The sequence below is a fragment of the Bos indicus genome, chromosome 22 (assembly GCF_029378745.1).
Source record: "Bos indicus isolate NIAB-ARS_2022 breed Sahiwal x Tharparkar chromosome 22, NIAB-ARS_B.indTharparkar_mat_pri_1.0, whole genome shotgun sequence".
Lineage (NCBI taxonomy): Eukaryota > Metazoa > Chordata > Mammalia > Artiodactyla > Bovidae > Bos > Bos indicus.
The window spans coordinates 30,699,464-30,771,552 of record NC_091781.1 but is presented as its reverse complement, the minus strand read 5'-3'; positions in this window follow the sequence as shown (position 1 = coordinate 30,771,552).

Sequence of the window (72,089 nt, the reverse complement as noted above, 5' to 3'; positions counted from 1 at the left end):
AACGAAAACTAATCTTGGAGGAGGGGAGAATTCCTCTGAGAATATAACCAAATAATGTCAACAGAACTTTTCAAGTGATTAGCAGTAAAGAAACAATGTTACCAAAAGTGGGATTTGGCTGCTCATCAGTCTGAAGCCAATAAAGAGGCAAGTTTGGTAGAAAAGGAAGTTAGCTTTATTTCAGCTTCTGGCAACCAGGGGCAGGGGCAGGGAGGAGTCGGGGGGTGATAGGTTGGACCCCTGTCCAAAGGCCAACTCCCTCTCACTGACAGTCAATGGGCAGGAGCTTTTAAAGGGGAGTTTTAGGGGCGTATAAGCAGAGAGAGGGGACTACATGCAGAAACAGCACAGTCAGCTCTGACATTCATACTGAAATTGGTCATGCAGTGGTCTGACCAGTACCATCTGATTGAGTACACTTAGTCTTCAGCTTTGGGGTCAGTTTGTTTCCATTTCCTTGAGGCCAGTTCTCAGAATTGCGGCTGCTTATGGCTACGGTTTGGTCATCATGTAGTTAAATTCTTCCACCAGGAAGGTATTTCTATCTACCAGACAGCTCACAGCATGTCTCAGAATATTGTCTGTAGCCTTTGAGGAGGAACTAAATGTCCTTGACTTTGTTTAATAAGTAAATTATTGTTATTTTGTCTTCTTTGTTTTCCTTTGCTTCTGCGTTTTCTCGCTTCTCTGATTAAACTTACTCTTTGGCTGCAGTTTTTCCATAGACAAAAGGCAGACTGAGGACATGGAGGGCAGGGACCATAGAGTCCTGCTCCATTTCAATAAGACTTGATTTTTTTTTTTCAATCTCACTTCTGCAAAAATAAGCTGAGCTCTTTTGTAGAATGGCCACATGATAAATGGGTGTGGTTCCAGATAAGCCAATAAAATATATATGATCTTGTGTGCATGTTTGCATATATTTCTCTTCTACTCTCATCTTCCCTCTATGGCTTGATACATTCAGGAACTGGTTATAGATTTGGAAATGTTCCCTCTAAAAGCCATTTTGAATAAAGAAAGGCAAAAGCTATAATTATCAGCAGGCCAAAGAACAGTAAGTGAAAAAAGCTACTGGAAACCATTACAGATAGTGAGCCAATGCAGAAACAATTCGACCTGCTTAATAAGATGAGCTCTCCCATTCAAGAGAACTATTCTTAAGAATGGAGGGATATACACCGCTGCTGCTGCTGCTAAATCGCTTCAGTCATGTCCGACTCTGCGCGACCCCATAGACGGCAGCCTACCAGGCTCCCCCGCCCCTGATATTCTCCAGGCAAGAACACTGGAGTGGGTTGCCATTTCCTTCTCCAATGCATGAAAGTGAAAAGTGAAAGTGAAGTCGCTCAGTCGTGTCCGACTCTTAGCGACCTCAGGGACTACAGCCTACCAGGCTCCTGAGTCCATGGGATTTTCCAGGCAAGAGTACTGGAGTGGGGTGCCATCGCCTTCACACTATAATATATAAAATAGGTAACTAATAAGGTCCTAGCAAGGGAACTCTACTCAATACTCTGTAATGACCTATATGGGAAAATAATCTAAAAAAGAGTGGAGATATATATAACTGATTCACTTTGCTGTACAACTGAAACTAACACAACATTGCAAATCAACTATACTCCAGTAAAAATTTTTTAAAAATGGAGCAAAGTGAAATAATACCTCAATTGGCTTAAAAGTCTATTTATTTGACAGAAGTTCAGATAATATGAAACCCAGAAATACCTAGTCTAAAGAGATCAGGACAAGGCACTCTAGACATGAAATCGCACCTCTTCTTCACAAGATTTTACCAGTTTTGTAGAATAATGGAAGAACAGTCACGTGTAATCCAGCAGCCCTGAATTTGAATCCTGACCCTGCCTTTATGACTACCGTGGCTTGATAGTCAGGGAAGTCATGGACAGATGGGTCTCAGTTTTCACATCTGCAAAGTGGATATGAAAATATCTGTAAATTAAAAATGAAAGCCCCCCAGCACCCTGCCTGGCACAGAAATGCTGTCGGAAAGGAAGTTGGCATTTCCAAATTTTGTATCAGAGCTGCTTTTATCAAGTGATAAAAGTCCTGGCTTCATTCTTGTAGAGGATGCAGAATTGGACTTTATATTTCCAGTAACTTGGAGGAGTCAGATCATTTTTTATCACCCTCTAATCAATTTGCCTGCCATGGACACCACCTTTTACTAATTAAATTGTATGTGCAAAACTCTGGGTCATACTATTAAATTCAGTTTGGGAATATATGCAGATTGTTAGCCTAGCCTACTCTCCAAATATAAGAACAGCTTCTTTAGTGTAACTCTGCCAGATGCAACTGTGAAATGGGATAGACAAAAAAAAAAAAAAAACCTGCAATTTTTAATAATGAATTCCCTCATTCAATGATTTTTAAAATTTCTAAAATAGTAATAATTCATTTGTAAAATATTTCGAAAGTTAAAAAAGGTATACTTATATGCAGAGTACTATCTTTTATCAAGCGTAGTAAATCATTTGCTATGTGTATATTAATTTTTTGAGGAAATAAAGCTTATCAAATTTATTGGAGTCTAATCCCAACGCCTTCCAGAGTCACCACTATTCTAAATTCTACATTTATCATTCTCAAGCAGTTATCTATCCACTACCACATGGTTTTTAAGTTTTGAAGTTCTGTAGAAATAGTATGTTACTTGATATGATTTTTTTAAACATTTTTGAGATGTAACCATGTTGATACATATAATATCATTCATTTTCACCACTGTGGAAATTTCCATTGCATGAATCTGGTGAAATTTAATTGGCCTAATCTTCTGTCAAGGGGTATTTAATTTATTCCAGCTTTTTACTGTACCAATGATGATATGAGCATTCTTATAGCTACCTCCTCCTGTGCACATACACAAGAATCTCTCTAATATATATTTATAGAAGTGGAATTTATGGGGTGGAGGGAAAGCATAATACTCAGTTTTAACTATATTATACTAGAAAGTTGTTCTCCGAAATGGCTATTGCAGTTTGCCCTCCCACCAGAGATGAATGGAAATTCCTAATCTTCATCTGTCATTAACACTTGATATCATCAGGTTTCTGAACTGTTTGGAAATCTGGAAAGCATAAAATTAATTTTTTACTTTGTATTACACGACTAGCAGTCAGATCACCCCTCTTTAATATACTTATTGGGTAATTCACCTTTTCTTTCCTGAGAACCGCATGCTGCTTTCTATGCCTTTCTTCCTATATACGTTTTATTGTTCATTTGAGGAGTTCTTCATATATTGTGAATGATACTCATTTGCTTTATGTGTTGAAGATGTCTTTTTCTGGCCAGTATGTATTTTAATACTGTTCATGAAGGTTTTTTTTAATTATTATTTGAAAACTGAGTTTTTTTTATTCTCATGTTTTATTTTTTAAATTCTTCTCTATTTGGAGGTCATAAAAAATCATTCATCCATGGTTTAGTAATTGATCAAACTGGAATGTGTCTGTGATGTTAGGTAAGGATTTGATTTTAATTATTTTTCTCATGAGTAACCATTTCCCCTAAGATAGTTTGAGTAGCCCATCTTTCCCCTCATATTAATAAAGATGGCCTCTACTTATTTCTATTATTTAATGCCATAGCCCTGCATGAAAAACCTATTTGCAAGACCATATTATTGTATCTTTACAGTCATTCTAGATATTCAATATAGTATGCTCCTCCACCATTAATATTGTCTTCAAAATTGTTGATTTGTTCATCCAAATGAATGATAAATTCATATTGTTCAATTCCATACACAGTTATGGGACTTTTGCTTGAAATCCAATGATTTCATCATTTGGGGAGAATTGACAACAAGTTATCACTGGGGCACTATATCTGTGCTCTTGAATTGCTCTCCTCTTTTTCAGTTCTTGTTTTACATCCTTTGTAATCATATTAGTTGAGATTAGTTAAACTATATAAAACAGACAAGTTATAAAACCAGAAGCTTAAACAAGAGAGTTTATTTTTCTCTTACATAAGTGAAGTCTGGAGGTAGATAGGTGGCAATTCCACTGTTACCAGGAACCCAGGCTTCTCCTAACACTCTGCTGGATGATTCCAGCACATGACTTAATCTTCACAATCACTTGGTCATCTGTGTGGTTCCTGGAGCACCTGTCTCATCCACACTTGGACAGATAGAAGTGTGACAAGGGCTTGGTCTATCTATCACCCCTGTAAGGAACCTTTCCAGAAGGCCCACCCAATAACACCGTATATCTTACTAAGCCAGAACATAGTCTCATGTCCCTACTTAAGTGCAAGGGAGACTGGAAGATGTGGTCTTTTCACTAGATCCATTGTGGCCCCCAATAATAATGGGGGCTTTGTTAATAAGTAAAATAAACAGATATCAATAGTCTATCCCAAAATACTCTGGATTCAAATGGCCAGGGTTTGCTCATTTCTAGCTGTGTCCTTTTGCGGATTACTTCACCTGTCTGAGATCCAGTTCCCCCCACCCCCCAGCAAAATGGAGGTAACTATGATACCTCAAAGAGGATGGCATGAGATAACATCCTGTGACTTGAGCTTGCTGAGCAGTCATAGACTGTAACTGCCACTACTGTGTTCCACTATTTCAACTAGAACGAAAGACAGGCAGGAAAATGACCCTTGTGCCACACAGCCCTGGAATCTAGCTCCCCACTGATCTTCCCACTCTCATGCTTCAGGTATTGTAAAACTTACTGCGTATGTAATTTAAGCAAAATTAAAGATGAAAAGACTGTCAAATAAATAGAGATTATTGTTTGTTTGCATTTATAAATGCTGATAATAAATTTTTTTTTCATTGTTGCTAGATTGCCACTTTGATCTCAGTTCATTTTGAGTGATGGTCAGAAATATTTATTATGTTTGCTTATAGCTGATAGAAATAGTTGTTCCCTGATAGCTCAGTTGGTAAAAGATCCACCTGCTATGCAGGAGACCCTAGTTTGATTCCTGGGTCAGGAAGATTGACTGGAGAAGGGATAGGCTACCCACTCCAGTGTTCTTGGGCTTCCCTTGTAGCTCAGCTGGTAAAGAATCCTCCTGCAATGTGGGAGACCTGGGTTCAATCCCTGGGCTGGGAAAAAGCCCCTGGAGAAGGGAAAGGCTACCTACCTACTCCAGTATTCTGGCCTGGAGAATTCCATGAACTGTATAGATCATGGGGTCACAAAGAGTCAGACACGACTGAGTGACTTTCACTTTCACTTTATAGTTTTCTTTGATCCAAATTTTCAGTAGTATGATATCATCATTCATTAAACTGGTCTGTGTTTAGATGGTCCATTATATATTAACAAACTGTGAACAAATGAGTTTGTTTTCTTCTAAATGCACGTCTGATTCTGTCTGCAAGTTGGCTTTAAGTTATGTTTTATTTTATGTAAGCCCTTACCAAAAATGTTTTTGTGAGCCACTTTTTTAAAATTGTTTGGCTTTATTGCATAGGAAGTGATCTCTTTTGCCTCATCTTGGATGTGATTTATCTATTAAATAAACTTTGATGAGTTCTAACTGTTGTCCTATTGCATGACAAAGTCGAACTCTATAGACTGAGAGCTTACTTTGTATTTTTAAAAATTTACATTATTGAAATATTAGCTGGTTTACAATGTTGTATTATTTTCTACTCTACAGTAAATTACTGACTCAGTTTATGCATATATATAACTGAACTTTCTCATGTTCATTTCCATTCCATTGTGGTTTATCACAAGATACTGAATATAGTTCCCTGTGCTGTACAGTGGTACCTTGATATTTATCCATTCTCTATATAATAGTTTGCATCTGCTAATCCCAAACTCCCAATCCATCCCCTCGCACACCACCAGCCCTCCTCCTTGGAAACCACATGTCTGTTCCCTATGTCTGGAGTCTGTTTCTGTTTCATAGATAAGTTTATTTGAGTCATAGTTTAGATTCCACACACGTGATATCATATGGTATTTGTCTTTCTCTTTCTGACTTAGTATGATTATCTCTAGGTCCGTCCATGTTGCTGCAAATGGCATTATTTTATTCTTTCTTATGAATGAATAGCATTCCATTGTATATATGTACCATGTCTCCTTTAGCCATTCATCTGCTGATGTACATTTATGCTGCTATCACGTCTCAGCTATTGTAAATCCTGCTGCCGTGAAGAGTGGGGTGCATATATCTCTTAGAATTATGGTTTTCTCTGGAAATATGCCCAGGAGTGGGATTGCCAGATAGGATGGCAGCTAATACTTGGAGTTTTCTAAGGAACCTCCATACTGTTCTCCATAGTGGTTGAACCAATGTACATTCCCACTGATAGTGTAGGAGGGTTCCCTTGTCTCTACACCCTCTCTCCAGCATTGCTATTTGTGGACTTTTTAATGATAGCCATTCTGACTGCTGTGAGATGTCACTTTGTATCTATGGTTTGACATTTAGTGATGTGCGCAGCAGTGAAGCACAAGATGGAAAGTGGCAGTATTAAACTAAATGAGCTAATGTGTTAAAACCACACTTTCATACTTGAAGATGGCAACAAAGCTGAAGTCTACAGGTACAGTAACTTATTTCCCAGGAATTTATCCTTATTGCAAAGAGTATGTGCCAGTCACTGATAGGACTGTTTGACACAACCCTAGAGCAAACCTGATCTGTGAACAAACACTCCTCTACAGTTTCATTGTTTAACAGAATCTGTTTGGGTTAAAGGACTATAGTTTAGAAGGTAACTCATAATGAGTAGAAATTTATAACTTCTTCTTGTCTCAGTTTGGTAAAGGAGCAGTATTGCCTTAAAGAGATAATCTTTTAAAAGGACTTGATTTAATATATGCTAAGACTAAAGCAGATGACACCACCCTTATGGCAGAAAGTGAAGAGGAACTCAAAAGCCTCTTGATGAATGTGAAAGAGGAGAGTTAAAATGTTGGCTTAAAGCTCAACATTCAGAAAACGAAGATCATGGCATCTGGTCCCATCACTTCATGGGAAATAGATGGGGAAACAGTGGAAACAATGTCAGACTTTATTTTGGGGGGCTTCAAAATCACTGCAGATGGTGACTGCAGCCATGAAATTAAAAGACGCTTACTCCTTGGAAGGAAAGTTATGACCAACCTAGATAGCATATTCAAAAGCAGAGACATTACTTTGCCAACAAAGGTTCGTCTAGTCAAGGCTATGGTTTTTCCTGTGGCCATGTATGGATGTGAGAGTTGGACTGTGAAGAAAGCTGAGTGCCGAAGAATTGATGCTTTTGAACTGTGGTGTTAGAGAAGACTCTTGCGAGTCCCTTGGACTGCAAGGAGATCCAACCAGTCCATTCTGAAGGAGATCAGCCCTGGGATTTCTTTGGAAGGAATGATGCTAAAGCTGAAACTCCAGTACTTTGGCCACCTCATGCAAAGAGTTGACTCATTGGAAAAGACCCTGATGCTGGGAGGGATTGGGGGCAGGAGGAGAAGGGGACGACAGAGGATGAGATGGCTGGATGGCATCACTGACTCAATGGACGTGAGTCTGAGTGAACTCAGGGAGTTGGTAATGGACAGGGAGGCCTGGCGTGCTGCGATTCATGGGGTCGCAAAGAGTTGAGCAACTGAACTGAACTGAAGACTAAAAGACAAATATAAACCTTTTCTTCTTCCTCATTTGAATTTTACCTTTATCATTAAAGTTCCTATATTCATTCATGCAGTCATACATTTAGGAAAACCATTTTAACTTCTTTGTGCCAGACAAAATATTATTGGTGTTATTGGTGCAACAGTGCACAAAACAGACGTGGCATGGATCTGTATTCATAGAATTTATAATCCAGTTTTTAAAAGGGTTTCAAAGTCTGCATGAAAAGACACCAGGTAGTGCTATGCTGTCCAGTGCAGACACATGCAATTATTTAAATTAAAAATGATTAAATGCAATAAATTCAAACTTTCGGTTCTGCAGTACACGAGCATTTGGAGTGCTCAAGAGCCTCCTGTAGGTGGGGACCACCATACTGGACAATTTAGGAGTGGAATATTTCCACCATCATGAAGGTTTTGTTGGAAAGTACTGCTCTGGAGTTTGAGATGCAGAATTAGCCGAGCAGATGGGTGAGAAAGGTCAGTCCTGGAGGCCTCTCCAGAAAGCTGCTCAAACAGGCAAAAACCAAGAGTAGCAGAAAAAACTTAAAGAGCATCTCCTGAGGTGAAAGATAAAGGCTTGGCTGAAAACTGAAAGAAGCCACTAGTGTCTTGCTCAGTTGTTGGATGAGAAACGCTCAGTGCTATTCTGTGGCAGACGAGGGAGCTCCAGGAAATTTCCAAAAAGGAATGATTTGGCCGGGAACATCTCCAACAGAGAAAAGTTCAATAATTGTGTGAAATCACTTGATGCTGACTTGGCCAAATTTCTGTGGTAATTTTGATCCTCACAAAATGTCAGTTATTTCACACACACACACAAATATTTATCATGCATAATTTCAGCTACTCCGAACAATTTGCCAGCATTTCCCGTATTTTACCTTTGAATTTTGTAAAATTTGAAAATATTTTGTGGTTACATCCAAGAGAAATTTTAGGTTATTTTCTTCTTTTTATTTTAAACCATAAGGCTCTCATGAATTTGCAGTCTTCCATTCACTTCTTGAAACTGAGATACCAAATCCATCAGCTCTCCTATCAAACAAATAATTGGCCCACATGTAATTATATTATTAATAAAAATAAGAACAACCCATTTCTGTTCACATTTAGTAACAGTTGAAATGGTACATAGAAATAATAAACTTTAAAATGAATCAGCAGAGAGAATCAAAATAAAATTCCTAAAACACAGTACATCTCCTAGATCTCACTAATACAAGTTATCCTTCTGATAGATTTGGTCATGATGATCAACAAGTAGTAAATATTACATTTACTCCAAAAAAAAAAAAAAATCTCTAATATTATCATCATTTAAGAACACTTCAAGTTAGGAATTTGGGACTAACAGATACACATTGCTACATTTAAAATAGATTAAAAAAAAAAACAAAGACCTATTGTATAGCATACAACTATATTCAATATCTTATAATAACTGATAATGGAAAGGAATCTGGAAAAGAATATATATATATATATATATATATACACACATACATATATATGTATAACTGAATCACTTTGCTGAATACCTGAAGCACTGTAAATCAACTAGGCTTCAATTTTTTTAAAAATTTAAAAGAATACTTTATACACAGAAAAACAAAATCCTCAATATCTATAACTGTGGTCTCTCAATAGAAATGTTAGCAAACCTGTTTTTGCACCAAGAGATCTAAAGTTTGGGCATCTATTGAATTACAAAATCAGTCCTATCTTCCCTCCATCAAAGTGTCCAGCCTAAAAAAGAAAAGAAAATGAGCAAACTTCTCAGTCATCCATCTGGGCCATGAGAGATCAATACCAGGAGCTACAAAATTTAAAAGTAAATTTAAAGATTTACTTAATGTTATAAGGAGAAATAGAAATTTACCTTAAGTTTCCTCATCTGTTACTTGCCTCATTCACTAGACTTGATGAACTTTTCATAGCAAGAATTCAGTCAAGGTTCTATTTGGAAATGAGGACCTCAGAAGAGTAATTGCAGGCAGCAATGATACAGATACGAGCAAAAAAAATTAGTCATCTTTTACTATGTTTATTCAAAATAGAGTAACGGGTTTGGTTTCCACTAACAAGGCAAGTCCAACTCATATAGTTAGGAATGAAAAAAATTTGAAACTCGTAACAAGCATTTGTTGAAATTCCAAAGCAGAGTTCAAAGAGAACAATTCGGTGCAGATCAGGTGGGGGATTTTCCCTGGGTCACAGCATTGCATCCATTTCCATCATATAGTTGAAGCTTCCTCTATAAGAAAGTTAAGTTGGGTTGGCTTTATGGAGCCACATTATCCTTGGAATATGTTAGATAATCCATTAAATATTGCCTATGTGAAATAATGAACTCTGTATTGCAGAATATCTTGAGAAGAAATAGTTTACTCTGGACACACTCTAAAGGCTTACATTGTAAATAGAGTAGAATCTAACTTGAATATCTATCAGATGTTCTTCATAAATCCACTTTGTTTATTGAGATGGTTGAAGTTCACCAGCATTTATTCTCACTGTGTCTGACAATAAGTTACTCATCTTAGTAAGTGCTGGAGCTCTGACTTATGACTTCTAGCATGGCTCTCGTGTCAGGAGATTTTGAAGCCAGGAGCTGAAGTATCAAATGAGTAACAGACTTGGTTTTGGCAGTGAGGACCACCGGGCTGGAAGTTTGATAATGAATGACTTGAGCATGTTTGTGTGCACTCAGTTGTGCCCCACTCTTTGCAACCCGGTGAACTATAGCCCACATGCCAGGCTTCTCTGTCCATGGGATTTCCCAGGCTAGAATACTGATTAGGTTGCCCTTTGAAGTGGGTTGTCATGCCCTCCTCCAGGGGATCTTCCAGACCCAGGGGTCAAGCCAGTGTCTCTTGGGTCTCCTGCATTGGCAGGCAGGTTCTTTACCAGTAGTGCCACTTGGGAAGCCCAACCTGAGCATAGAAGCATGAGTTTACACAAGAAGAGATCTTACTTTTGTCTCTTCTAATAAAATACAGGTAAATTCCCTGGTGGTTCAGAAAGTAAAGAATCTGCCTGCAGTGCGCAAGACCTGGGTTTGATCCCTGGATCGGGAAGATCTCCTGGAGAAGGGAATGGCTACCCACTCTGGTATTCTGGCCTGGAGTATTCCATGGACAGAGGAGCCTGGCAGGCTACAGTTGATGGGATTGCAAAGAATTGGGACATGACTGAGTGACAAATACATACAAATAATCCTCTTTACTTAAGTAGGATCTATTTAGTTTGAAAACATGTTCATTCCTACTCTGGACTATTTATGAGGTGAATTTTTATTTTTCTTTCTTTATATCAGCTGTTTCCAGGGACCCACCCTTGTAATATGAATACAAAGACTAGAATCATTTGTAATTTTGTTACTGACTTATCAACACTAAACTGTGTGCCATTTGAATTTGTTTGAATAGGTATCGACAAACTTTTTCTGTAAATGACCAGAAAGTTGATATTTCAGGCTTGGCAAGACATAAAATCTCTGTCACAATTCAACTCTGCTGCTGTAATGCAAAAGCAACCATAGACAACATAGAAATGAATAAGCATGGTAGTTTTCCAATAAAATTGTATGTATGGACACTGAAATCTGAATTTCATGCAATTCTCACGTCATGAAATATTCTTCTTTTGATTTTTTTCAAACTTTCTTTACAGTCATTAATTACTGTGGCAAATATTTTTAGGTAGGAAAGGAAAAAAAAAATTCTACTTATAATCTGAGTTGTCTCAAGTTAAGTAGAAAGATCAAGTTGAAGCACCTTTCTATAGGATGCTTCCTAAAGTAGATAAAGGGCATTATGGTCCCTGTTTGTGTGGACAGCATTCTCACCGACCCTCTTCTTAGGCATGCGCTTCCAAACCTCCTTTATAGTTGGTTTAGAGCTGCTTAACTAATTTTGGCCAATAGATTGTGATTGTGAATTACGTATACTACTCCTGTCTTATGTGAGATCCAATCCTTTCTCTCTTTCTTTGACAACTGGCTGAATGTAAGAGGACTCAAAGCCCTTGGAGGATGACCAAGACCATAGATGGAAAAATTCTGGATTCCTAAATCATCTCAGGAAGAACTGCCTACTCAGTACCTAACTGGGCTGTGAAATGAGCAGGAGATAAATCTTAACATTGTTCAACAATGGAAATGTGTCAACTCATTGCTGCAGTTGAGCCTAGCCTAGCCTGACTCATGCAATCTCTTTCCTCAACCTTCATAGTAGGTGATGAATGGACATTTGTTGATGGTTGATAGATATCAAGAAATAATTTTACATCATGTTGTAATGACAGTATGTTATTAAAATAAAATCTATGTATTATAAATAACCAGGTTTCACATATTGTACACATGAGTTCAGAAAAAAAGATAAGAATAATCCTGTTCTAGTGTGATGCATGCAACCACACGTTCTATAGTACTGTGTTCAGTTCAGTTCAGTTCAGTCGCTCAATCGTGTCCGACTCTTTGCGACCCCATGAATCGCAGCACGCCAGGCCTCCCTGTCCATCACCAACTCCCGGAGTTCACTCAGACTCGCGTCCATCGAGTCAGTGATGCCATCCAGCCATCTCATCCTCTGTCGTCCCCTTCTCCTCCTGCCCCCAATCCCTCCCAGCATCAGGGTCCTTTCCAAGGAGTCAACTCTTTGCATGAGGTGGCCAAAGTATTGGAGTTTCAGCTTCAGCATCAGTCCTTCCAAGGAATACCCAGGACTGATCTCCTTTAGGATGGACTGGTTGGATCTCCTTGCAGTCCAAGGGACTCTCAAGAGTCTTCTCCAACACCACAGTTCAAAAGCATCAATTCTTCGGCACTCAGCTTTCTTCACAGTCCAACTCTCACATCCATACATGACAACAGGAAAAACCATAGCTTTGACTAGACAGACCTTTGTTGAAAAGTAATGTCTCTGCTTTTCAATATGCTATCTAGGTTGGCCATAACTTTTCTTCCAAGGAGTAAGCATCTTTTAATTTCATGGCTGCAGTCACCATCTGCAGTGATTTTGGAGCCCCCCAGAATAAAGTCTGACACTGTTTCCACTGTTTCCCCATCTATTTCCCATGAAATGATGGGACTAGATGCCATGATCTTCGTTTTCTGAATGTTGAATTTTAAACCAACTGTTTCATTCTCCTCTTTCACTTTCATCAAGAGACTTTTTAGTTCCTCTTCACTTTCTGCCATAAGGGTGGTGTCGTCTGCATATCTGAGGTTATTGATATTTCCCCCAGCAATCTTGATTCCAGCCTGTGCTTCTTCCAGCCCAGCATTTCTCATGATGTACTCTGCATAAAAGTTAAATAAGCAGGGTGACAATATACAGCCTTGACGTACTCCTTTTCCTATTTGTAACCAGTCTGTTGTTCCAGTTCTAACTGTTGCTTCCTGACCTGTATATAGGTGTCTCAAGAGGCAGGTCAGGTGGTCTGGTATTCCAATCTCTTTCAGAATTTTCCACAGTTGATTGTAATCCACACAGTCAAAGGCTTTGGCATAGTCAATAAAGCAGAAATAGATGTTTTTCTGGAACTCTCTTGCTTTTTCCATGATCCAGCCAATGTTGGCAATTTGATCTCTGGTTCCTCTGCCTTTTCTAAAACCAGCTTGAACATCTGGAATTTCGTGGTTCACGTATTGCTGAAGCAATTTTGAGCATTACTTTACTAGTGTGTGAGATGAGTGCAATTGTGCGGTAGTTTGAGCATTCTTTGGCATTGCCTTTCTTTGGGATTGGAATGAAAACTGACCTTTTCCAGTCCTGTGGCCACTGCTGAGTTTTCCAAATTTGCTGGCATATTGAGTGCAGCACTTTCACAGCATCATCTTTCAGGATTTGAAATAGCTCCACTGGAATTCCATCACCTCCACCAGCTTTGTTCATAGTGATGCTTTCTAAGGCCCACTTGACTTCACATTCCAGGATGTCTGGCTCTAGGTGAGTGATCACACCATCATGATTATCTGGGTCGTGAAGATCTTTTTTGTACAGTTCTTCTGTGTATTCTTGCCACCTCTTCTTAATATCTTCTGCTTTTGTTAGGTCCATACCATTTCTGTCCTTTATCAAGCCCATCTTTGCATGAAATGTTCCCTTGGTATCTCTAATTTCCTTGAAGAGATCTCTAGGCTTCCCCATTCTGTTGTTTTCCTCTATTTCTTTGCATTGATCACTGAGGAAGGCTTTCTTATCTCTTCTTGTTATTCTTTGGAACTCTGCATTCAGATGCTTATATCTTTCCTTTTCTCCTTTGCTTTTCACTTCTCTTCTTTTCACAGCTATTTGCAAGGCCTCCTCAGACAGCCATTTTGCTTTTTTTACATTTTTTTCCATGGGGATGGTCTTGATCCCTGTCTCCTGTATAATGTCATGAACCTCCATCCATAGTTCATCAGGCACTCTATCAGATCTAGTCCCTTAAATCTATTTCTCACTTCCACTGTATAATCATAAGGGATTTGATTTAGTCATATCTGAATGATCTAGTGGTTTTCCCTACTTTCTTAAATTTAAGTCTGAATTTGGCAATAAGGAGTTCATGATCTCAGCCAGAGTCAGCTCCCGGTCTTGTTTTTGCTGACTGTATAGAGCTTCTCCATCTTTGGCTGCAAAGAGTATAATCAATCTGATTTTGGTGTTTACCTTCTGGTGATGTCCATGTGTAGAGTCTTCTCTTGTGTTGTTGGAAGAGGGTGTTTGCTATGACCAGTGCGTTCTCTTGGCAAAACTCTATCAGCCTTGGCTCTGCTTCATTCTGTACTCCAAGGCCAAATTTGCCTGTTAGTCCAGGTGTTTCTTGACTTCCTAGTTCTGCATTCCAGTCCCCTATAATGAAAAGGACATCTTTTTTGGGTGTTAGTTCTAAAAGGTCTTGTAGGTCTTCATACAAGCATTCAACTTCAGCTTCATCAGTGTTACTGGTTGGGGCATAGGCTTGGACTACTGTGATATTGAATGGTTTGCCTTGGAAATGAACAGAGATCATTGTGTCGTTTTTGAGATTGCATCCAAATACTGTATTTCGGACTCTTTTGTTGAACATGATGGCTACTCCATTTCTTCTGAGGGATTCCTGCCCGCAGTAGTATATATAATGGTCATCTGAGTTAAATTCACTCATTCCAGTCCATTTTAGTTCGCTGATTCCTAGAATGTCGACATTCACTCTTGTCATCTCCTGTTTGACCACTTCCAATTTGCCTTGATCCATGGACCTAACATTCCAGGTTCCTAGGCAACATTGCTCTTTACAGCATTGGACCTTGCTTCTATCACCAGCCGCATCCACAACTGGGCATTGTTTTTGCTTTGGCTCCATCCCTTCATTCTTTCTGGAGTTATTTCTCCACTAACTCCAGTAGCATATTGGGCACCTACCGACCCGGGGAGTTCCCCTTTCAGTATCCTATTTTTGCCTTTTCACACTATTCATGGGGTTCTCAAGGCAAGAATACTGAAGTGCTTTGCATTCCCTTTCCTGTGGACCACATTCTGTCAGACCTCTCCACGGTGACCTGCCCATCTTGGGTGGCCCCACAGGCATGGCTTAGTTTCATTGAGTTGGACAAGGCTGTGGTCCGTGTGATCAGATTGGCTAGTTTTCTGTGATTATGGTTTCAGTGTGTCTGCCTTCTGATGCCCTCTCGCAACACCTACCATCTTATTTAGGTTTCTCTTACCTTGAACGTGGGTATCTCTTCACAGCTGCTGCAGCTGGTACAATGGCATACATTTGTTGTGCTGATAGTATGTGCCAGGAATTGAGGCTGGGGATACAGATAGGAACCATTTGTGACAGATTTATTATTTCTATTTTCTGTTATTTTTTTTTTTTTGGAGTATATTTGCTGTGCACTGCTCTGTCACTTTCTGCTGCACAGCCAAGCGAGTCAGCCATGCGTATGCATATATCCCCTCTTTTTTGGATTTCATTCCCATTGAGGTTACCGCAGAGAACTGAGTAGAGTTCCCTGTACTCTGCAGTATGTTCTCATTAGTTATCTGTCTTTATACATAGCATCAATAGTGTATGTATGTCCCAGTCTTTCTATTCATCCCGCCACCCTTCCTTACCCCTTGGTGCCCATGCATTTGTTCTCTACATCTGTGTCTCTGTTTCTGCTTTGCAAGTCAGATCATCTGTGGCACTTCTCTAGATTCCACATATATGCATTAATATATGATTTTCCCTTTCCAGGTTACTTCACTCTGTATAATATTTTCTAGGTCTATCTACATCTCTGCAAATGATACAATTTCATTTCTTTTTATGCCGAGTAACATTCCACTGTACATATGTGCCACGTCTTCTTTCTCCATTCATCTGTTGATGGACATTTAATTTGCTTCCATGCCCTTCTTTTGTAAATAGTGCTGCAGTGAACAGTGGGGTGCAATGTATCTTTTTGAATTATTGTTTTCTGTGGCTTTATGCACAGGAGTGGGGTTGCTGGGTCATATGGTAGTTCTATTTTTAGTTTTTTAAGGAACCTCCATACTGTTCTCCCTGGTGGCTGTTATCAGCTTACATTCCCACCCGCGGTGCAAGAGGGTTCCCTTTTCTCCATACACTCTCCAGAATTTACCATTTGTACATATTTTGATAGTGACCCTACTGATCTGTGATACCTCATTGTAGTTTTGATTTGCATTTCTCTAATAATTAGTGATGTTGAGCATCTTTTTATGTGTTCGTTGGCCATCCACATGTCTTGTTTGGAGAAATGTGTATTTAGGTCTTCTGCTTATCTTTTGATTGGTTTGTTTTGTTTTTTAGATATTGAACTGCATGAGCTGTTTGTATATTTTGGAGATTAAGCCTTTGTCAGCTGCTTCATTTGAAAATATTTCCTCCCACTCTGAAAGTTGTCGTCTTGTCTTGTTTATGGTTTCCTTTGCTGTGCAAAAGGTTTTAAGTTTAATTAGGTCCCATTTGTTTGTTTTTCTTTTCATTACTGTAGGAGGTCAGTCCAAAAAGATCTTGTTATGATTTATGTCAAAGAGTGTTCTGCCTCTATTTTCCTCCAAGAGTTTTATAGTGTCTGGACTTACATTTAGGTCTTTAACCCATTTTGAAGTTTTTGGGTTTTTTCCTGTGTGTATGATGTTATGACAGATTTTAAACACATTTTTCGGAGCATCATACTTCATAATTAAGATGGGCAAACCAAAACTATCCAAAAAAGAGAAACCAGAGTATTCAGGAAAGGGACAGATATTAAAAGCATGTGTCACCTATACAAACAAAACAATTATTTTGTACAGTAATCAACATGAATGGTGAGAATACTCAGATGAATAAATCATTTTCCCATGAATTAGTGGGAAATTTGAGACAGATGGACAGGTGTACCCACAGCTGTGAGTACAGAATAAAAAGTAAACAGCTCTCCCTGAGAATTCTAAACAGTGGCATTTGAACTGAGTCTTTAAAAGAAAAATACGGGTCACTTGGCAGATAAAGGAAAGGCAAGTGTTTCAGTGTACCTTGGAGGAAGGATATAGACCAGGGTATATTATGTAATAGAATGGGGTTCACAGGCAGTAAATAGATACAGGAAAGAGATGAGAAAATGCCAGATAGGCCAGATCATGGAGGTCTGGATGACATTTTAAAGGGCTTGGACTTTCCCTATCAGTAGCTTGGAACCACTAACAGTGTTGGAAAGGAGGAAATAATGTAGACATTTGTATTAAAAAATAAAATTACAGATGCTGAAAGCCCTATAAAGACAATACAATGTAATAATTGTCTCTACAGTGTTATATATTATTAAAATATATGTGTGATTTGAGTCCTGAACCATGAATAGGGGTAGAAATGTATTTTAAAAGGTGGCCAGAACTCTCTGACAAGGTTAGGTTGAGCTGAAATATGGATGATAAGAAGTTGGTCCATTAAGGCCAGGAAGAGGCACACGTGCAAAGGCCCTAAGTAAGGACAGAGTTGGGCATGTTTGAGGGCCAGAAAGATGGTCAGTGGGACTAGATCACACGAGAGAAGGTGGGAGGGCCAGAGCACCTGGTCAGAAAGCTCAGTTGGACCCATTCCCATAGTCTTTCGCATCATGTAAGAAGTGGGGACTTTTTTCCTAAGTGCAGTGGGAAGCATGTTAAGGGTTTTTTTGACTGCCACCTGCAGCAACTATGTGGGAAGGAGATTATAAATAGGCTGGAGTATAGTACAAGTTGAGTAGTTGTTGGGGAATCTTGTTGGATTATCCTGACTGCAGATGAGACTATTTGCAGAAGAATTGAAAAGAACTAGATTTCACTGGAGTGTATGTTGGAAGAAAAGCTGAGAGAATGTATTGTGGTTGGTTGTGAGAGCTGAGATAAAAGAAAGAATCAAGTATCAGTCCTAGATTTTCACTCACTAAATAGAGGAGCATTTGTACTTCCTGTAATGGGAACAATGAGGACAGGAAGAGACTCACAAAGAAAAAGAGAGTTCTGATTACCCTCACTAAATGAAATTCCTATTTTAGCTCTCCAAAAAGAACTATTGACTAGACAGCTAAACATCACAGTTTAGAGTTTAGAGAAGTCAGGACTCAAGACACACATTTAAGATATTTATTGATTATAATTAATGTCTTGAAAACATATGCAATCATCTAAGAGAAAGTGTAGATAGAGCAGAGTTGAAGCTTAGGACCCGACCATGAGGTGTTTCAACAATTAGAGGTTAAATGAACTGATAAGGGGGAAGAGATAAGCTTGAAAAGCAGTCCCTGAACACATGGAAAATCAAGTGAATGTTGCTTTAAGAACACCAAAGAGGAAAGAATGCTCCAGGAAGGAAGGAAGGAACCACCCTTTCAAATGATGCTTGAGAATTCAAGTAAAAAGAGAACAGAAGTTGAATTTCTCCACGTGAAGGTCAAGTTCACCTTGACAAGAGCCCAGTGTGGATTGATTTTTTTAAAAAGAAAGAAAAATTTGGGACAAGAGAAAGAGTAACTATAGATATTGCCTAAGAAGTTTTCCTTTGAAGACAGTAGAACAGTAGGGTTGTAGATGGAAGGAAATTTGAGGATAAGCAATGTAAATTAAGGAGGTTGACACTGGAACATTATTTGTTTGTTGGTGGAAACAAATCAAAACCAAAGGGAAGGACAAAATGAATGGTGCTGAAAGGAAGGAGCTTGATTGCAGGACTACATCATCGAGAGGGCAAGAGGGTCTGGGATACAGAGAACAAAAGAAGCAGCTGCTCTTAACATTAACTCTATATCTTAGAGAAGCTTTTTAAAAAGGTTAATGAAAGTGGAAAAACATTCATTTATAAGATGAATAAGATTTAAGATACAATATGTACCATGGTTTTTAGAATTGAATAATTGAGATTTGCTAGGAGAGACGAACTTAAGTGTTCTCCCAAAAAAATGAATTTTCAAAAGAAAAGAAAGGTAAATATATGGGGTGATGGATGTACTAATTAACCTGAAGGCGGAATCCTTTCACAATGTATACATATATCAATCATTATTTTAAATAACTTACAATTTTGTCAATTATACCTCAATAAAGCTGTTAAAAAATGGAGGCAGTGAGTGAGATTACAGCTCTAAGTAGGTTGATTTAAGAAGGTTTTAAGATTTGGAGGGGAAAATGGTTCCCACGTTGGGAAAGAAATATTTGAAAACAATTAAGCAGTAACAATTATTAGAAAGCTCTTCCTTGCTTGGAATCAGAATTCACTTTCTTCTTTACAGTATCATAAATTTAGACTCATACATCATCAAGTATGGTATAGATAGCAAAATATTACACCCTTCACTGTGGATGGTAATTCTATTGATTTTGACCAAGAGTGCTTTAAATACACATGAATTTACAACAGATTATTTGGAGCTTGTTTAATATGGGTCAGATAAAATTCCGTATTTTTCATGTTTGTTAATGTTAATTTAGATCACCTTAAAAGTGAAAGTGAAAGTCGATCATTCGTATCCAACTATTTGCGACCCCATGGGCTACACAGTCCATGGAATTCTCCAGGCCAGAATACTGAAGTGGATAGCCCATCCCTTCTCCAGGGGATCTTCCCTACCCAGGAATTGAATGGGGATCTCCTACATTGCAGGCAGATTCTTTACCAGCTGAGCTACCAGGGAAGCCCTTTATTTGGGGTTTAATTTACTAGAGAGTAGCTTAAAAGTATATTTGTATCTATTAATTTTCAACTGTTAAATCTATTTTATCTCAATAATTTTGTATTAGTAACTTAGAATTTTGCCTCTTTAATCCAAAATACTGACTGTCCTTTCAGTTTTGAGATGTCTTATATCTTCTTCTCAATCAGTGATTCCTCAATCTTTGGTCTCAGAAGAAAAAAATATTTGACTTATTTTTTTCTCTTAATACGTTTGTCTTTTATTGAACAGTCAACATTTTCCTGATTATTAGAATCAACTTTAGGCTTCCTCAAATCGGTTTGTAATCTCCTTCCTATGACCAGTGCATTTTCTTGGCAAAACTCTATTAGTCTTTGCCCTGCTTCATTCCGTATTCAAAGGCCAAATTTGCCTGTTACTCCAGGTGTTTCTTAACTTCCTACTTTTGCATTCCAGTTCCCTATAATGAAAACGACATCTTTTTTGGATGTTAATTCTAAAAGGTCTTGTAGGTCTTCATAGAACTATTCAACTTCAGCTTCTTCAGCGTTACTGGTTGGGGCATAGACTTGGATTACCGTGATATTGAATGGTTTGCCTTGGAAATGAACAGAGATCATTCTGTCGTTTTTGAGATTGCATCCAAGTACTGCATTTCGAACTCTTTTGTTGACCATTATAGCTACTGCACTTCTTCTAACGGATTCCTGCTCACAGTAGTATATATAATGGTCATCTGAGTTAAATTCACCCATTCCAGTCCATTGTAGTTCACTGATTCCTAGAATGTCAACGTTCACTGTTTCCATCTCCTGTTTGACCACTTCCAATTTGCCTTGATCCATGGACCTGACATTCCAGGTTCCTATGCAATATTGCTCTTTACAGCATTGGACCTTGCTTCTATCACCAGTCACATCCACAACTGGGCATTGTTTTTGCTTTGGCTCCATCCCTTCATTCTTTCTGGAGTTATTTCTCCACTGATCTCCAGTACCATATTGGGCACCTACTGACCTGGGGAGTTCCTCTTTCAGTATCCTATCATTTTGCCTTTTCATACTGTTCATGGGGTTCTCAAGGCAAGAATACTGAAGTGGTTTGCCATTCCCTTCTCCAATGGACCATATTCTGTCAGACCTCTCCACCATGACCTGCCCATCTTGGGGTGGCCCCACAGGCATGGCTTAGTTTCATTGAGTTAGACAAGGCTGTGGTCCTAGTGTGATTAGATTGACTAGTTTTCTGTGTTTATGGTTTCAGTGTGTCAGCCCTCTGATGCCCTCTTGCGACACCTACCATCTTACTTGGGTTTCTCTTACCTTGGACATGGGGTATCTCTTCACGGCTGCTCCAGCAAAGCACAGCCACTGCTCCTTACCTTGGACGAGGGGTATCTCCTTACCACTGTGCCTCCTGACCTTGACATGGAATAGTTCCTGACATCACCAGATGGTCAACACCTAAATCAGACTGATTATATTCTTTGCAGCCAAAAATGGAGATGCTCTATACAATCAACAAAAACAAGACCACAGGAGCTGACTGTGGCTGAGATCATGAACTCCTTATTGCCAAATTCAGACTTAAATTGAAGAAAGTAGGGAAAACCACTAGACCATTCAGGTATGACCTAAATCAAATCCCTTATGGTTATACAATGGAAGTGAGAAATAGATTTAAGGGACTAGATCTGATAGAGTGCCTGATGAACTATGGTCAGAGGTTCGAACATTGTACAGGAGACAGGGATCAAGACCATCCCCATGGAAAAGAAATGCAAAAAAGCAAAATGGCTGTCTGGGGAGGCCTTACAAATAGCTGTGAAAAGAAGAGAAGCAAAAAGCAAAGGAGAAAAGGAAAGATATAAGCATCTGAATGCAGAGTTCCAAAGAATAGCAAGAAAAGATAAGAAAGCCTTCGTCAGCAATCAATGCAAAGAAATAGAGGAAAACAATAGCATGGGGAAGACTAGAGATCTCTTCAAGAAAATTAGAGATACCAAGGGAACATTTCAGGCAAAGATGGGTATGATAAAGGATAGAAATGGTATGGACCTAACAGAAGCAGAAGATATTAAGAAGAGGTGGCAAGAATACACAGAAGAACTGTACAAAAAAGATCTTCACGACCCAGATAATCACAATGGTGTGATCACTCACCTAGAGCCAGACATCCTGGAATGTGAAGTCAAGTGGGCCTTAGAAAGCATCACTATGAACAAAGCTAGTGGAGGTGATGGAATTCCAGTGGAGCTATTTCAAATCGTGAAAGATGATGCTGTGAAAGTGCAGCACTCAATATGCCAGCAAATTTGGAAAACTCAGCAGTGGCCACAGGACTGGAAAAGGTCAGTTTTCATTCCAATCCCAAAGAAAGGCAATGTCGAAGAATGCTCAAACTACCGCACAATTGCACTCATCTCACACGCTAGTAAAGTAATGCTCAAAATTCTCCAAGCCAGGCTTCAGCAATACGTGAACTGCGAACTTCCCGATGTTCAAGCTGGTTTTAGAAAAGGCAGAGGAACCAGAGACCAAATTGCCAACATTGGCTGGATCATGGAAAAAGCAAGAGAGTTCCAGAAAAACATCTATTTCTGCTTTATTGACTATGCCAAAGCCTTTGACTGTGTGGATCACAATAAACTGTGGAAAATTCTGAAAGGGATGGGAATACCAGACCACCTGATCTGCCTCTTGAGAAACCTATATGCAGGTCAGGAAGCAACAGTTAGAACTGGACATGGAACAACAGACTGGTTCCAAATAGGAAAAGGAGTACTTCAAGGCTGTATATTGTCACCCTGCTTATTTAACTTCTATGCAGAGTACATCATGAGAAACGCTGGGCTGGAAGAAGCACAGGCTGGAATCAAGATTGCCGGAATAAGTATCAATAACCTCAGATATGCAGACGACACCACCCTTATGGCAAAAAGTGAAGAGGAACTAAAAAGCCTCTGGATGAAAGTGAAAGAGGAGAATGAAACAGTTGGTTTAAAATTCAACATTCAGAAAACGAAGATCATGGCATCTGGTCCCATCACTTCATGGGAAATAGATGGGCGAACAGTGGAAACAGTGTCAGACTTTATTTTGGGGGGCTTCAAAATCACTGCAGATGGTGACTGCAGCCATGAAATTAAAGGATGCTTACTCCTTGGAAGGAAAGTTATGACCAACCTAGATAGCATATTGAAAAGCAGAGACATTACTTTGCCAACAAAGGTCCGTCTAGTCAAGGCTATGGTTTTTCCTGTGGTCATGTATGGATGTGAGAGTTGGACTGTGAGAGAAGCTGAGCATCAAAGAATTTATGCTTTTGAACTGTGGTGTTGGAGAAGACTCTTGAGAGTCCCTTGGACTGCAAGGAGATCCAACCAGTCCATTCTGAAGGAGATCAGCCCTGGGATTTCTTTGGAAGGACTGATGCTAAAGCTGAAACTCCAGTACTTTGGCCACCTCATGCGAAGAGTTGACTCATTGGAAAAGACTCGGATGCTGGGAGGGATTGGGGGCAGGAGGAGAAGGGGACTACAGAGGATGAGATGGCTGGATGTCATCGCTGGCATGATGGACGAGAGTCTGAGTGAACTCCGGGAGTTGGTGATAGACAGGGAGGCCTGGTGTGCTGCGATTCACAGAGTTGCAAAGAGTTGGACACGACTGAGCGACTGGACTAAACTGAACTGAATCTCCTTCCTGAATACCAAGACAAGTCTGCCTCCCTTGTATATCATGTTGCACTCTTGTTCATCCTTATTTCTGAAATATTTTATTTATTGAACATACAGAACGTTAAAAATCCTGACTCCAAAACAAGATTCCTCTATGATAACACTAGGCTCTGTACACATCTCCTTCTCCTCTTTCTGTTTGTCAATATCTACAGAACCACATGTACTTCTGAGAAGACACTCATCATTGTCAAAGCAGAATCTTTTAGACTATGTTTAAAAGATCACATTTATAATTCCTCTGCAGTGTAGTCTTGAGTGTATGAAGTCAGGTTTTGAGTAGCTGTCTGAATATCCCAATATTGTCTTCTCCCATCATTACTCATTTCAAAATATGCTGGCTTCTCTTTCCAAAGTTCCAGCACAGCTTCCCATTCTTCCACGGGATCAGATTTAATTGTTTATTCTATTGCATCCTCTGTTTCTGAGCCATGAAATTTGTTTTCTTTCTTGTTTCACAGAAATATCAAGTCAGTGCCTCCTATTTTAGTTTTTGATAATACTTATTTCCAACAGTAATTTCTATAAGGGTCATTCTAATCTAAATTGTGGTGTGGTAACAAACAGCCCTTAAAACCTCAATGGCTTACCACAACCAAAATTCATCTCTTACGTAAGAAAAGTCCACTGTGTACTGGGCAGCTCTTCAAGGTATCTGAATTCCATGGAGTGAGTCAGACAGTCCAGTGGCTTCTATCTCATGACACCACCCATGTTGCTGCTACCTGTCTCTTCAAATTCAATATCACCCAACCTGATCCATGACACCGCCTTCCCTAACCCAATCCATCAAACCTACATTTGATGTTCCTATATGTTTGATGTTCCTATATCAAACCTATATGTTCCTGTATAGAGCTATGGGATCCATCATTTAGGCAATTGAAGGCAAAAACTTGCAGCATTTTTATTATTCTCTGTCTCTGGGTATATAAGGGCCTCTTTGACTCCTATATAATCAGTGATACACTATTTAACAATCAGTTCTCCAGAAAGAAAATGTTTATATGTTTACATTTATCATACATTTTGCTGGGCTTCCCTGGTGGCTTGGACAGTAAAGAATCTGCTTGCAATGTGAGAGACCCAGGTTTGATCCCTGGGTTAGGAAGATCCCCTGGAGAAGGGAATGGCAACCCACTCCAGTATTCTTGCCTGGAGAATTCCGTGGACAGAGGAGCCTGGCAAGCTGTAGTTCATGGGGTCACAAAGAGTCTGACACAACTGAGCGACTAACACACACATACACATTTTATTAATATAAAGAATATGTAGGGACTTCCCTGGTAGTCCAATGGTTAGGGCTCTATACTTCCTCTGCAGGAGACCTGGGTTCAATTCCCGGTCAGTAAACTAGGATCCCACATGCCATGTGGCACAGCCAAAAAAAAAAAAAAATTTAGAAAAAGAATGTATAGTACACAACTTACAATGATAAGCCAATGAATTCTCATAAAATGTTTTGATTTTGCAAAACTCTTGGTTCCATAGCCAACTTAAGGTTGAAACTAACAAGTAACTCAGATACATATGTTGGTTGATAGTTTGCCTTGCATTAAAGAGAAAAGATAAGAGTGAAACAACACAGATATATGTCAGAATTTCATTCTTTTATCAGTGATGTGAATGACTTCTTTGCTGAATCAGATAACTGTTTTCACATCCTGGAGAAATAGTTCCTCAATTTTGTGTGATATTCACAATGAAATATCTGCAGGCATGATATACTTCTAAAAATAATCTGCATTATTAACATTTTCTCCATCACTTTCTTAAGTCTGCAAAATCAGCAAGATAATAAAGCAAGCTCAATCAGCAAGATCAAATGCTATAAATCATATAGCATTTGACAATTACCAAGGAATAAATACTTCTCTGATTTCAAGCTACCAGTGTGACATAACTGAATACAGGGTTGAAAAAATTTGCACAGTAACACACCATTTGATATTTCCCATAGAAACACAATAGACATAAATAGCCTTGAGAGCATCAGATCAGATGAGATCAGATCAGTCCCTCAGTCATGTCTGACTCTTTGTGAGCCCATGAATCGCAGCACACCAGGCCTCCCTGTCCATTACCAACTCCCAGAGTTCACTCAGACTCATGTCCATCGAGTCAGTGATGCCATCCAGCCATCTCATCCTCTGTCGTCCCCTTCTCCTCTTGCCCCCAATCCCTCCCAGCATCCGAGTCTTTTCCAATGAGTCAACTCTTCGCATGAGGTGGCCAAAGTACTGGAGTTTCAGCTTTAGCATCATTCCTTCCAAAGAAATCCCAGGGCTGATCTCCTTCAGAATGGACTGGTTGGATCTCCTTGCAGTCCAAGGGACTCTCAAGAGTCTTCTCCAACACCACAGTTCAAAGCATCAATTCTTCAGCGCTCAGCTTTCTTCACAGTCCAACTCTCACATCCATACATGACCACAGGAAAAACCATAGCCTTGACTAGACAAACCTTTGTTGGCAAAGTAATGTCTCTGCTTTTGAATATGCTATCTAGGTTGGTCAAAACTTTCCTTCCAAGGGGTAAGCATCTTTTAATTTCATGGCTGCAGTCACCATCTGCAGTGATTTTGAAGCCCCCCAAAATAAAGTCTGACACTGTTTCCACTGTTCGCCCATCTATTTCCCATGAAGTGATGGGACCAGATGCCATGATCTTCATTTTCTGAATGTTGAGCTTTAAGCCAACTTTTTCCCTCTCCACTTTCACTTTCATCCAGAGGCTTTTTAGTTCCTCTTCACTTTCTGCCGTAAAGGTGGTGTCATCTGCATATCTGAGGTTATTGATATTTCTCCCAGCAATCTTGATTCCAGCTTGTGTTTCTTCCAGTCCAGCATTTCTCATGATGTACTCTGCATAGAAGTTAAATAAACAGGGTGACAATATACAGCCGTGATGAACTCCTTTTCCTATTTGGAACCAGTCTGTTGTCCCATGTCCAGTTCTAACTATTGCTTCCTGACCTGCATACAAATTTCTCAAGAGGCAGATCAGGTGGTCTGGTATTCCCATCTCTTTCAGAATTTTCCACAGTTTATTGTGATCCACACAGTCAAAGGCTTTGGCATAGTCAATAAAGCAGAAATAGATGTTTTTCTGGAACTCTCTTGCTTTTTCCATGATCCAGCCAATGTTGGCAATTTGGTCTCTGGTTCCTCTGTCTTTTCTAAAACCAGCTTGAACATCAGGAAGTTCACGGTTCACATATTGCTGAAGCCTGGCTTGGAGAATTTTGAGTATTACTTTACTAGCGTGTGAGATGAGTGCAATTGTGCAGTAGTTTGAGCATTCTTCGACATTGCCTTTCTTTGGGATTGGAATGAAAACTGACCTTTTCCAGTCCTGTGGCCACTGCTGAGTTTTCCAAATTTGCTGGCATATTGAGTACAGGACTTTCACAGCATCATCTTTCAGGATTTGGAATAGCTCAACTGGAATTCCACCACCTCCACTAGCTTTGTTCATAGTGATGCTTTCTAAGGCCCACTTGACTTCACATTCCAGGATGTCTGGCTCTAGGTCAGTGATCACACCATCGTGATATCTGGGTCGTGAAGATCTTTTTTGTACAGTTCTTCTGTGTATTCTTGCCATCTCTTCTTAATATCTCCTGCTTCTGTTAGGTCCAGGTAATAGTTAAACATAGTAAAATAGAGGCTTAGGAATTAATTCCTGTTGAATATTTGTTAACTTTGTTTTAATATAATTAATTACAAGTTGATATAATTTAATTTTTGAAAACCATGCTTAACAGGCAACTAACAAAATTACTCAAAATTTAATCACTGGCTCTTGTAAACCAGTACATACCAACTCCAGCACTCTACTACAAACAGGAGTTGATTCTACTAAAAAATCTTACAAATCAGTTGACTTCTCTCCATTTCTGACACCTTCACCCTAGCCTAAATTGTCATTGCTTTTTATTAGCCCCTTAAAATATCCTCTTGTTTTTCTAGATCTACACTTAATTTTTCCCAAATTATTCTTCAAACTTCAACCAGAGTCATTTTTAAATGCCAATATAACCATGTTTTCCAACATATTCATTAATTTATCTGTTCAGCAAATGACTGTTGAGTTGTGTGTCCCAGACACTACTTCAGTTTTTAGTTGACTAAGGTAAACATGAACAAAAGACAAGAACTCTTGGCTCATGAAGAATCCATTTTCCTGGGAAGATACAGACAGTACTGGCAGACCTCAGAGATACTGAAGTTTTGATTCCAGACCACTGCAGTAATGGGAATACCATCCTAAAGTGAGTCATATGACTTTGTCTCTCACTGCATATAACATTATATTTACATTACACTGTAGTCTACTGTGTGCAATAACGCTGTCTTAAAAAACAATCTACATACCTTAATTTTAAAATAATGCTTTTGAAAATAAATAATAAAGGTTGACTTACTTGACACAGGGTTGCCACAAACCTTCAGTTTGTTAAAAAAAAAAAAATGCAACATTTATGAAGTGCAGTGAAGCAAAGCACAATAAATAGAGAATGAGGATGGTTTGCACAGTCGTCCCTCACTATCTGGGACAGATTGGTTCCAGGAGCCCCGATAGATACCAGAATCTGCAGATTCTGAAATCCCTTACATGAAATGGTGCCGCCTTTGCATATAACCTAGGCATACCCTTCTGTATTCTTTCAATCATTGCTAGATTACTTGTAATACCTCATTCTATGTAAATAGTTACAAATACAATGTAAATTGCTGTGTAAATAGTTGTAAATATTCTGTGTAACTAGTTACTGGCAAATTCAAGTTTCCCTTTTCAAGACTTGCTCAATTTTTTTTCCCCAAGTATTTTCAGTCTGCAGTTGGTTGAATCCACAGATGCAGAACCCAAGGATACAAAGTAATAAAGTGTACATCAGAAGGCAGTGAATGCTACAAGGTGGGGTAGGGGAGTGCAAAGCAGGATAAGGTAGAGATGGCAGGGAATTCTGGTCCTCAGGTCATGCCTCATAGACAAGGGGAGATTTGAGCAAGGATTTGACAAAGGTAAGGGTGCATCCATTTGGATTAAGCAAGAGGAGGAAATAGCCAGTGGACACAGGGAGCCCAGTGTAGCTAGAATAGATTGAGCCGGGGGAGGTGGTAAAGAAAAAAAATTTAGTCAGGGACTGACAGTGGATATGCTATAGAAGGTCTCGTACGTCATTGCATGGACTTCAACTTTCACTCCACCTGAAGCCCGGGCCCAAGATGTGTTTTGAAAAGCAGCGTATCAGACTTTTCAAGTAGATCACACTTGCTTAAAGCCTTCAGCTGCTCCTCTTGCTCTTCAGGTAGAGTCTAGTGTTCTTCATGTCCCGGATAATATGACCTTTGTGCCATGTGCTCGTCCTCACCTCCTGCTACTGTCTCTGCTTTCTTCCTGTAGGTCTATTAAATCAAGTACACACTGTCAGACACTCACAACTGTCCGAACTTCTCCTCCATAATATCAATACCTATCATATTAAAATGATCGCTTTTGATTTTGTGATTAATTGTTGGTCATATAGGTTGCCTACCTCCACTGCTACTCTCTGCTAGAAAAGAAAGTTGGTTCAAACAGGGCAAGTGTCTCTGCTGCCGTTCACTGATCTATCTCAAAGAATTAGACCAGGGTTTGGCACAAATATTTGTTGACTTACTAAATGAATGTCTTATGTATTAATCTATTCCAAGCATTTAACTTAAGTTCTGTCTCAGGATATACATTCTGTAATTTTTTGATGGAATGAATAGGTAGCCAAACACAGGATGTATGGATGAATCGATGATTGAATGAGTGAAAAGAAAGAATAAATGAATGAATGACCTATGTCATTCTGTATTCCCAGTTGCTCTTTACTCACTAAGTCATGTCTGACTGTTTTGTGACCCCATTGACTGTAACCCACCTGTCTTCTCTGTCCATCAGATTTTCAGGCAAGAATAGTGAAATGGGTTGCCATTTCCTTCTCCAAGGGATCTTCCTGACCCAGGGATCAAACCCACATCTCCTGATTGGCAGGTGGGTTCTCTAGTACTTCCACCAGAGAAGCCCGTATTCCCAGTACTGAACCCAAAGTCTGGTTCATGGTAGGCATTCTGTATTTTTTTAATAAATAGATGATAGGATGGATAGGTAATTTAATGAGTGAATTAAAGTCAGTGTATAAATGAATGAAGCATCTTTAATAAAATCAGAAGGGTTTCTATCCTCCAAGAAGAATATCTCTTTTGCCCAGAGGGGGTCACTTGATCAGCCCATTAGTTCTCTACTTGGTTTTCTGCCATGGATATATTTTGAAGAACATTTTTATTAGTTTTGGAGTCACTTGCAAGGGACTCTTGAATTCTCTTTTGGCTCGCCTGCATTCTTGTTCACACCTGACCTGCCATAGTTTGCGGATCTCCCTGGTTTCCTTACTTGGGCCACATTTCCAAGTGTCCCTTTGATCTCTGGCACATACTTTTGCTAGGCTTCCAATAAGGTGTTTTGAAACAGTCTCCAGATTTCCTGTGGCTTATTGACTTTTTAAATTATTCCTTTCATTTGTTTTTCCTACCCAGTGCCTACACTTGTTCTTAGGTTCCCTTTATAAAATTGAGTAACCACACGATATATAAATTTTCTCTCCGAGCCCAGAATGGTCTCAGTGTTGTGATCACTCAGAGACACTTTTTCTTCCAGGTCTTGCCCACCACTCAATCCAAGTCTAAAATATTTTCCTTCCTTAATAATTCTAAAAGACATTTTTCTAAGAGGAGGTCATTTATCTTATCCAATAAGCTTATATTCCTATTTCTAATCTACATGTGAACTGCAAATAAATTAGTCTCTGAGAAAGTACAGAGAAAGAGAATGCTGTGTCTGTGTGTTGTAGAATGAATATGTGTGTCTCATTATACAGTGTGTACACACACATAAACGTGTGTGTTTGTGTACACTGTATAATTAACAGTTACTTTAAAAATCATCTCATTTATTTCTAACTAGGAAAGTCTCTAGTCATGATTGCTCTTCTGGCAGAAACCAAAATCTATTCAAATAGGTGTCATTAGATGATTTTGGGTTCCCATCTGCAGAGGTGAAATGCTACTTTGTTCCTTCTTTGTCATATTTTCACCTTCCAAGTGCTATTTGAAGGTAGAGTTCAACAACCTAGTAGAAGTAGGAATCATTTAACATAACGAAAAACTAGCTTTCACATTTTTTTTGCCCAGGCATTTCATCAGTCAGAATTTTTCCTACCAAAGATGTTTATTTTCAACCATTTCTTGCTTTATTTGGCTAAAAGGTACGTTCTTTGCTACATTTAATAGCCATGTGTATGCTACCCAAAGAAGAGATCACAGACTTTTCATCTGCAGATTTTTACCAGACTACAGTGAACCAAAGAACATGTTAGAAATTTGACCCTAGAGTGTATATATACTTCTTGCAAATATTTTAGCAGACTGGCTGGTCTTCAAAACTTTTATATGATAAAACACTTACATAGTCAGTGTTTATTCAGATTATAGATTGTGGTGTGAATGTAATAGATTGTGTTTTAAATAGCAAAAACTGAAAATGTGCCTTTTTCCACCTCAAACTTTTGGCTTGTTCAAGTAATAATGAAGAAGCTTTAAAAATTTGGTGATATGTTTTCCATCCCTGATATTGGCATATGCACATAATTATCTCTTTTTTTTTTCTTTTTGATGCAATTTCATTATTTGTCATGCTGGCCGTGGTGCACCAATAAAGCCAAAATATCATATTAGAATTCATGACAGTTTTCACATTGTATTATCAATATGTGGAAATAATTGTCTGCTCTGAGATTAAATTACATTATTGTGTATCTTTTTCATGCCTAATAAATAATGATGGATGGCTTTTATTTTCATCACCACCTGCAACCATTTAGTCACCCCTTGATTGTTGAAGATAAAATAATAAAAGGCAAGTGTTATGTTGCAAGCAGAAGAATGTAGTCAAAACAGTTGTATGTTCCTTGCTTTCATTTGCATTATTTTAGTCCCTAAAGAGCAATGCATGGTGGTCTATAAAAGAGATCAACCCGGGGGAAACCTAGAAATCAGTTTCCATAAATGAGGAGAGAAGGATGTGGGAAAATATTTTTTTTTTCTGGTAGAACAATAATTATTTCTTAGTGCACGATTCTTAATCTGAAAATGAGTTTTTTGTTCTGCTGTGCAAATCAGTTACGTGCAATTAGAATGCAAAGCAGAGGCACATCTTACTGTTTAGCCTTTTTAAAATAGAAATGAAAACAGCCCGGAAATTGTAGCAAAGTTGAACATGTATGCTAGGTGATTTTGAAATCCAAAGACATAAAACTATGCATAATAAAAAGGCTACTCTAAACTCATTACACTTTTTGAAATTGGCAATTGGGAGGCTTAATTTTAAAATTCCTACTTGCATGTTTGGGAACTTATTAACTGTATTTCTAATGGTCAGTTGCCTTGTCGGCATGTTTTAGTATGTTTTGTTTGTTCTCCTGTGTATAATGCCATTGCCTCATCGTTCAGTTTTATCTATGTCTGACCCGTTCGGGTTTTTCTTTTAATTGTTCAATGTTCTGCTTAAACAAAATTGATTCATCTTTTTTGGTGAAACTTTGGAACTGAAATTATAATCAGCAATGCTTTGAGTTTTCAGGGGGAAAGAAACACCTCTGAGTTTTATGATCCTCATATATTTCATCTCTGAAGAATGTCAGACATTTTTTTTTATAAAATAAATAGACGATGTTTATAATGGAAACTAGTCATTTGATCTTTTCAGTTACAACAGTGAGGTAAGAAAGCAAACTGTAGACAAAATCTTTCTTGATATTTGGTTATGAGTCACAGGCTGACTCTACAGAACCTTTTCACATGATCGGCTGTTATCTTTAAATCAAAAGATGACAATCTTCTCAGGCACGGCAGAGACTCGCACCAAAATCCAGAGGTAATCCTATCAAATGTCAAGTTACTGCAGAAAAGTGGCTTGAAAAATAGGCCAACGGTCCATTATTTGACGAACCCCAAGTGAACATTGAGGTTTATGGAGTCTGTCTTTCACTGGGCATTCTATTAATGCCCTTCCCAATTGTTTTAGAGCATTGATTTAAAAAGAGCACAGGAGCCCTTCCCTTGTTATGGCTGTTTTGTTACCTGACTGCCCATCTTCCTTTATAATAAAATGGCATGAATAAAATGATAATAAACATAATTTTATTAGTACCATTACTCATTGCAGAAAGTACATATTTACATCCCCTACAAGAAGAAAAAGAAGCTGAGAGCTTGCTTCCTTCACATTTGAGAGAGCCGTGCTAAAGTCACAGGTTTTCTAGATTCTCTGCGCCTGCAAGGAATTTTGTGTTTGCAGCCTGGGAGGCAAATTCATTTGCAGTGGTTCATATGTATGTATCCTCTTTTGAGGGTCAAGATTTTACTTGGCCTGGGAAAACACCTTAAAAGACCAAGCCTGCAAAGCAAACTTGCATAAAAGCTACCCAAAAGTTATAACTGGGACGTCTCTCTGCAGACACAACACTAGACACCATAAAGAAAGTAAGATTCAGCACATGCTGTGTAACTCTTCTGTTTAGAAGCCCCTGCTGCTCTTCGGCCCTCTCTGTGTTCTCTGCAAGTCCTGAGAACCCAAGGCTTTACCCAAATATACCTAGTCCCAAAATTGCAGTTTCACTCCCTGGCAAACAGAAAGTTCTAGAATGACAGCCTCATGGGATAATTTTATTTTTCTCTTGTGTTATCTCTTGTCTGTTCTGATTTTCTTCAGCCAAAGTCTTCCTGACTTGACCTAGCAAAAAAAGAAAACAGAAAATATGTTGGAGAAACTGTACCATACATACCCAAAATGGAAATATTGAACTAGCTCCATTAAAATAAATCATTCTTCGTGCTGTAATCCTTCTTCTTCTTTTTTTTTTTTTTTAACTTTCACACTTTCTGTTCTCCTAGTGGTTTGCTAATTCTAATGTTTCTCAAGTCCATGCTTTGTATATGAAGACCTTCAGAAGTTTTTAATTCATATCAAAATTATTAACTTTCTTGGCTTACATATTTGCAAGAGAGAGAAGTATGAGCAAAATACTTACATCCATGCATGCACTAAAATACCGGAACCTGAAAACCCGCCCCCTGTTAACAGTTAATAGTTCAGTGCTCTGGATTTAGCGCAGTTACTCTGCGCTTCTCAGAAAAACATTTTGAAGGAAAAAAACACACTTTCGGCTAATAAAATTTATGTTAGAATGACAACAAAATGTCAACATCTTTGAAGTGTTTTGAGCACTTTTGATGTTTAAAAAATATATACACAATTTGAGAATTTGTAGGCAGTGTACCTATTTACAATTGTAATTTTTAACATCCGAGGTCGGGGGGATCAGTTTGTCTGAAATATAGACAAATGTTCACAGCATTAACACCAGCAAAGTCATTTTGGACTAAGATTCTTAAAATAAACGTACTCACTGAGCAGTAAATATTTGTCCAATTGGATATTCTAAATGTTAAAATCCGTTAGTCATTTTTTTTCATTTATTTTTTTATTGAAGGATAATTGCTCTACAGAATTTTGTTGTTTTCTGTCAAACCTCAGCATGAATCATTTTGGTTGAACTCATGCAGCACAATGAGATTGCTTTCACTTTTCCAGCAGGCATCTAAAGTCACGTTAGGGCTTAACAACTAGTCCTGGATTCCAGAAAATACTGTGAGGGAAGGAAAAACAGACTCTTTGGCTGGAGTTGTGGAAGGAGGGTGGAACCTTATGAATTAGATGACTACATAAAACGTAGGCAATTTTATTTTGGCAACAAATTCAGGCTTTTGCATTGGGCTTGGCTTTTTTTTTTTCACACTCTTAATTCAAATACATGTCTACAGTTCACCTAGAAAAAGAAAGATTCGTACCCATCTGCAGAGCACAGTTTAACTAATAAGTACTTGTTCCATTTTTATCTTTCAGATTAAAGTACCATGAGCTTAAAAACTCTGCAAGCTATAAGATCTGCCCCAAGGTAAGTGACTAGGATCACGGAGTAATAACTCAAAGATGAGCTCAGATCATGTCCAAATTCATGAGAAGAGAAGCACATGTTTGATGAATAGTTGAGATGATGTCATAGATCAGCTTTGGTGGAGTGTCTAGTGTTCTCAATCATCCTCAAAATATTATTTAAAACACCTAGAAAATAGCACCTTGAGGGTGGTAATTTCTCAGGTGAAATAGTGCCCCAAACTTATCAAAATGTTTCATTAGCTAGACATTTATTTGGAAACTGTGAACCAGTAGAAATGGCTGGTGAAATTTATGGCATCTTCCATTGAGCCAGTTGACTTTCTTTAGCAATAATAGGGACCCTAATAATGGGCTCTAATCTGCCAGTCCAGACCAAGGACAATTTGATGTAGCTCCATGGTAGCATATTTTAAGCTTTTTTTGAAGTTCAGGAAGACATCTTTCAGAATCCGCCAGTACTTCAGAAGCATGGCTCGCCAAACCAATCAATCTAGTACAAAGTTTGTTTTTAGATTCCGAGTTCCTTGTTACTGCTTTGTAAGCAGATGTCTTCAAAGATATAATATGGTGAAGAGATTATGTGATTTTTGGGTGTAGCAGTTCTGCCAGTTATAATTAAAAGGGCCAACATCCAAGTTTTGTTTTCTTTATAAACACTGTGGAGTGTGTCAGTGGCCGATCTAAAATTACCCACAGAAGAGTGTGCGTTCTCTTCTTTAGCACAAGATAATGAAGATGGTGTGTGAAATGCGCCATGGTTATAATAAGCTGGTGGACTTGTGGTCCTACGCGCAAACTTGTCCAAATGTAATTATAAGAGTTTTAAGAGAATTGTTGCTTCCTAAACTGACTAGTCAAGTGACTCAAAAGTTAATATCACCAAATTAACAAACTGACTTTGAAGGTCTACAATTGTACCTAGAAAATAGCTACTTGGAAGTAATCATCCTTTTTTACAGGGAAGCAATATCTTTTAGAGGCATCTCAATGCAAGGGGTGCCTATTTAGCATTCTCAGTAGATACTGCTTCTAGAAAGGTGTAGTGGATCTAAACATGAAAAGCCGCAAAGAGCTGGGCTCCCACGTCTTTTTCTCATGCATGGAGGAGAGAGGGCCAGTATGAACCTGCTCTGTTGTTTACATGTTTGGAAAGGTGTGATTGCCAGGCTCCCCCGCCTGAATCACAAGGGCAAGAAATCAGACTGAGGCCCAGAATTTTGACAGGGAATGTCTCAAGATGATTATTTAATTGTAAGCCTCTATACCACTGGTTTTTATATACAGAGAGGAAAAAAAAAATCAGGGTAAAGCTTGGAGCCATCAACATATAATTCTTTCAGGATTTGGGAGATAGTCTAAGAAAGATGGCATCCATGCTTGAGATCTGTGTAAATCAGGGAGGCTGAAGACATCTTTCTCCTTTCTGTTTGGAGTACACATCTTCAAAAATTCTGTGGAGAAACTGAAATGTAGGAATGTTGTTCCAGTAATGAGAACCGAGGGATCCCAATGCCTCTTATAGGGAGTCCCTCTCAGTGGCTGGTGTGGTTGAGTGACTTGTAGGTTTCCCAAAGGCAATGGGCGCTAGAATCACTGAAGAGAAAATTGTCACTCAAACTAGCCTCATATTTTGCTGCAGTTAATTTGTTTTGGGTGTTCTCAGTGTCCTATGGCATGTGTCTCCTGTCTCAGACTTAGCAGATTGAACAACCAGATGATCTGTAATTGCTTTAAAGGGGTTGGGGGAGGGGGACAGGCAAAAATTCTTAAGTAACCAAAATTTACCAAAACAACCATCCAATCTAAAAACATGTCCAGTGCTGAGCTGTTTTTATATTTCTTTTCATTTCTGAGGTATCTGTATACTGACAGGTAATATTCGTGTTGTTACATACTCTCTTCATGTAAATATAGGTACACGTTGATGTTCAATCCATTCTTCGACACTGTAGCTGGAGCAGTCTTTTTCAAAGAGAAAAAAAGCATTTAGTGTCTGAGCAAAGAGGAAAATATCAATACATACTCTTGCATGGTTTGGCCCTGCATTCTCATCCAGGCTCATCTTACACTAATGCCCTTTTATTCTCCAACCCCCGTGTAATCTGGCTTTCATGTTATTTCATGCTATCTAAATTCTACATAGTAATTGCATATCTGTCCCCCTAACATGGAATCCTTCTTCATGGGCACATCCTTAATTAAGGCAAATGCCTCTCTCTTTATGTCTGATAAGATCATGATACTCATGTAATAGAAATGATCAGGGTTGTTATTGTGCATTTATATGTATGATCCATTGCCTGGAATCTACCTCCTGATCTATAACCTTCGTGAAGAAAAGCACCATGTCTATTTAGCTTATTATTACGTGCCTTGAACTTATGCCAAAGCTTGAAATACAGGTACCCTCAAATATTTCTGAAGCAGAGGGATGAATGTGCAGAACTTTTATTGAGCATTTGGACTATGGTTTCCCATGTTATGAAGGCCTATATTATACACCATCTATCTATATTATAAAATACCTAGTCGAGCTACTAAAGCATATAGTTGGGGACTTCTCTGTAAGATTCTTTTTTTCTAGTCAGGTTAAGTAACCCTAGCTGCTGTAACAAATGGGCCCAGCATTTCAGCAGTTTGCTGTATGGGGGCTGATATTGTACTCTTGGCATAGTTAAATGTGAGCTGGGAATGACAGATTGCTCTGCTCCCCAGAGGCACACAGAACCCAGGCTACCTCCTCTTATTCATCCTTTCATGAAATCTCAAGAGTCCTCCTGGATTTTTGGTATCTGTCATCCAACAAGCAAAGAAACAGAAAGATGAGGCTTTGAAGTGGATGTATCTATTCTCTCCACATTCTATTAGCCAGAATAGAATCACGTGATCCCACTGGACTGCAGGGAGGCTGGGAAATGTGGCCGTCTTTGTGCCACACATGGTTTTGTTCCTGCTACAACTAGGTATAATTGAAATTTGCCAGCAGTTCCTGGATACTCCAAAAATTATATTATCAGTGAGAAAAGGAGAACAGTGCTCGAAATCAAACTCCCAAGGAAGGCAAGTGCCAACATTAAATGGACTGATTTAGTGGTATTGTGTCTGTCTAGGAATGTGCTACATGGTTTGGTAAATACAGTTTTCCTACTGCAGAGACTCTCCAAACAAGTACATTTTGAAAATGAACTTTGAAGAATCAGCTGGAGGGTATACAGATTTTTATATTCACTTTAGGATTTTTCATTTTCATATTGTACTAGTTAATGTGCCAAAATGAAAATAGCTTTTCACAAAATGGAAGTTACATTATAAAGCTGGAGTTGGTATTATTTATTGCTGAATTTCAGTGGAATCTCAAACAGAGTGATGTAACTATGGAAGCAGGATCCTCTCCTCCACTGTTTCCCTCGGATTCTGTCAAATAGATCAGGAAAATGAAATGTATGCAGGGTTGACTTTTAATCAACAGAGACACAAAGACCCTGATAGATAAATCAGTTGAAAGAGAACGTGTACAATAAGTGACTGGCAGTATTGTAAAGACAACATTTTAGGCTTGACATTGAAGATATTCTTGAAGAATAATTTATCTGGGAGAAAATCGACTTGCTCTATAGAACTGCCAAATGTAGTGATACTCTACCGAATGCATCCGCTTCAACCTTACTATTTGGGAAAGTTTTTCTCTTTTAATTGAACTTTTTCCTTTGAGAAATATATAGCATGGACCTGTGTTGCTCTTTGATGTACAAAGCAGACGTGAAATTGGATTTCAGATTAAGTGACAGTGGCAGACTAAGATTAAACACCAAAATCATCTGTGAAATCGATTTAATTATTTGTTTAATCATGACACACTTTGCCATAGAGAAAATGCTCACCAACTTTGTACTTTTGTCTTTATTAATCAACAATGCAGTGAATACATCTTATTATCTTTGCTTTTTTCCATTTAATGGGGAGGAGGAGAGAGGTGGGTAGTATCCTTCTTGGTCAGTATTTTCATCTCAATTTCTCCCACACTTTCTTTGCTTCATTTTGGAGGCAGTGAAGGGTGTGGTCCAAACTTAGTCCCATAGTTCATTGAATTTAAGATACTGTCAATTGTAAGATGCACCGTTTTTTCATTTTCCACTAAGAAAGGAAAAGCAGAAGCACAGTGCTGCTCAAACTATAATGTGATGCTTTCTTATCACCTAGAATTTTTATTCTGTACTTACCAAAAGAACAGTTTTAGACTTAGACACATTTTTTATCATATTTCACACTTGTGCAAACAGAAAAAGGAAAACATAAGTAAAATAAATTGAAATCTTTCTAAAATGTCTGCACATTTATAGTCCAACTCTTCTGAATTTGTGTTTTACGCAGTTGTTGATGTTTGTATTTTTCCTTATACTCCTGTCTCCTGTGCCACTATGAGCATTAGCATCCCTTAAAGAGTGTTCCATTATTATTCCCCAAAACTTTCTTCCATTCTTCTGACACTCGCTCGTGCAAAGAATTTTCATGAGCAAGCACAGGTTGGTGATAACTCTGTCATGATCAACTGCTGGGTCAACAATATGTTAAAATGCTTCCCATTAAGATGTGGAAAAGTACATCAAGAATTTGTTCATTTCTGTCTGTGGTCTTGCCATCGCACCCTGAATGTGCTTGATCTCATCTGCTCTCAGAAGCTAAGCAGAATCAGGCCTGGTTAGTACTTAAATAGGAGACTGCTGGGAACACTGGGTGCTGTAAGCTATTTTAAAAAATAGAGAATTTGTTAAGTACTATTTACTTTTTAATGCACATGTGAAAACACAACCTAATAGCTTATCTCAACTACCTAATATTGTCTGATATTTTCAGAATATAAAATATAACTAACATTACATACGTCTTTCTGTCTTTAGCTTTTATGTTAATATAGATGTTTAATTGTAAAGGACACTCCTATTGAATTTATACCCATCCTTCATGGCATAAACTCTTCAAATTAAGTTTTTTATAAAGCTCTTATTCACTGTTAATTCTAATTCATAATTATTATAATGAAGTTATTATATAACTCATAATTATTAAAATTCACAATTATAATTAAAACTTATTTTCATAGAAACAGTAAACTTTCTGCAAAATTTATATAGGTAATTTGTATTAAAATCTTTGTTTCTATTCTTACTCAAATGTTTTTTTGGATTCTCTTTTTTCCCCCTCAGATTTATATATTTTAAAAAAAAATTTTATGAAGTATAGTTGATTTACAATGTCGTGTCAGTTTCAGGGGTACAGAAAAGTGCATCAATTATACACATACATATATCCACTCTTTCTTAGCTTCTTTTTCCATATAGGCCCTTACAGAGTATTGAGTAGAGTTGCAGAGTTCCCTGTGCTATATAGTGGGTCCTTCTTAGTTATCTGTTTTGTATATAGTAGTATGTATATGCCAGTCCCAAGCTCCCGATTTATCACTCGCTCCCTTACCCCTTGGTAGCCACGTGTGTACTATGAGTGCTAAATCGCTTCAGTCATGTCTCCTTCTTTGAGACCCCATGGAATGTAGCCAGCCAGGCTTCTCTGTCCATGCGATTCTCCAAGCAAGAATACTGGAGTGGGTTGCCGTGCCCTCCTCCAGGGGATCTTCCCAACCCAGTGATCAAACCTGTGTCTCTTGTGTCTCCTGCCTTGGCAGGCAGGTTCTTTACCACTAGCAATACCTGGGAAGCCCAGGTGTAACTTTATTTCTGCTTTGTAGATAATTTCATTTGTACCCTTTCTTAGATTTCTCATATAAGCAGTATTACATAATATTTGTCTTTCTCTGTCTGACGTATTTCACTCAGTGTGTCCATTTCTAGGTCCTTACATGTTGCTGCAAATGGCATTATTTTGTTGTTTTTTACGGCTAAATAGTATTCCATTGTATATACGTACCACATCTTCTTTACCCATTCATTGGTCAATGGGCATTTAGGTTGCTTCCATGTCTTGTCTATTGTAAATAGTGTTGCAATGAACGTTGGGGTGCATGCATCTTTTTGAACTAGGGTTTTCTCCAGATATATGCCCAGGAGTGGGATTGTTGGATCATACGGTAACTCTATTTTTACTTTTTATTTGCAATAACCTCAGATATGCAGATGACACCACCCTTATGGCAGAAAGTGAAGAGGAACTAAAAACCCTCTTGATAAAAGTGAAAGAGGAGAGTGGAAAAAGTTGGCTTAAAGCTCAACATTCAGAAAACTAAGATCATGGCATCTGTTCCCATCACTTCATGGCAAATAGATGGGGAAACAGTGGAAACAGTGTCAGACTTTATTTTGGGGGACTCCCAAATTACTGAAGATGGTGACTGCAGCCGTGAAATTAAAAGACACTTACTCCTTGGAAGGAAAGTTATGACCAACCTAGATAGCATATTCAAAAGCAGAGATATTACTTTGCCAACAAAGGTCCATCTAGTCAAGGCTGTGGTTTTCCCAGTGGTCATGTATGAAAGTGAGAGTTGGACTGTAAAGAAAGCTGAGCGGCGAAGAATTGATGCTTTTGAACTGTGGTGTTGGAGAAGACTCTTGAGAGTCCCTTGGACTGCAAAGAGATCCAACCAGTCCATCCTAAAGGAGACCAGTCCTGGATGTTCATTGGAAGGACTGATGCTGAGGCTGAAACTCCAATACTTTGGCCACCTCATGCAAAGAGTTGAGTCATTGGAAAAGACTCTGATGCTGGGAGGGATTGGGGGCAGGAGGAGAGGGGGACGACAGAGGATGAGATGGCTGGATGGCATCACCGACTCGATGGCCATGAGTTTGGGTGGACTCCGGGAGTTGGTGATGGACAGGGAGGCCTGGCAGGCTGCAGTCCATGGGGTCGCAAAGAGTTGTACACAACTGAGTGACTGAACTGAACTGACTGAAGGAGCCTCTATTTTTTATTTTTAGGTTCAGAATCTCACTGCCTGTAACCTCTCAAAGCCAATGGAAATTCTTTGTAAGAGTTTTTCACATATTGCATTATTGTATTCCTGAAGTTCTGTGAATAAATCAAGTGTTTTAAAATGAAGTCATATTTTTTACCATCTTAGATTTATACTTCAGAATTGATTTTCTTAATTTTTCTAGTCTTAACATTCTCTGCTCTCTCCAAAAGAATTTTTGACTTTGTCTCCCTCTCTCTTGCCCATATCTCTCTTTAAGACAAAGTTATATAAACTTCAGTTTAACTGTACTTGGGAGTGCTCAGTGTTTCAAATAAGCTCCCTACAGACACTTTCGTGACATCTTAAACCCATGTGTGTTGTGAATAATAAACCCAATGATTATCTGGTTTAGATTTGTTTTGTTTTATGGGCTAGCTTAGACTGGGGACATTTCGTTTTCCATTTATGAGTTAACACTCCTAAATGTGTTCTGCTGAACACCACTGTCACTCCGTCCAAACTATTTGCCATAAAAGCAAAGAACTCCCTATCAGCTCCATTATTTTTTGCTTATTTCATATGTGTTTGGGTTTTAAAACATATTTTCCACAGTAGTGGCTATGTGAGTCTTAGAAATGCAACTAGACAGATGTACTGACCACAGTTGCCAAGGGAGCAGTTTCCTTGACGATGGTCAACCGTCATCCAAGCAGTCCATGTTCTCTGTCCTTCCCGTGTGACTTGCTCTCACATGCTGCAGAGCTTGGGTAGAGGAAGGAGCTCTGTGTAAATCACCCTTCCACAGCCACCCCCACCCACCCCGCATACCACCGCTTTTCATGAAGCAGGCAAATGAGAACAGGTGGTAAATTGTTTGTGATGCTGTTTGAGAAGCTTTACAAGTGTCCCAGGCCACAATTCACCATGAAGGGTTTCTGTCTCTCCAACTTCATTTCAACCAAAATCTTATGCCAGTCATTTGAAGAAGATCCATATATACACTGGCTAACGCCCAAAGGTCAAAGCTGCAAGAGATCCAATAACAAGGGAGAACTCTTTCGCAGAGTAAACATTTTCTAGTAGTTAAAAGGAGAGGTATGAAGAACCAGACGTTTTCTAACCATGACTTGCAATCACACTGAGTTGCCTCTCTGCCTGTATTGCTACCAATTGTAAATGAGCATATTAATCCTCCGTGGTAGAGTACTGGACCCCGTCCTAAAAGTCTATAGTTACGACTGATGTTTTCACATTAAGAAAGGTTAGAAGAAATATTTCATAATATTCTTCAACCTTTAAAAAATGTAAAGCGGCATGCAAAAATTACAATAGACAATTGTTTTCCCAAACCAAGTATGTAATATAGATGGTATGTGAGTATTTGCTGAGAGGGAGGTCTCCATGTCAAATGTCTTATGTGTGCTGTGTCATCTCCTCACAATAACTCCAACTGGTAGGCACTATTGATATTCTCATTTTACAGATAAAAAACTATATAGGCTTTGGAAGTAAAATAGTTTACCAAAGGCCTACTGCTAGTGAGTGAGAATTGGGACTCTAGGCAGACTGACTATAGATCTCACGTTGGATCCCACTGTACAATACACCCCTCCATGTGCAGACTACGTGCTTTGTATATCAGATTAACACACCGTAGGTAGCTTTTCTCTCTTTTATACTCCCTCCTGCATGGTTTAGAATGGTTGGAATGCATATATTAAATCCAAGAATTTGATATATCAGCTTAGAGTTTGAAGAGCATTTTTAAAAAATGTTTCATAAACTTCCAAAAGTTTTCAACTAATCATATATTTTGGAAACAAAGAAATACTAATGGAGAGATTTATTTCTCAATGGTATTATGAAATATACTTGTAATATAAAGAGGAGACCAGTCATGTTAAACTTAACCAGATTATTCATCTGTGGAATTCATTTTCTTGCACCAGAATTTCAGCATGATATTTTCAAGATTTTTCAGTTTTATAAAAATTTAGTGAGGGCAGGAAAGAATAACAAAAATTAATAATGTTAGGAATGGGTTCTGAGTATGCAAAGGTAGATGAAACAGTAGCTGTTATACTGCATTTTACGTGTTCCTTGTAGACTTGACTAGGTCAACTAATATTTCCTGTATGAAGAATTTGAGGGCCACCCAGACCCCTTCAACCTGAGTAGTTTTGCTCTACTTTATATTAACATTTTACTCAAAGACAGATTTCTTGGGATAAAGCAACTTGAAAATAATACTTTTAGAGAAAGAAAAAAAGATGTAATTTTTGTAACTCAAAAGTATATACTGTAGTAGATGCTATTCTGTTTCTATAAGGAACATGAAAAGAGGATATATAGTTAAATAACAATTGAGGTAAGGACTTAGAAGGAAACACTTTTGATTCTGAAAGGAAACACATTGACATCCTACAGAAATACTACTTAAGTGAGTCAGACACACACAGACCTTCCCTGGGAACTTCACAGATGATATAGTACAGAACCTTTCAGGAAAATCTCATCTTCCCCATCCTCAGCTGTATCCTAACACAAGTAATCCTTCTTTGGTGACCTCTGGCTTCTACGTGGAACTGTTCCTGCAGGGCCCTCTTGGTTAGAAAGCTAAGAATTGTGTTCAAGTTGGAGAGAATTGAACCATCTTTTGAGAATGGTCCCAATTAATCTGAATTTGTGGATTGGTAGTATATATAATTTAAAATATTTATGTCTGGCTGATCCTTTTTTCCTTAATATGTATCTTATTTTTATAAATTTACTGTGAAACTTTGCGTTTCAGAGAGAATTTTAAAGCCTTTCTTAATTTGTTAATTGGCTACTACATATTAAGTATTTACAATGTATTTTTATTTCTAAAAATGGATTCCTCCTAACTGTGGCCCATTACAACTCCATCTTTACCAGACACATTGAGGTTTGAGGGTTGGTTGTTTTCTAAGTGACATGACATGATTGATATAATCTGGCATAATTCATTACGATGTCAGGCATCAGCAGAACATTTGGTAAAAATATTCATCAAAGTCTATTACTGTAGAAATTGCCACTTGCAGATTCTTTTTCTGGTTAATTTCCTGCGTGGTGAAACAACACCTTTCTGACGTCAGACTGCATGTTTTTAGAAAGTGTGGTTATTAATATAGGTGTTCCTGAAACCCCAGCATTGGCTTAAGGTTTATCACTAATCAGCTAAGGAATGTCAAGTGAAATCTCAAAAATGTTTCCTCTACTCACCCACTATCTTTGAGTAAAAGAAACACAGTGTTAAAACTGTGCTTTTGCCTTGATCTTACCTTTTGACCATCAGGATGGTTGAAGCTTAATCAGATGATGCTAAAGGGAAGCAAAGAGGCAGCTCATGGGTTTACCACACTGTAGATTGCTTATAGAGGAGATGTTTTTTACATAAAGGCCAAGCTCATAAAGCAAAATCCTAACATCTGTCTTTTTCCTCTCTAGCAGACAGACATTCATAGACTAGGTTCATTGTCCGTGATATGACTGACAGTGACCCTGATAGAGGTCAGCCAAAGCTCACTTTACAAATACTTTAACACTAGATCATCCTGACAGTCTCAGACTACTCACTTGGCTTGGGACCCGTGATTCCTCACTCACCTGGCTTATGGTTGGTACCTTTTCTACTAGCAAGGTAGAGAAAGGGCTGTAAGTCAAGAAATATACTAAGCAAAATATGGATCACAAGTACATTATTAGATTAAAACAGTTCTCTAGTTTCAGTATGATTGTTTAATTTTGCATTTATACCTTTTTTTTTTTTTTTTCAAGTTTTCTCTCCAAACCTAATATTATGTCTCCTTAGGTATATTCAGTAATTTCTGTATGAAGTTTCGTGTTATCCAGCATTCACATGTCTTTTCAACTGGTTTTTAAAATATTTATTCTTCAGCTATCCTCTTGGCTTATAATCCTATCAATCAGAAATTGTTTATTTATCCTTGGCATACTATACTTTATATAGTATTAAAATGTTACAGTTTTTAAAAGATTGAACAAAACTGACTATTGAAAGATGCATGTTGAAACTTAAGGATTTTTTTTTTAATATAGAAAGGTCCTTTGTTTTAGATTTACAGTTGGTTTTCAAAATCTATTTTAGCATAAAAATTCTCTCCTGCCTTGACCTTATTTGTGCTACCAAAATATACATAATATGTTTGTCATGACAGTATCTTTGTAGCTATCCTACCCCATTATCTGTGTTCTGAATGTTCATACGACAAACTAGTCATTCCAAAAAAACAATCTTTTGAGCACATACGAGATATGATTCACTCTTCTAGGGCCTATGGACATACAGTGAATGAAGCAGTTCACTTCATAGTGAAGTGAACAGTCCATCTTCATAGAGCTTACATTCTGTGGGTAAGATAAGCAGTTGCCAAGTGCATAAATAAACATAATGTATCGGAAATGATGAGTGCTGGGGATAAAAATAAAGTGAAGAGAGGATATAGGGAGAAGTAGGAACACGCCACTTAATTTGTTCATTATTTAAGATATATTTTTGAAACACTGAGCACCCACTCTGTGCAAGGCACTGAACTAGGCAGCAGGCAAGACAAACACGGCCCTGACTCATCATAGGAGACAGAAGCTTAAAAATAACTCGTTTATTAAGTATTCCTAACTCTGACGGGGTACTCCAGTCAGGAAGTGGTAGTCATTGCTTTCCAGTGTGTCTTATCCTGGTGTCCTGTCCTATCCTTTAAGGATCAGTGACACCCTTGTACAAGTTCTCTGGAAAGCCTGTAGGAGTTCTCCTCACTGAGAGTTCCCCAGTGTGGCCTAAGCTCTTTTGATGCCTCAGTCTTAACCCATCCCAATTTCCACCCTAAGTCCCTACCCCCAGCCTCTTGGCAAGTAATCCTGGGGGTTGGGAAGGATGCCATGACAAGACAATATAAGCCTGGTTTGTCCACCTGGCCCCACAAAACACATGTTCTTATTGCATTGCATGTAGCCGTATACATCGGCTCCCTGCTGTCCTCTCTTCACTTTGTTGTCGTTTTCCTGTTCATTTTCTCACACTTAAAAAGGCAGAAAGACAGATCTACAAAGATCATGTACAAGCTAATGTCTAACCAGGGAATGGACTCCCAGTCTTCTTTCCTGAACACACGCACCATTTCTGCAAGCAAGTCTCTTGAATCTTCACACTTGGTTAGGAGAATGGACATTCCACTTTCAGTCTCTGTAAGGAGGGAAGGAGAACAACCACAGCTTTGTTCTCAATACTTTTCATCTTTCAGACTTTGCATTTTATACAATCAGGTAAGAAAATTTAAATTATGAGACATGAAAAGTAAGACAATGTGATATATAATCAAAGGAAAACATAGTCAATAGAAGTAGGTCAATGGATGACCCAGTTATTGAAAATAGCAAAGACTTTAAATAAGTCTTGTAAATACATGCAATGATTTATATGAAAGGTGGATATAAGAAGGATGTTTCTGGCAAGAAAGTGGAAACTTTCTAGAGAACCAAATGAAAATTCTAGCACCAAAAACCTAGAATGTCTCTTATTGTTAAAGTTCATAGAAGAGGCTTGGTAGCAAATTAAAACCACAGAAGAAAGAAAGAAAGATCAGTCAGTAGAAAGTATTCAAACTGAAACTATGGATGGGAAGGGACTGAAAAAATTAAATACATGTAGATAGCATCAATGAAATATGGGAATATACCAAAGTCCTGAAAGGAAAACAGAGATTAGGGCAAAAAAATTTTGAAGAAATGATGTTGAAATTTTTTCCAAATGAAGTGAAAAATTTTATTGCATAGATCCAAGAAGCTCAATAAAACCCAGCCAGTATAAATGCAAAATAAATCACATTAGGATAAAGCAATCAAATATTAAATCAGACTAAGCTAAATAGTCTTCTTTCCTGAATAATTTCTTAGAATTTGTAGCATATATATATTACAAAATTCTTACAAGGGAATATAATATACATTTTGCAGTTTTAAATAGGAAATCCTTTAAAAGTGACTTTTTCAGGCTGTACCATTGTCAGGTACATATTTTCGGAAATGTTGAGCTGGTGGTAGGAAGACATAAACAAATGGACTAAAAATTAAAAGTGGTATTATAATGATATAGAGAACATGTCATGTTTTATATGCACAGCAAATAGGATGAGCAGTTTAGGACAAATGTGTGGGTGAGCAAGAGGAAAAGAGTAATACAAGTGAATGGAAATGGACTTTGAAAGTAAAGTACCAGAAGGGCTACTAAGGAAGAATATCATAGATTCAATATGGCAAGAGGGCAGGATTAATGGAACACACAGTTTTAAAAAAGTATAGTGGGCTAATTTGGGGATGAATTCGAGTGTCAAACTAAGAATTCTGAATTTTTTATTGCAAGGAGTAGGTTGAAGTAGGCAAGAAAGAGGTGGGACTTGGTAAGCGTTTTTTTTAGATCAATTTTCTCTATTTGGCTGTACGTGCACTCTTGGCTGCAGCGTGTGGGACCTTTGGTTGCAGCATACAAACTCTTAGTTGTGGCTTTCAGGATCCAGTGCCCTGACCTAGGAACTCTTCATGTGCTTCCTGCATTTGGAACACAGAATCTAAGCCCTGGAGCACCAGGGAAGTCCCTGGTTAGCTTTTAAAGAAAATTTAGTCTGCCAGTTATACGGAGAATGAACTAGTGAAAAGCAGTTGGTAATGGGGAACCAAGTAGAAAACTGCTAAAATAATTTAAGGAGAGTGACAAGAAAAAATAAATGTAGAGCTGTCTGCAGAAATTCTCTCAGAGGAGAGAACGATCTTAGTGGTCATTCACTTTACATGTCAACTTGACTGAGCCACAGAGTGTCCAGATATTTGGTCAAGCATTATTCTCAGTATACCTGTGAGGGTATTTTGGATGAAACTAACATTTAAATCAGTAAGAGACTGAATAAAATGGATTGCCCGCCTTAATAAGAGTGGCCCTTGTTAAATCAGTCGAAAGCCTGAATAGGAAAAAAAAAAACAAAACACTGACCTCACAAAAGTAAGAAAGAATTCCTTCTTGAGCTGACCTGCCTTGAGCTGGAACATCAGTCTTTTGCTGATTGCAGACTCATCCTAAAGCAACTGCTCTTCTTGGAGCTTGAGCCTGCTGCTGGCTTTTGGACTCGAACTTCCATTGGCTCTCTCAGTCCTCAGGCCTTTGGACGCAGTTTAGAATCTGGGGTCTCCAGCTTGCCAATAACAGATCTCTGGGTGTCTCAGCCTCCATAATTACATGAGCCAGTTCCTTGTAATGATTTCTTTCTATAAATATACACATGCTACTGGTTCAGTTTCTCTGGAAATCCCTGACAAATACACATCAGTATTTAGCTTGTGACTACTCTGGTTTGGAGAAGCTATCCCTGAGCACATGGCTAGAAAAAGTAGGAGTGAGACAGAGCTATAACTCATATTGTCTAACTTAGCAGTGAGGAGGAATTTGGGGGTGAGAATACGAATGGGTATGAGAATAAAGATGAGACCTGTGCAGAGGAGGAGGAAAGAACATAATATGATGGCTCTTTCTGAATGAGTTGACAAGTCAGAATGTGTAATAAACAGTGAGTCCTAACAGCAGCTTAAACTCACCATGGGTACAAGGTACTCAAGATTCTGGAAAAGGAGCTTCCTACCCAAAAGCTGCCTACGGACAAGGTCAAATCCCCAGGTGAAACCCAGATTCCATTTAGAAGAGAAGGGTGGAAGGAATCTTTAAAGAGTTGATAACCTTTGGCTTGTCTGCACAGGACTGTTCCAACTCAGCCCTGGCAATTATCTCTCCTCCCCAAAGATTCCCACAGGAGATTTATACACAAAGGACAAGAGCCAAATGAGAAAGACTTTGCCATTGTTATGCTAGCTGGCCTTCTTCTTGAGGGCCTGCTATGTTTGAATGTTGCAGACTTGATATGTTGAGATATCCTAATGCCCATTGAGAGAGTATTGGGGGCGGGAGGCCTTCTGGAGATGCTTAGGTCACAAGAGTGGAGCGCTCATGAATGGGATTAGTGTTCATATAAAAGGGATCTCACGGAGCTCTTTCCAGGCTTCCACTCTGTGAGCGAACAAGAAGAAGGTGTCAACTAGGAAGCAGGAGGAGGCCCTTCACCAGAGCATGACCTTGCCAGCACCTTGATATTAAACTTCAGAAACTCTAGAACTAAAATAGATAAATTTCTGTTCTGTATAGGCTTCCAGTCTGTGATACTTTGTTGCAGAGCTTGAATGGACGAAGAGAGTGCCTACATGCAGACTTTTGATAAAGGGGCACAAAAGCATATAACTCCGTCCCAAGGAGAGAGGAAGGCCACCCCTCTCTGCACAGCTATTACTAGATGTTGGAAATCTTTCTCTTGTAGATAGAAACCCCAAGCTAAGTCCAGCATGTAAAAGTCCGGTAATAAACCTGACCTTGTTACAGAACCAGTAGTATGAATAACACAAGAGAACATGGCACAATCCATATCCTAGATTCTGTCCCGAGTGACAAGGTCCGCTTCCTTGGCCAGGTGGGGGCATATTACCTGGGAGAGAGGAGAGGATCCTAAAAGGGAGTTGGGGGAAAGGTCCGAAGACCACCTCTTCCCATGTGCTTGAAATTAGCTTGTTTATGACTGATGGGGTAGTTTTGTTTTGTTTTACTTTTAATTTGTTTAGGTGGTATATACCTGATTAACAAGTTTGTGATAGTTTCAGACACATAGTGAAGGGACTCAGTCATACATATGTATGTATCCACTCTCCCTCAAACGCTCTTCACATCCAGGCTACCATATAACATTGAGCAGGGTTCTATGTGCTACACAGTAGGTCCTTGTTGGTTATCCACTTTAAATATAACAGTGTGCACATGTCCATCAAACTCTGAGAGAGAGTTTTCTGACCCTTGTATTCTCCAAAGAAATATCTCAAGGGCCACTGGCGGAAGGCTGTAGAACAACAGTGATTTGGGTTCCCACTTTCTTCCTTGGTCTTCTAAAAACGTTTCCTTTGAAGAAAGAATTCTGTGGCCCCGTCTATTTAAAATCTTTATGAGGAGGGATTATACAGTTGGGTCACTCTGAGTACTTAAGGGATTGCCTGGAGAAAAGAGGAAATAAAAGGAGCGTGCTTGATTCTGGGGTAGCTAGGGAGGTATCCAGGGTGTAAGAGAGGCAGAGCTTTGTCAAATGATAGGATGAAATAATTAAAACAATAGTTGAGTTTTACTGAGTACTTACTATGTTCCAAGCACCGCTCAAAACACTTTACATTCATCAATTTCTTTAATCTTTGTTAAAGGATTAATATGGTAGTGTGGTAGGTTCAATTATATCCCCTGAAAAGATATGTTTAGGTCCTAACCCCCAGTCCTTGTGAATGTGACCATATTTGAAAATGGCATCTCTGCAAATGTAACCAAGATGAAGTCATACTGGATGAGAGTGATCGCCGTATACAAAGAAACACAGCAACTCAGACACAGAAATACACACAGCTATGTGGAGATAGAGACAGAGAGTGAAGTGATGCTGCTACAAGCCAAGAAATGCCAAGGAACCATAACCATTAGAAGCTAAGAAGAGGCAAGGAAGGGTTCTTCTGTAGGGCCGTCAGAGGGCTCATGGCCCTGCAGACACTTTGATTTTGAACTTCAAGTCTCCAGCACTGTGAGAGAATAGAATTCCTGCTGTTTTAAGCTACCCAGCTTTTGGTACTTTGTTATAGCAGCCTTAGGAAATTAATACCGTAGAGGTATGGGTCTAAACCACACAGAACTGCCACTGCCTGTCTTCTAAATATAGATGAATGTAATGTCAAGACACTCCATATAATTGAGCCTATTATTTTCAGATGACGAGCAAAGTTGCAGACATGTAAAGTCACGTGTTCAAAGTCTCATGGCTAGAAATTGGTAGTCAGAATTTGAGTTCACTATCTGGCTCCAGAGCCCAGGCTTTCGATCTTCTGACACAATCATTAGGCAGAATTTCAAAGTGTATGTGATGGTAAGTTTAACAGGGTTGGTTTTCTTTTGTTTTTGTTTAGTTTATCTCTGCTTTTCTTGTACTATCATCAGTGAGTAGCAGGGACCTACTTTCACTTACATCAGATGAAACAGATATTGATGAACACCTCAGAGAAGATGGGGAAATGATGTAGTAGAGTTATCTTGCAGATCTGTGGCATTATAACCGTTTCGGGTCTTGCTGTAGTTTTATTCTCTGAGTACAGAACCTAGGGGCAAGCCCCTTTCTAAGTGCATTGAGAAGTTGAGACTGTACATTCCTTCAAGTGCAACAGATACAATTGCACTGTTTCTCTTTCTCACTGTAGACCTTTTGGTGTCGCCTTGTGTAAGAAATGGGCTTCCCAGGTGGCAGGCTGTGCTAGTGGTAAAGTACCCTCTTGACAATGCAGGAGGCATAAGCAACATGGTTCAGTCCCTAGGTTGGGATGATCCCTTGGTTCAGTCCCTGTTGGGAAGATCCCCTGGAGGAGGGCATAGCAATCTGCTCCAGTATTCTTGCCTGGAGAACCCCATGGACAGAGGAGCTTCATGGGCTGTAGTCCATAGGGTCACAATGACTCGGACATGACTGAAGTAACTTAGCATGCATGCACACACATATATGTAATATATTCTCTATACATCACGCATACATAGACACAGTAAACTCTGAAACAAGCCAGTCATTAAGGCTTTAAAAAAAAAAAAAAAAAAAAAAACCACTGCTTTTTTCATTCATGTGCAACCCCAATTTGCATCTTTTATCCCCCAGAATAACCAATTCCAATTTCTAGAAAGCACTCGCCTTCAGCTATGCAGGTTTTTTCAGGGAACCCCTATGTATTCTCTTGAATTTTGGAGGGCAAAATTGACACTTTCATACAAAATCTTGCTTCATGTCAATGGTGCCTCTCCTTGCTAACTTTCCAGAACTTTTGCTACCATACACAGGGATTCTTAAGCTTTCTTGAGATAGGAACATTTTTTAGATTAATTTTTATTGGAGTAGAGTTGATTTTATGTTGCATTGGTTTCTGCTGTACAGCAAAGTGAATCAGTTACACACACATATTCACTCTTTTTTAGAGTCTATTCCCATATAGGTCATTAGAGAGCACTGAGTAGAGTTGAGATGGGAACATTTTGACAATCATTTTGACTCCCCCAGAAAAATGTACATAGCACAAAATGTTGCTTATGATTTATGATTTAAGGGAATTGATGAATCTTCTGAAATATATTCTGGAGCCCTTAAAGAATCTGCTCTTAGGAATTCTTCTCTTGAGATTCATGACTCAAATGGGTGAAATAACCTGATGGTATGATGAGAAATGTCGGGTTGTATCAATTAGGGATTTTTCTACATGCAAAGGGCAAAAATCACCCTTCACTGGCTTAGCTGCCAAAACAAAACAAAAACAATGGTGGTGAAGGTAGTGGGGGAGATAATGGTCCCCGTAAATCTAGGGGTAGCACTGACTTCAAACAGGGCTTGATACAGGTCTTGTGATTTGATAAACCTCTGTCTATTGTCTCTGCTTCCTCTGGGTTGGCCCTCTGCTCAAAAGATGTAGTGAAAGATGTTGGCCAGCAGCTCCTGGGGCTATTTCCCTTCAAACCCCCATCCAGCAGAAAAGAAAATATTCTTCAACTATTAAATAAACATCCTTGGTTTCCAAGATTGGACCATCCTGGTTAAGATGCCCTGCAGCCAAAAAGGGTGCGTACCCGGCCTTCTCACTACAGAACCGGGAGTGGAATCAGCTTCCCTAAGTGTACATTGGCAAAGAGAAGAGCCCCAAAAGTATATTAGGCCGAAGGGAATAGACCCTGGGAAGCCAGAAACAGCGTCAATTAGGGCTCACATTTAAAATGTATGCGTGAGACATGGTTGAAAAATAACTCATTGCTTCCTGGATCTGGGTAGCCATGATCAGATCATGTCCCTTGAGTCCCACCAGTGTGTACCTTAACGGGCCGGTGTTAATTGGTCACCAGTGAGGAGCCCATGCCCCTCCCCTAAACCAGTATTTTTTTAAAAGGTCCCAATGAAGTCATTTATATATTTTAGAGTAGTTAATGTGCCCCCATGGGCCTGCAGCAAAAGATGCATTTTGAAATATCTAATGAGTAAATGGGGCATTTAGTAAGACACAGTCTAATTACTTTAGGTCTTTGTAAAATATTAATTTAAGGCAACTGCAGCATTGAGGAGTAGGTTTGCCAAGCAGTGCTCAGTGATTTAGCTCTGCACATGCCATTAATCTCAATAGAAGTCTTGCAGCTCACTTGCCGCCCATTGCTCTGGAAATGTACCCCTAAGGTACAGAAATCAGCTAATGTGAATTTTTTTCAATTAATGTTTCTGAGGAAGTGCAGCGTTTAACTTTTGTACACAAGCATATCATCTTCATTGATGGGACCATGGTCTTGGGGGCTGATGTTCACACACTGAGGTTTGTGTCCCATGTTGAATATCTGGTATAAACAATATTTCTAACTCTAGAATACACCTGTAAGAACAAAACCAATTCTCTCAGCGGGAGTATATGATTTGCCTTGGAGCTGAAATACCTTTCTATGAAAATACATTGTAAATACTCTATTCTAGATTTGCATGTTTCTAAAGATGACAGATATTAACTATAAAACATGTAGATGTGAACCCTAAATAACTCTGAATTGTGATATACAAAAGAATACACGGGAACAAAACTAAAGTTACCTTGTTTTTACCTATCTTCTATGGGACTTGGCTGGTTGATGCCAATGGCAGGGAATGAACTGGTGGTTTCTTCTGTTTGTTTAATTTATCTTTAATTTTTATTCTAGTATAGTTGCTTTACAATGTCGTGGTAGTTTCTACTATACAGCAAAGTGAATCAGCTATATGCATATGTCTACACATGCCCTCTTGTTTTCCTTTTCTTCTTGTTTAGGTCACCACAGAGCATTGAGTTGAGTTCCTGTGCTATGCAGTAGGATATGTCAGTTCCAGTTCATCCACCCTCTCTCCCCTCCTTGATAATCATAAGCTTGTTCTCTACATGTGACTATTTCTGCTTTGCAAATAAGATAATCTATACAATTTGTCTAGATTCCACATATGTGTGTTAATAATCAATATTTACAATATTTGTTTTTCTCTTTCTGACTTACTTCACTCTGTATGACAGTCTCTAAGTCCATTTACATCTCCCCAAATGACCTACCTTTGTTCTTTTTAATTGCCGAGTAATGTTCCATTGTATATATTTATCACATCTTCTTTATCCATTCCTCTGTTGATGGACAATTAGGTTGCTTCCATATCCTGACTGTTGTTAATACTGCTGAAGTGAACATTGGGGTGCATGTGTCTTTTTGAATTATGGTTTTCTCTGGGTGTATTTGCAGGAGTGGGATTGTTGGGTCATACGGTAGTTGTAATTTTAGATTTCAAGTAACCTCTCTACTGTTCTCCATAGCAGCTGTATCAATTTACATTCCCACCAACTCGTACAGGAGGGTTCCCTTTTCTCCACACCCTCTCGAGCGTTTACTCTTGGTAGATATTTTTAATGATGGCCTTTCTGACCAGTAGGAGGTGATATCTCATTGCAGTTTTGATTTGCATTTCTCAAAGAATTAGCCATATTGAACATCGTTCCATGTGTTCATTGGCCATACATATGTCTTCTTTAGAGAAATGCCTGTTTAGGTCCTCCACTCATTTTTTCATTGGGTTGTTTGACTTTCCTTTTTGATATTTTGAACTGCATGAGCTGTTTGTTTATTTTGAAATTTAATCCTTTGTCAGTTGCTTTGTTTGCAAATATTTTCTCCCATTCTGAAGGTTTTCGTCTTGTCTTTTCATCTTGTTTATGATTTCCTTTGCTGTGTGAAAAGTTTTAAGTTTAATTAGGTCCCATTTGTTTATTTTTGTTTTTATTTTCATTACTCTGGGAAGTGAGTCAAAAAAATGACCTTGCTGTAACTTACAACAGAGAGTGCTCTGAGTGTGTTTCCTCTAAGAGTTTTATAGTGTCTGGCCTTACATTCAGGTCCTTAATCCATTTTGAGTTTATTTTTGTATGTGGTAATAGGGAACGTTCTAATTTCATTTTTCAACACGTGACTGTCTAGTTTTCCCAGGACCACTTATTGAAGAGGCTGCCTTTTCTCCATTGTATGTTCTTGGTGTGTGGTTTTGTTATTAGACTCTATCCTATTACATTGGTCTGCATTTCTGGTTTTGTGATAGTACCATATTGTCTTGATTACTGTAGCTCTGTAGGTATAGTCTGAAGTCAGGGAGCCTGATTCCTCCAGCCCTGTTTTTCTTTTTCATGATTGCTTTGGCTATTTGGGGCCTTTATACAAATTGTAAAATTTTCTGTTTTAGTTCTGTAAAGAATGCCATTGATAATTTGATAGAGACTTCATTGAATCAGTAGATACCTTTGAGTAGTATAGTCATTTTCACAATATTGATTCTTCCAATCCGAGAACATGGTATATCTCTCCATCTATTTGTGTCATCTTTGATTTCTTTCATCAATATGTTATAGTTTCCTGCACACAGGCCTTTTGCTTCCTTTGGCAGGTTTACGCCTAGATATTTTACTCTTTTTGTTGCAATGGTAAATGGGATTTTTTCCCCTTAATTTCTCTTTCTGATCTTTCATTGTTAGTGTATAGAAATGGAAAAGGTCTCTGTGTATTAATTTTGTATCCTGCAACTTCAATAAATTCAGTGACCAGCTCTAGTAGTTTTCTGATGGCATCCTTATATCACCGTGTCATCTGCAAACAGTGACATTTTTTACTTCTTCTTTTCCAATTTGGATTCCTTTTTTTTTTTTTTTTCTTCTTCTCTGATTGCAGTGGCCTGGATTCCCAAAACTGTGTTGAACAGTAGTGGTGAGAGTGAACACCCTTGTCTTATTCCTGGTCTTAAACAAACTCATGGTTTTGCACACCTTTCCAAAATGCCTGATCTGTTCAGAGTAGCTTCTTAAACAGTGGTTTACTTGCCTGACATCACTTTATTGCATCTTTAAAGAGTTCTGCAAACTGGATGAGAAAGATACTTTAGGAGCTAAGTGGTCATCCTTTGCTTCCACCTTTGCATCACACAGTTGTCAACTCTGGACAGGAGGAGTAGTCATAATGTCATAGTATGCAGTCAAGAGCTGCTGGGATGGAAAGGACTGTGGAAAGGTTGGAAAGACGAACCATGATATGGTGGTTCCCCGGGAGAAGTGCTGGTGTGGAGGTGGCTTTGGAATCAGAGGCATAGGTAATAGAACAGGCCCTAACACCCTGGAAAATGTGAACTGGCTTTTCTGATAGGGTTTGCTATATAAGTTTTAAGAAACAGCTCCATTGATTGTTTAGCATGAAAACAACATATGAAAAAGAATATGCAGCAGGCATGTAGTTTTGAAAACCATTCAGGGCAATCCAACATCATTCATGGGTTTATTTATAGCCGTGCCACATACTTTCATGTCTGACTTCATTCAGTTCCTTCTCTTAGGAAGTCACTAGTATCTTTAGTTTCTGGATATCCCTGTGCAAATTGCAAGAGCTAATTTAATTTGGGGGTGGGGAGGCTAAGTCTCTCTGCTCCCTTTCAACCCCAGCAAATATTTCATTGTTTGTAATGCCTCTTAATACGCTAAACAATATTTATGCCACACTCTACAACATTTTATAACTTTCTTCTAATTGCCTTAGCAGTCTTTAAAACCAGAGCTTAGCACTTCGATAATAAGCATATTAATTTGTCTAACATTTAAGTTCTTACAAAGGAAGAGACAAGCATTAATTTTGTTTAGTTAAAACAAGCTTTGCTTTTGAACAGCAGGTGGTAATTGAAACAAAACAAGGACTCATTAGAAGAGCGTCTGGTGGCTCATGATACAAACAGAGCACACTAGAAAACCCAAACACAAGAGCCCTGAAATAAAGTGGTCATCATCTAATTAACAGAACATGTTTTAATTACCGAGTAAACCATGCAGCGCCGTGTGTCAATTTAACTGATGTGCTAAGTGCCAGTTTACAATATCAGAAACAGACAAATAATTGGAATCTAATTACATGCAGGTCTATTGCACACCAGCGCCTCCAGCCCATCTTAATAAACAAGTTTTTACATCAAACCATGAATAGCAAATACAGCCGTGCTGTTAATTGCTACATTGTGATATTGGGACTTTGCCAGCTCTGACTATTAAAATAAGCTCTTGTGTGGATTGCAGTTTCTCTGCTACGCTTTAATTAGAATCAAATGAGAGGCAGAGATCGGGCTGTATTACTGCAATTCAATATATGTAAATAAGATAACTGGCTAATCTTTTTATTTTATTTCTGAGCCTCCATGCAATAGGCGGTTTAGTTATGGTAATAGGTTATCACTTTGCAAATGAAGTAGACTTGCGCTGTGAGATGAATCAAGAAACATGTAATCTTTGCTGGAGAGTCTAAATATTCCCCATCATCACACGTGGGATCTGGAGAACTTTCTTGCCCAAGATATGTGGTGTTATATTTTTAATGCCCACATTGGCCTAGTTTTTCAGCGATAGCTTTTGATGTTGTATTTCACTTGTCTAAATAAACGCGTGATCCATAACATGCTATTTACAATGTTCAGACAGATATTTCAAGATCAACTCTTTTAATGGAGAATCATTTGTTTGAGTACTTGAAAGGTTGCAGAAAAGGTCTACATAAATACTGTATAATGCAAATTTTAAATTAAGACTGAGGCATAGATAACGCTCATATTTCATACTGTATATAAATGTGCTGCTTGTCAGAGAACTAATCAGGGATTCAGAAATACCGAGTGTGAAAATGAAATCTATGGTAGGGACGCTGATGGGCCATTTTTCTGTATTTTCCAAATAGGGAAGAAGATGGTATAGCTATTGTTGAAAAATTACCAAGTAATGATCTCCTGGGAAGATCTCCTTATGTTTCATTAGAATTGTAATTAGAAGTGGCCGTGACCTTGGGAAACCTGCTTCAGGAGCAAGCTCTCCTCTCTTTTGTTTAAGAAAAACCTTTAAGTTTCCCCTACTCATGGACCCAAGGCACTGTTAACTGAACTACATAGAAAGAACATAATAAAGCATTTAAAATGCACTTCTCAGTTGCAATAAACTGAAATAAGCAAATACAGAATGGATTATCATCCAGTTAATTTTGGTTGTAGTTTGTAATTGCAGATTAAAACCATTCAGGGCCTTCTTTCTTGGGGGGTTTTTTGTGTCATTTCCTAGATAGTTCTTAGAACTGTCTTCTGATGGAGATGGCGGGAGCTCTATTAAGTATCTGGAAACTCCCAAAATTTTCAAAACAACCATAAGCCGTTTTCAACTTATGCCTTGAAGTACGCAAGCCAAGCCACTCATTGGTTGCAGCTAAAGTCAGCCTAACAATACTCCACAAACTTGGCACAGGTCCTCGCCTATTTAAATTTCTATCACACCATTGTTGAAGGCTCATGCCTTTCACATGGTTTGCCTGGTGGACGTGTTCCAGCTCCCAGAAGGGAGCAAGTGCACCACGCAAAATACTGGAAGAGCCCGCATGTTTCCAACACCTCATCTGATACTTTAGTGCAGGGGTAAAAACATTCCTGGTACTCGTGTTGTTGGCCACATCACAAAGGATTTCAGACTGGTACCTCATCCATCTTGGTTCATAAATGAAATGGAGCCTCCCGGTCAATTGTCAAAGAAAACAAAAAACAACTCCACATACCCCCTGCTTTTCTCCCGTCCTCCATGTCTCCTACAAAACCGTGCCAACCCCACTAACAATATCTAATCAAAATGTTTAAAATGCAAAGTAAAATGTGTATAAAAAAAAATGCACAGGGGCTGGAAAAGGAATGTAATAAGGTTAAATTTTACAAGCATAATTCCATATGTTGAAAGCATCTTGTAGTTATGTCAAATACAGATGAAGCTATAAATTACCCCAGAATCAAAAGTGTCAAGTTTCAGGCTAATGCTGAATATATATATACACAGCTTCAGAATTCTTATTAAAATATGAAAACACGCTAAACATAGAAAAGCTAACAACTGCACCAAAAGTAAGACAAAGTGTTACTAATGTCTGCCAACTGGTATTACTCACCAGGGCAATCAATCACATATGAGCAAACTTCTATGGCAGGCAACCAGGAAAGCTGAAACCCACCTCTCCCCCATGGTTGTCTTATTTGTGGTTTCTTTCGCAAAGATTCTACTTTATTCCATTTGCTTGCTGTTAACCCTGAGAGGGCATGGTTAGCGAGGGGAAAACATTTATTCAATTACAATGTCTTTATTTCTACTTAAAACACATACAAAACTGTCAGCAACAGACAAATTAGTACTTCAGGCCGAAGCGTGTTCTCAGTTTATCCTATATTTGAATTCTAATAAATTATATCCATGTTATTACAAAAATGATAACTGACATGCTGTCAGAGCTAGCCATGTAGATGCATGGAAATATACATAATGCTTTGAAAGCTGTCACATTCAGTCCTGTTGTAAACATCACGCTCGTTTGCTAAACACTGTTGTTGTGGCTTTGGTTAACTGTAGTTTTCCCCCACTTAGAAGCCCATGATTTTGAGTATATCTTAACTCTAGAGAAAAATAATGTCTCCCTTAAGAGTTTTAATGATCTATCATGAGATTCAGCATAGCATATGGAAGTGGTTTCTTTCTAAAATATCCTAAGCCAAGTAATAATATGGGCCTATTTGGTGAAGTCAAAATTGGTAAACAGCTTTCCAGTGTACATGATGACATTGTTTCTGGCACTTGTAAAGGAATCGTCTTCAAAATTTGGTGAAACAGTATCTGCTTTTGCTAATTTGCAGTTGGACAAATTAGCCAAATATGGGTTGGCCCAAATGGGTTGGCCAAATGGGTTGGCCCTTCCCCAGAAATTAAAATAACTATCAAAAGGTAAAAAGGGAACTTAACATGAATAGTGGTGAAGGGTGTCTGTTTCCTGGGAGAGATGTTTTTCATCACCACGCATGGCCGATACCATGCTGGATGCTGGTGGTCGAGGCTGTGCCTGCATGGACAGCATCCTCTAAAGCAGAAATCAAACAGCAAAAAATAAGTGTGATGAATATGACCAAATGAGGATTCCTGGGTTCCAGGCTTATAAACATTCAGAGTTTTAAACAAAGAAAGATTAGATAAGAATGTGTTCAGAAGTCTTCCAAAATACTCTAACTGTGAGGTATTAGTAATGCTTGGGGAAAATATCTTGAAAGTTTTACCTAGAGCACACGGTTGCAAGCAACAGAAAGCAGTTCTGTTAATCTAAGTAAAAAGGAACGAAACCTGAGGTGAAGACTCACAGAATTAATGGCTAACTAGAGAATTTGGCTTAGAAATGGGAAGAAGAGAGGACTGGAGAGCAGGAACCAGAATTTCATCACAGAAATAGTATCATGAGCTGGCTGTTGACTCCTGGCTGGTCTTTTCATCCTTGTGTTATCTGCTAAAGATCTAAAGTTCTGTGAAACTGTCTGTAGCTGGTTGAATTTAGGTCTTGGAGCTACTGCTGGTCTCTCTCCAAGTGAGGGGAAAGTGAAAGTGATCCATCATCATCTGCAGTGTACAGCCATCACAAGGAATTGGCCTTCCACCCCATATCTTTGCCCAGAGGAAGAGGTAATATCCCCTGCAAAAAAAAAAATGAGGTACATCAAAAAGCAGGAATGGGTGTTAGCCTAGAGATGACCACAAGATCTGCTTAACCACTTCTTGCTTGTTCAGAATCTTGGAAAAGAAGTGCCTAACTTTTGAATTAATCAAACACTAGTAGTTTTCTTATAGTACTGTATTGATCATCTTGCTGCTTCTGGGATGTTTATTCTCTAAGTTGTGTCTGACTTTTTGCAACCCCATGGACAGTAGCCCGCCATGCTCCTCTGTCAGTGGTGTTACCCAGGAAAGAATACTGGAGTGGGCAGCCAACCCTTCTCCAGGGGATATTCCAGACCTAGGGATTGAACCCATGTCTCATGCTTGGCAGGCGGATTCTTTACCACTGAACCATCTGGGAAGCCCATTGGTCGTCTTCACTGTCTAGTTTTAGATCAATTCAGGTTCTGGAACTGCCTATGTCATACTCTTTAAAGGAAAAGTTTTTAAGTGTATGAGTATAAAATTCTTGATTTGGAAAAGATATTTAGGCAAAAATATTCCTAATGTAGTTGCTAAATTTATTCATTTATAACCAAATGTAAAGTATAGGGATAAGAAAGGTATAGGTCTCACATCAGAGATTCTGCCTCTAAGAATTTTAAGTTCTGTTGTTTAATTTGTGTGAAAGTCATGCAAAAAAAAAAAAAGTCACACAGAGTAAAAGACAGATATGCAAGTATAAGAATTGTACTAAAATGCAGTGTACAGTCTTTGATTGAATCCTAGGACAGAAAAAAAATGGTGAAATTCAAGTCTGTGCTTTCATTAACAGTATTATTCTGAAAATAATCTCTTAATTCTGTTAAACATTCTCTGATTATGTAAGATGTTAACAGAAGGGGAAAGTGGCTAAGGCACAAAACAAGAATCCTCTCCACTTTCTTTGCAACTCTTTTGTAAGTCTAAAATTATTATTTTTTTAATTTTATTTTAATAAAATTATTTTTTAAATAAAAGTTTTTTTCTTAATTGAAAAATTCCATGCACATAGTAGGTTTTCAGTGTTAGTTTCATCCTATTAATTTCCCTTTCTTAATCTTGAAATATTTATGTTGATCAGTTTCCTAAGACAATTTCCTATTGTCCCTTTTTAATGAATCTCTCTCATAGCGCCCAGAACAAAAAAGGTAAAGAAAAGAAAAAAAAAAAAAAAACAAATAAAACTGAAGAAAAGCCTTAATCTAATTTTGCTGTCCTTTGTTGTGAGATAAATTTATTCTTTAAGAAATGTCTAGACACATCTCATCCTGAGCATCCTAATACTGGCATTACAGAAATCCAGTGCTAAAATGACAACATATGTGTCTAATGAGTTCAATTAGGTAGCTAGTTATTCTTCCTTTTGGTTGTACTTATACACAAAACTAACACTGTGTCACACATCTTGAGGATGCTATAGTTCATCTTTAACGGATGGAATTTTGTTCTTATTTTGTTAAATGTTACATTTACATAATTGTGTATGTCATTGGTGTTTATGAGGATACACCAAAAAGTAAAAGTTATCCTACCTCAAATGCAGAGAATTATTAGTCTAAAATTATAATAGGTACTCCTCATAGTGATAACTCACGCTGTCTGAACCCAGGAACCAAATAGATCTTAGATAATGAGGGTTGGTTTTCTGCTGCTGCTCTAAGATTAGTCACTTATTCTTTGCACAGAAGTTCCACTAGTGTCAGGGATGACTTTTTTTTCTTTAAATCGCAGAGTATATAGCTTTAGAAATTCCTGACAGGAGGCCAGCTGACATTGCTTATGGTTATTTTCATTTTGTACAGTTAGGTGCCCTTAAAATTTTATTTCTTGGCTGTGTTATTCCATTCAAGTTGAAATCACAAAGCCACTCTTGTAAAGTAACACCTGGTGATTGAATAGTTAACTGTAGAACTTACTGTTGTTGAAATATTCTTATCTCTAGACACAAAGATATTTATATGAAAACTGCATTCTTTGTGACAAACCAGAATCTTATTTTGCTGTGGCCAAATGCAATGGACATCTGTTGTTTGTTGCCTGCCCAGCGCATATTCCTCCCTTTATTATTAGCAGAGGCTGCGTTTTAGGGGAGGTCCCACCCCTATAATCCCCTTATGGTTTTGGGAGGACCCTCATCCTCACCCACATTTGAAGAGTGGACCTGTGACTCAGACCCAGCCAGACATTGGAGTCTTTCCTCTTGGCCACAGAGATTGGCTCAACATGAGTGTATGATCCCAGCCAGACCAAAGAGATGCAATTCGGGGAATCATACTGGAATGCCTGGAATAAAGGAGCTCTTTTTCCTGGAAATGAATCTAAGATGTCAACCTGAAGCCACTTGCGGTGGGGGGAGGGTGGAGCCTTGTGCAAGCCTAGCACGGTAAAGGAAGGACAAAGACCAGATCTAAGGATGTCCTTCCAACAGTACATGGATCCACCCATCCTAGAGAGAAAGAATCTTTTCTTCTCCCTTGAACTAGTTTAAACCAGGTTTATGGGTGTATGTCTCTTGCACCTAACATAGTCCTGTCTAATTCACAAAATCTTCATGCATATTCTTCTCCCTTTAAGGAATCTAACTCAGGTGAAACAGGTATTCCCTTTCATTTCATACATATATACGAAGTGCAAACAACACAACCAATGAAGTGTGTAAAAAGATTTTATTAGATGTAATGCATGCCTTCGAACAAAGGTGTGTGGAAAACTAGAAATTGGTTGACTTTTAGGGAAGAGAGAAAGTTTGAAATTCCTGTTGTCTTTTCTGTAAATGGAATGTTAATGGTTTTTTCTCATGGAGTACAATTAGTAGGGAATCCCTAGAACATGATGTTTAAGAGCATGGGTTTGGGCATCAGAAAACCTGGTTTAAAGTCTGTTCTGCATTTTGCTCATCATATGACCTATAAATCACTTAGCCTCTCTTAGCATTGATTTTCCTATCTGTGAAGTTAACACAAAGAAGCCTAGATCATACCATTTTTCAAAGACTGAGAAAATGCATACAGATTATATATTATCAGTCCATCCTAAAGGAAATTAGTCCTAAATATTCATTGGAAGGATTGATGCTGAAGCTGAAACTCCAATACTTTGGCCACCTGATGCAAAGAACTGACTCATTTGAAAAGACCCTGATGCTGCAAAACACTGAAGGCAGGAGGAGAAGCGGATGACAGAGGTTGAGATAGTTGGATGGCATCACCAACTCAATGGACATGAGTCTGAGTAAACTCCAGGAGTTGGTGATGGACAGGAAGGCCTGGTGTGCTGCAGTCCATGGGGTCACAAAGAGGTGGACACGACTGAGCGACTGAACTGAACTGAGCTGATGCCTGAGTATATAACATTAAATGGTAGTTTAAAACATTATATAATATGTGATTCAATATAGTTTGTCACCAATTTCAGAATCTTTGGCTTGGTTTCCAACAAGAAAAAGATTATTTTAATTTACATCTCCGGCCCATATTTTATTTCTTTGCATCAGATTCCATGTAGATGTACAATTGCATAATGGCTCTGGCCACTTGAACTTCTTGCAGACACAGAAAATTGACCACACTCAAAACCAAAACCAGTGTTTCTCCTTTGGCCCAAATCCATATCTCTTTTTGAAACCTCAATTTCAGTGAAGGTGCCATTGTACACCCAGAAGCCTGCTCACTCGCATGTCAGATCAACCACCAGGTTAGTTCAGTAGTCTTACAAGTGTCTCTCTGCCTCTTTTCTTTTACCCCATGAGCTGCTTTCCACATTGCAGTCAGAGTGATCTTCTAAGTCAACACACTGTCTAGAAGCCAACAGTGGTTTCTCACAAATCTTAGGATAAAGGCCAAACTCTTCAGCATGGATTCCCTTCACTTTTGATCTGGGTTTTTCATCACTCACATCTCAGCTCTTAACCCTGCCCAGCCACACTTGCCTCACCATTCCATTCGTCCCACCCTGGAAGCTTCTCTCAATCCTCCCTTGTTGCCCTACTTTGCATTACAGAGTTGGCATATGTGGTTCCTTTTGCCTGAACAAGTGCTTCATTACCTGTCCTTATACTCCTTCCACTGGTTTAATTTTACTTATCTTTTATGTCCCTGCATACACAGAGGTAGCAGACTTCTTCCACATGCTCCTTTCTCCACCCATGACTACATTAGATATTACAACAGCATTGTACTTTCTGACCACAACATCTGCCACACTGCATTTCACTTCTACGTGGATACGCAGTTACAGATATGATATAGTAGAATTACCAAATTCATCATCTATTCTAGTACCAGGAATTCTTAACCTGATGTGACAAACCTCCAAACGACTCATAGATGGAAATCTGGGGAGGTGGTGGGCAGTTATGGACTTGGGGGAAAAAAATGAATCTTTTTCTCACTAACTTCAAACTGAATTTATCATTTCCCTCCAGTGTGGATGGAGGCAACAAAACAGAGTAGTGTTAAAAGTGGTCTATGACTTGGTCAAGAGTAAGCAGACATAGTTCATAATACTTTAGAGTTATTTCTGATCTCTTGAAATATTTAGGCACATCCCTATTAAGGTAGTCATTAGTTGGGCCACAAGAATTTAATACATTGATAAACATATATGCATACATTTTTGAAATACTGAGATAATTTCATTATCATTTGTTGTTATTGTTCATTTGCTCAGTCGTGTCTGACTCTTTGAGACCCCATGGACTGCAGCATGCCAGGCTTCCCTGTCCTTCACCATCTCCCAGAGTTTGCTCAAACTCATTCCATTCTGTCGATGATGCCATCCAACCATCTCATCCTCTGTTGCCTCCTTCTCCTCCTGCCCTCAATCTTTCCGGCATCAGGGTCTTTTCCAATGAGTCAACACTTCACATCAGGTGGCCAAAGTGTTGGAGTTTCAGCTTCAGCATCAGTCCTTCCAATGAATATTCAGGATTTATTTCCTTTATGATTAAATGATATGATCTCCTTGCAGTCCAAGTGACTCTCAAGTGTCTTCTACAGCACCACAGTTCAAAAGCATCAATTTTTCAATGCTCAGCTTTCTTTATAGTCCAACTCACATATCTGTACATGACTACTGGAAAGAACATAGCCTTGACTAGATGGACCTTTGTTGACAAAGTGATGTCTCTGCTTTTTGACCCTCATTATCATTTTTTATAGTCCTCTGCATTTAATCTCCTTAAAAATACTATCCCAAGAAGGAATTCATAGGATTCACCAAACTTCAAAAGGTTTTAGGGCCCAAAATCGGTAAGAATTCCTGCACTTGAATCAAAGCTGTGTGAGGCCAGACCACGTTTGACTTGTTCATGACCATATTCCCAGGGCCTCAAACAATGTATGGCACATTGCAGGTGCTCATTGAGTATGTACTGTACTGAACTGAGATGAAAGCTAGACTGATTTTAATCCAGCATTATTTAGAAGTACATGCCCTGTGGATCTGGACAGTTCACTTGTCCCTGGAGAAGGTGGCCCCTGTGGTGGTGGATGGCTTACATTCTGATTGGCGGTATGTCAAGCTGATGTCCTAGAGTTACTTGGGATAAGGTCTTGCTGAAAATTTGGCATTAAAATTTAAAAAGACATAATGAGAAATAGTAGCCAATTCTTCTCCTCTATAAAAAGCAGCTGGCAGCATTGACCTTGAGTGACACAGAGACAGGTGAATAACTGTCACTGGACAAGTATGATCTATTTTATACAGTCCTATTTTTAATTTGACCTGGAGCCAATTTTTCAACTGGACAACTCTCATGCCAACATCTGCTCCAGCCTGTGTTCTTTTATACATAGCGGGCAGCTTGTGCACCAGGGGAAATTGTCAGACGGTGGCTGTGCCCCTCAGTTCATTTGCAGCTGGCTCTCCTAGATTATCCATAGAAGTGCTTCCTGATCAAGCCACTCCATGCACATTTCAACTGACAGCAGTGGCTTTGGAGTAGGCTCCTGAGAAGATCATTTTTTTTTCCTGCAAAAGTATTTTAAAAGGTAATGCAGGTCAAGGACCTCAAAAGACCCTCAGATCCATATCAAGAGACCTCTGAAAACCCCTTCCTGAAGTAACATTGGATCCATGTGTCCATCCATTCAACATGTTTTTGAGAACCTACTATGTGTCAATAATTTATTGTTTGGGGGCAGGGTGAGTAAGTAAATAAAGAGGACTTAGGACAAATGATTATAGCTTCTATCTGTGTCACTTTTCAGGACTGAACCAAATGGTAGGGGCAGTGGCAGACATATCCTTCCCACCCTGTTTGTGGCACCTCTATGAGTCCCCCAAACTCCTTCAGTGTAATGGATTTGGTCTCTAACATCTCCAAAGCCTACCAGGCAGATGGCTGACATTGCCGAAGGAAGAGTCATAAAGCAGAAGGATGATTCTGTGGCTGGGAATTTCATTGATGCCCATTCACTCAGGGAATTTGTGTTCACCTTTCATCAGTGATGGTAACTAAGTCCATGTCATACCCTCTCCAACAGTTTGGTAGGAACTGTGTTGTGGATTCTGATTTTGTTGTTTGGCTCAATAGGAAAGGACTGTGTAATCAATTAGCAATGTCAGGCATGGACTGTCCACGGGGGAATAGCATTCCCCTCATCACCCTGCATCCTGTCAGCATCTTGCTTTACCTCCATCTCTTTCAGAAAGCAAGGAAAGGCATGAACACACTGCCCAGCTCTGCTCTAAATCTGCAGAGGATTTAGGATTGGTTAAGAAGTCGGCAGCTTTGGAAATTATACTGTCGCAAGTTTGCCTGCTCTGTGGGGATCTGTACACTTTTGCATCTCTCTCTTGCAGTGGAGATCATTGAAAAGCCTGGTCTAAGAGGAGAAAAACATAAAAATAGAATTTGTTTTGCAATAAAACTAGATAGATCTACAACCTTCCATGACCTGCCCTCCGTTTCATAAGTTGAGGGTCAATGGAAAGTAATTATACCCTTACTGCTCTAGATAAAATACTCCTTACTTTAGAGATGAGTTCTCTAATGTTGCCAGGGTTTACATTTTATTGTGGGAGACTTCTTTAATCAGGAAAATTTGTGTACTAAGGTAGTGGAAAAGAAAACTGCCGAGGCTGGAAACTGGAATCATTCACTGTTAGAGAAAATTTGTGTAAAACCCAGTTCTTTTTGTTTGTTTGTTTGACTTTGTATGTTCTTTGATGAAAGAAAAGTTATAATATCCTTTGCCTGAATTGCCCCATATTTTTAATGAAATATTTCATACTCACAAGCATGTCTCTAATGTATACACAAGATATATAGGTAGCAAATATCCATGGAGCTATCATCTCCTTATAGAAAAAGTCACACTCTGAAGCCCCAGCATGTCCCTAACTGATTGGATGCCCTCATGTCCCTCCCTTGACCCTTGCAGAGACAATCGCCATTTAGCCATCTTGATTTTTTTTTTTAATTATTAAGGGATATGATCATTATAACTCTTTACTAGGAAAACTCATGAAACTTTCTCATTGAAAATACTCCAGACTGGCTAACCATGATTTAACTCTCACTTGTTCTGATTTGTGTTCCTCTCAAATTGCTCAAACAGCTGAGGTTCTTGGTATTACAGTCAACCATGTTTTATAATGAGGGTGAGAGGTGAGGAGTTCTTGCCCCTGAAGTTCCAAATGTGACCACAAAATTAGGAAACCTATGATTGGCAGACTTTTCTGGAAGGGAGTATTGAGAGACACAGATGGATGGATGTGTAAGTAAAAGCTGAGTTTCTTGGCAATTGTATAAATACAGTATTTCAATCTCATCTGTAGAGGTTGGTTTGTATTGTTTTGTTAAACACAGATGTCAGAAGGTCCAGTCAGGACCTTCTAAAAATGAATGCTTGGAGATGGAGCCCAGATAGTTATGCTGTATATATTTGTGCATCTATTTTTACATGTATATATACCCACACGGTGAATGTGATTGAGATTCTGGTTAAGAATCACTGGTGTGAAAAAGAAGCTTTAGATTTCTCGCACCCCTTTTTCAATCTGAAATTACTTCAGTGGTTCCCTAGACCTTTAGCTCTTAGCTAGGCACCATGGAAAACATTTAGATGCCCTCAGAAAACATAGAGTGAAATAGAGACACTGTTCCACAGATGAAGTGAAAGCTGATGATCCACCTGACTGTTTCAGGGTAGTGTACAAGAGTTCAGCCAAGTGTGACTTAAAATCCAGCAGCAAGTCTGGATATAGGCAGTCCAAAATTGTTCTCATTGCTCAACCATCCTAACAGGGCCCAGGCTGTCTAACTTCCACACTGTCCTTAGTGAGTTAGAATGTATCCTCATGCTTGAACCTTACGTCTGCTCCATCTCCAGATATCACAGCCATGTTTCTGGCACAAAGAAGAGAAAGAAGACAATGGGTAGTTGGATAAAATTTTTAAAAAGACTTTCCACTCAAGTCTGACCTTTTAAAATTAGGAAAACAAAGCTTTCCAGGAAGACCTACCCAACAAATTTCCACTCAACAGCTCATTGACCAAAGTGTGTTATGTGTCCAAACCTAGCTGCAAGGGAAGCTAGACATTTTTCCTAAGTACCTCCTGCCCCCTACTCCCCTGCAATCAAAATAAGAGCTTTGTTAACAAAACAAAAAATGAGAATGGAAGTTGTGTAGGCAACTGAGGCAAATCTTCTTTGATGGAAATGGATGTGGAATATGGGAGCAAGGGCCTGGACCCAGAGAAAAATAGGATGCTTCACTCTTTGGGGAATTCACAACTTATCACTCCATCAAGGGAAACTCTTCTTCTGCCCATTTGACTTAGGATTTGGGTTAATGCTGTAGTACTCTTACCTGGAAAATCCCATGGATGGAGGAGCCCGGTAGGCTGAAGTCCATGGGGTCGCTCAGAGTCGGACAGCACTGAGCGACTTCACTTTCACTTTTCACCTTCGTGCATTGGAGAAGGAAATGGCAACCCACTCCCGTATTCTTGCCTGGAGAATCCCAGGGACAGGGGAGCCTTGTAGGCTGCTGTCTATGGGATCGCACAGAGTCGGACACGGCTGAAGTGACTTAGCAGCAGTGTAGGTAATGGCCTTGTTCCAACTATACACATATTGACTTCCTGACTCTCAGCACTCTTTTCAGGCTCTTACTGTGCACTTCAGCGACTTGCACAAATGCCAACAGCAATGACTGCATCCTCAATAAGTGTCCAGTCCATAGTAAAGGATATGTTTTACCCTGGTTAACACAGACATTAGCCCGTATGTATGCATACAGTTGCCTCACTTAAGCCATATTATTTGGTTTATAGGCTTTAATTAAAAGAAAAAAAATGCTAGTAAGTGGTAGAGTTCACGACTAAATGTGTGCAATTTATGCTTGGTACAATCTGATTTTGGAGGAGGAGGGTCTTGGGAAGGAGATTAGAATGGTCTCAGGCAATATATTAGTTCTGATTTTGTTCCCATCCAAGCTATGAAAAATATATTGCTATGTATTCTTACTACATTTATTATGTTTGGTTTAATTTAATCATAAGCCTATTCTGAAACTGCCTTCCTCCTATAACCAAATTTCCTGGGTTTAATTACTTCTTAAGGACCAGTTAATTTGGGTTTTTTCTTTTGCCCTGTCAACATGCTGGCCCTTACTTCCTTAAGAGATTAATTTAAAATTCTGGTGAAAATTTTGGTTTTGCCCACTATGCAAGGCTATCATTCAGAATGAACTGGGCTGGAATCACTCAAGATCCCAAACCCCCTTAAAGCTGGTAAGAAAAAGAGAACATTGGGTATCAGAAATATGATCACTGAGTACACCTACCCATGCCCCATAACTAAGCTGCCTGCTGGAACTTATATGAAATTAGATTTTGTTATTGGTATTCAACATGAGCTATTATGTTTTTCTAATAATAACTTCAATAATAATATAACCTTTGTTTAACTTGGGCACCTGGTTTGCTAAATGAGACCCCAGCTGTCAGTGAAATACCTACCTCAGTATAGGAGTGAAAAGTTAATAAATTCATAATATGAGTAAAGAAAATAATAATAATGCTTTGCTTCCCTCCAAGGAATTCAAAGCACTGTGTAGGTACCATTTCATTAATCTGCATATAAATCTTAGGTGCATGGTAGGGAAAAAAATGTTTTTTAACCTTAGAAGAAACTGACTATGGAATTACAGGCTGTTTTGACTCCAAAAGAAACCCCTAACTCATCTACTTCTCTCCATGTGCATGGCATCCATATGGTCCAAGCTGCCATCAACTCGCCTGAATTACTAGTCTTGATAAATTTCCCTGCTCTCAGTCTTACCTCTCCATAATCAATCCCTGACAATCAGAATGTTTCATTTTTCACTGAAATCAGATATCACCCTAAGCTTAAATCACTTCAGTGGTTCTTCATCCTTTGCTTTTACTATATCTATCCTCTCATATTCGACTTCCTTTCTTTTCCTGCAACAAGCCAAGAGTTTGACTATCTCAGGACTTCTCAACTCCCTGGCTCCACTCTCTAGCACATCGGGTTTTAGCGTGGCTGTTCTGTTCTCTTCCTTCAGATCTTATCCTAATCATCTTCTCATCAAGACTTTCTTGATTCCTACTCAGAGTAGCTCCCTCCTCCTTGTTACTCTCTACCCCACAAGTATTTCTTTTCTTTACCACATCTATCTCATACTGCATTTATCATTTTATTCTCCTCTGTGTTCATTGTTGATGCTTCTTCCCCTCATCCCACCCACAACTTGACCATAATCTCCTGAGATGAGGCATGCTATTGGCCATATTCTACTGGTGTGTCTCCAGGGCTTAATGTGGTGTCTGAAGGCCAGGAAGTATCCATAAATGTTTTTTGAATGAATGAATGTTAAGGATCGTTGTTTTCTGTGCCTTGCAGAACTCCTCCCATTCT